General features: G+C 35.7%; 7 protein-coding genes and 1 pseudogene across 8 annotated transcripts; 3 read left to right on the top strand and 5 right to left on the bottom strand.

The window, feature by feature from the left end:
• Positions 1–2751: 2751 nt before the first annotated feature.
• On the bottom strand, positions 2752–7031 carry LOC132177976 (putative glycosyltransferase At5g03795). Its single transcript, XM_059590444.2, has 5 exons — positions 6729–7031; positions 6307–6578; positions 5963–6195; positions 3186–3343; positions 2752–3051 (listed from the first exon to the last, which is right to left on the bottom strand). The coding sequence occupies exons 1-5, from the start codon at positions 7029–7031 to the stop codon at positions 2752–2754; spliced, it is 1266 nt and encodes a 421-aa protein (XP_059446427.2).
• Positions 7032–8882: 1851 nt separating this feature from the next.
• Positions 8883–20481, bottom strand: LOC132177086 (dynamin-related protein 3A). Of its 2 annotated transcripts, none has more exons than XM_059589302.2 (20): positions 20008–20481; positions 18182–18464; positions 18039–18067; positions 17816–17917; positions 17581–17649; positions 17436–17495; positions 16980–17093; positions 16372–16420; positions 16125–16234; positions 14947–15039; positions 14699–14791; positions 14472–14609; positions 13227–13340; positions 13042–13137; positions 12813–12855; positions 12414–12562; positions 12161–12307; positions 9871–9923; positions 9658–9757; positions 8883–9288 (listed from the first exon to the last, which is right to left on the bottom strand). In XM_059589302.2, exons 1-20 carry the CDS (start codon positions 20383–20385, stop codon positions 9022–9024), a joined length of 2487 nt encoding a protein of 828 aa, XP_059445285.2. In that variant the 5' UTR covers positions 20386–20481; the 3' UTR covers positions 8883–9021. The 2 variants fall into 2 exon arrangements, with proteins under 2 accessions (XP_059445285.2, XP_059445286.2); XM_059589303.2 differs by having other exon boundaries at positions 13254–13340.
• Positions 20482–26461: 5980 nt separating this feature from the next.
• On the bottom strand, positions 26462–29859 carry LOC132178671 (putative pectinesterase/pectinesterase inhibitor 20). Its single transcript, XM_059591160.2, has 3 exons — positions 29345–29859; positions 27666–28136; positions 26462–27309 (listed from the first exon to the last, which is right to left on the bottom strand). The coding sequence occupies exons 1-3, from the start codon at positions 29853–29855 to the stop codon at positions 26615–26617; spliced, it is 1677 nt and encodes a 558-aa protein (XP_059447143.2). The 5' UTR covers positions 29856–29859; the 3' UTR covers positions 26462–26614.
• A 10684-nt stretch (positions 29860–40543) lies between these two features.
• LOC132178512 (anthocyanidin 3-O-glucosyltransferase 7) lies at positions 40544–43375 on the top strand. The gene is given in 3 exon segments (XM_059590943.2): positions 40544–41090; positions 41093–41422; positions 42473–43375. Coding segments are annotated over 3 exon segments (1356 nt in total). The 5' UTR covers positions 40544–40612; the 3' UTR covers positions 43021–43375.
• Positions 43376–44836: 1461 nt separating this feature from the next.
• On the bottom strand, positions 44837–45718 carry LOC148586228 (uncharacterized). Its single transcript, XM_088515510.1, has 2 exons — positions 44983–45718; positions 44837–44895 (listed from the first exon to the last, which is right to left on the bottom strand). The coding sequence occupies exons 1-2, from the start codon at positions 45716–45718 to the stop codon at positions 44837–44839; spliced, it is 795 nt and encodes a 264-aa protein (XP_088371636.1).
• Positions 45719–46753: 1035 nt separating this feature from the next.
• LOC148586227 (uncharacterized) lies at positions 46754–47231 on the bottom strand. The gene is made up of 2 exons (XM_088515509.1): positions 47221–47231; positions 46754–47114 (listed from the first exon to the last, which is right to left on the bottom strand). Exons 1-2 carry the CDS (start codon positions 47229–47231, stop codon positions 46754–46756), a joined length of 372 nt encoding a protein of 123 aa, XP_088371635.1.
• Positions 47232–54532: 7301 nt separating this feature from the next.
• LOC132177766 (anthocyanidin 3-O-glucosyltransferase 7) lies at positions 54533–57016 on the top strand. Its single transcript, XM_059590213.2, has 2 exons — positions 54533–55535; positions 56322–57016. The coding sequence occupies exons 1-2, from the start codon at positions 54725–54727 to the stop codon at positions 56873–56875; spliced, it is 1365 nt and encodes a 454-aa protein (XP_059446196.2). The 5' UTR covers positions 54533–54724; the 3' UTR covers positions 56876–57016.
• Positions 57017–68417: 11401 nt separating this feature from the next.
• On the top strand, positions 68418–70877 carry LOC132177975 (protein FAR1-RELATED SEQUENCE 5-like; annotated as a pseudogene).
• The last annotated feature ends 488 nt before the right edge of the window (positions 70878–71365 follow it).

Genomic DNA, 71365 nt, shown 5'->3' with positions numbered 1-71365 from the left:
TGGGATTCTTCATTATAATTAAATTTTAAAATTTAAATGCATCCCTTTTCATTACAAGTTAAAAAAGACATATAAAAGTATATCTCACCTCTTTAAATAGAAATAAAATAAAATAAATCTTTTTTCCTATAAGTATATATAATTTAAAATGAATAGTATAAAGAAAAAAAATATATATAGCAAGAAGAATACATGGATTATAATATAGAAAATTAGCATGATTATTTAATATCATTAGTGTGATATATATAATATTTCAATACAAATCAAACGTATATAATTTTGCACATTTGAAAAAAATACAGATAAAAATAAACAATTTTTTAAATGAAAACTTATTCCTATAGGTATACATGGTTTAGGGCCTGATTAGGATTGCGTTTGAAGACTTCAAAAGTGCATTTAACACCCTAAAAACTCGTTTGAAAGAAAAAAAAAAAAAAAAACAAAACAAAACAAAACTCGTTTGGTAAAAAAAAAAATTTAAAAGCGCTTTTGAATGTCAAAAAACCAAAAAAATGTCAAAGTGCACCTTTGGTTAAAGCTTAAAAATAAAGATTTTGCCAAAAGACCTTTTTTTACTTAAAATCTCTATTTTTAAAACACAATCTCAAAAAAACCCTTAAAATGAAAAGTATAAAGAACAAAAGTAACCTTTTAAATAAATGGGCTAGTTGGCTGATTTTTTCGTTCTTTTTTTTTTTTTAGCAATATAGCCGATTATGAGTAGTTAATTAATGTAGTATGTTTTTAAATTTTAAATGTTGTCTTTCTATAGTTTTGGGGAGTAGTAAATTCTGAAAATAATAATAATAATATCATGCATTAAATTTTTGAGCTTAATGGAATCACATATAAGGAAAATTATTTTTTTTTAATTTTTAGTTTTAGGTTTTTTCTAGAAGTTTTAATACTTTTTTTTTTTAATTTTACTAAGGGTAGTTTTGTCATTGGGGGGACATTGATAATGTTTTGGTAGTTGGGGAGATATTATCACAATTAAAAGTTTTGAAGGGACATTGTCAATTAGGTGGTAGTTTGAGGAGGGTATTTGGACTTTCCTCTATTATATTTTTATCCTGCAATTATCCAACAATATTGACATGACACCCCAAATCAACCATTAAATCTTTTTTTATTTAACGATTTTAATCAAAGAGTTAGTTGAGAGGATCACACCAACCTTATAAAAAGAATGTTGGATATAATGATAGTATCTAAGTGTTAAGAGTTGGTAGAGTCTGGTTGAGTGTGTGTCAGGTCAAGCTGCTATAGCATCTGGACTTGAGCCACTGAGCGTAACCACAAGACAAGCATGTCCGTATGGGCCTTGAAGATGTCCAGATAGGAGCCACCGACAGCCTCAAGACTTGCGCATGTTTGAACGGACCGGGAGAGGTGTCCATGCAGGAGCCACCGAGAGCATCAAGACCGAGTCGTGTCTGTACATTGTGTCCATCTATCTGAACAGGTTGAGCAATGGGTCAACAAACCCTAGGCGTGTCCGGACATGTCGGTCTTAAAGCGTAGCCGACCTGTCCGGACAGCACTGCTTTAAAACCTACCATTTCTGTTGCTACCTATTTAAAGTCTTATTCTAGGACTTTGGAATTATGTTTTTCTGAGAGCCAAGTGCTAAGAGAAAACATCAGAGAGAATAGTGAGGTTTATCTATAGAGGTTTTAGAGGTTGAACAGTTTATTCAACACTCTTGTTTTGTAATCCTCTTGTAATGTTCTCACATATGTTGCAATTTTATGGACGTAATCCTTAGCGGTGAACCACATAAATTCGTGTCTTATGTGATTGCTTATCTTGTTATTCCATGTTCTTTTTTTTTTTTTTTTTCGTGTCTTACAGGTCTTGGCGGGATAGAGTGATTTTATCCCCAACATCTATCATCTCTCTTTTCTGTTGGTTAGATATCAATCGAGGTTCTTATATTATCTAAAGTGTTCTTATAATTCAAGCTTCAAACATAATTTTGTATATATGTGTATTGAAGCTGCGCTGCTTCTCACAAGCACTTTAAAGATGACACAATTGGCTGAAACAGTTCAACAAATCTCAAACCAGAAAACTTGCACTCGAAAAAAAATTGTATATCTATGTCTTGAAGCAGCTGCTTCTGAGTTCTGACAAAAGAAGGGAATTATCATTACGACATTCATACTTTACCACCAACTATATTTTAATCTCATCCTATTTTATTATACTGATGTAATAGTGTCTAATAATTATTATTAAAAAATTCAAGATATGATAGACATTAAAATGAAAGTGTAGTATATAATATTATTCTTACAACTTTAGGTAATTAAGACAAGACTTTATAAAGGATTTTAGTAAACTCTAATTACAACTTGATTAGTTTTTTAAAGGATAGAAATTTTCTCTAAATTGGGTTGAAAAAAAATTCTTCAAATCAGCCTAATAATCTGCCATGCATGTGTCTTTTTTTAAACATGTGAGAGTAACATGTCAACTCCTCTGTTCATCTTCCAAACGAAATTATTTCTCTCTCAAACATAAGGAGTCAGGAGTCTCTCTTTTAGCTTCATCTCCTTCTCTCTTCCACCTCAACGAAATCTGACACCAATACCTTCGAGGCACTCAATTCTAGTCACAGTCGTTGCTGTTATTGACTAAAAATTTCCTTACCAAACGATATGACAATTTTTTTCCACACTTACCTAAATATGAGACTTTCCACACCATATATGACAAAAGAACTAAAGAAGTGTTTTTGATTTATTCCACAAGGTTCTGTGAAAGAATTTCAATGGTGAGAAACATGTAGTAGAGTGATGTTAAAACATGCCCTCGTAGACTCTTAGAAAATCCTGGCAGATTAAGAACAAACTTCCACATGCAAGCCATTATGCACATGCTTATGGCTGCAGACACCATTAGTAGTTTTCCTGGGTAGAGAAGGAAGATTTCTAAAAGTGACTCAGGCTGGTAAAACTGATGCAGCCAGAGATCGTACAGGACCATGTGAAATGCATCAAATCTGAGTGGAGGTGAGTTCCATTCGAAATGCTTCTGGACCTGATTCGATTACAAAGGGAGCAGATTTTCAAAAATAAGTCAATATGCATTATTCCAGTGTCTATAAATTAAATGATAAAACTCATTCATTTCTATAAGTTTAAGCTTTTGAAATAAATGGTGATCGATTTTACCTTGAGTAAGTTGTTTTGGAATCTGGTGAAATTTGCACCTTGTATGCCTTCAAGAGTATCCTTAAGCAAATGTACATCCTCCTCCGCGAGTATTATTGAAAATTTATGCCAGTCAAGAACATCATTGAATGGGAAATTCAGGTAGCTTGAGAAGATAACTGCAGAGAGACATATAAAACTACTTAGATGAGCAATTAGATGAGAAGCATCATGGGCACAATAAAAGTAAACAATTCAGCAAAAAGATCAAAAAAAAAAAAAAAAAAAAAAAAGAGAAAGAGAGATGATGACCTTCAAAACAAAAAATCTAAATCTAAACAATTCAGCATAGGCATGTTTTTAGCTGTGGCTAGAGGTTGATTGTAATGTGTTTTGTTAGTCATCTATTACTAAATGTTACTCAATTTCCCCAAAAAAAAAAAAAAAAAAAAAAAAAAAAAAAAACACAGAGAGAATGGAGCACAAGTTGTCTTGATTTGCCAAATGAGAATAGAAGCCATGGTATTTCATCAATGCGCATGGTAAAATAATATTTTTCTAAACACCCTCATTTTTAACGCACGACACGCGTCAATAAAGTTTAGTGATGTGTCAGACTACCTAACACGTCAAAAATACCCTATAAAAAAAAAAAAAAAAAAAAAAAAAAAAAAAAAAAAAAATCATTTTTTGTAGTGTTTCCTCTCTCGTTCACATACATAAATGTGCCAACTAATTAAGGTAAGCATCGTCAAAAAGTTAGTTCCCTCTATTTCTTAGTTTTCTCAAATAATTATACAAACAATAATACTTATGATGAACGTTAAATTTATTTATTTATTTATATTCGTGATTAATTGTTGATTAATTTTTAAGTAAATTAAAGTCGAATACACAATTGGTTGCCATTTCCGTATTATTTGCACATAAATTGGCTTTTGAATGATTCAATTCCTTTCTTATGTGCATGCTATGAATGCATATGGAATTAAAAAATAAGAGGTGCGCGCTAGCATTTTGGAAAACTTGTTTTTGAGTTTTGTAATTTTTCAATCATTTCATATGGGAAAACCAAGGAAAATTATAACACTCCAGCGAGAATTTTGAGTAGAAGATCATTTGTTTCTTCTACTATCATTCCTAATTTTTATTGTAAATCTATTTTTCTGTGTTTTTTTTAAAAAAAAAAAAAAACTTGTGGTTCTTCTTTTCGTTTGGTAGTTTTTATTTTATAAAAGAGTTGGCATGCTGATTAGTTTGTTGTAGAGACTCTTTTCTGCATTACTAGTTGTGCTTAAAGTTATTATATTGAATAGTCGTTGGTGTAAATTCTTCAAGTGTCGTCTTCTGGGAATGGTTAATTAGTTTGGATGTTCTGAACTAAATCGATTGTTAGTGGGACTGCATATCTAATGTTTTCAATTCTAAATGTCAGTTGATGAATTTAAATGCTGTTTTGCTTTCCTTTTAATTTTTTTAGTTGTGTTGTTTTCTTCCTTTGATGGATGGGAAATAATGAAATCCGCAGTTCTCACATCTGCCGATCTCCTATCTCACACTTTTTCTTTTTTGATTTGATGCATTGAGATTGCTAAGGCATTCAATGGAATTTTTTTGCCTTTAATGAAAGCATTTTTCATTAATTGGTTTTGTTTAGTTTTTTTTTTTTTTTTTTTTTTTGGATGAAATTGGTTTTGTTTAGTTGAGATTTGCTTAGTCTAACTATCATTCCTTATGTTAATTAGTTCATTTGCTTTGGAGAAATTTATTTGATAATATAAAAAAGTTGTATTGGATCAATATAAAAAAGCTTCAATAAGTTATTTTAGCCAAAAAAAATAAAAAAATTGAGCCCCAAAACAATTAATTTTTAATAAGATACTTTAGCTCAACAAAAAGTATTTGGGTCCACAAAACAATTAGTTTTAATAAGCTATTTTAGCCTAACAAAAAGTATTTTGGCCTTCAAAAATCAAAAATCAAAAATCAAACTCTCAAAAACCGGTCTAACCGAAAACTGGTATAACCGATATTTCCAATATAAATACATATCGGTTGGTTATCGAGTAGAAAACCGTTTATCCGATAATTTTCAATTGTTAATTGAAAATCAGTCTAACCGGACCGATATGACCGATATCCACCCCTAACTAAAATTACTACACAATCAAAAGTGTCTACTTCAATCAATTTCGGTTGCCACATGCCCACACAGTCACATTGCATACAACGAAAATAAATTTGTTAGATATTTTTAACTCTCTTGCAAGATGTCAATGAAGCTTTATCACTTAAGATTTAGTAATGAGCAATTTGACATGGACCTTTTAATGATTATTCAAAAATCAAATATGCAAAAACAAAATACAAAGAACATATAAGCAAATGAACAAAGAGATAAAGATTACACAAATGACCAAAATGCAACTAAATTACAACATTGTAACGCTAAATCAATTTCGGTTGACACTTGTAGTTGCCACAGGCCCACATTGCATTTAATGAAAAAAAAAAAAAAAAATTGTTAGATGTTTTTAACTCCCTTGCAAGATCTCAAGTGAGCTTTATCACTTAAGATTTGGTAATTAGCAATTTGGCATTAATCTTTTCATGATTTGTGTTTTTAGTTGTTTGTTAATGATTTTGTGTTGAAAACAAAAACAAAAGAAATCTCCTGTTGGAAAAATTAGAAAACCCCCTTGTGTGACATTTAACATGTTGCATGAAACCAGTTTGATTTCTAGAGAGAAAAAGTAATTTATATAAAACCATTGCATAAGGGAAGATGATGATACTACCAGGAACACATCCATAACGGATGGAGTCAGCTATAAGGGCAGTATCGGCTGGGAATCCATCAGGGCATATGCAAAATTTTGTCCCATAAACTTTGTGATGAAATAGCAGATATCCATCAGCAGTAAACATAAGGTCGTTCTGGATGTCAGGTTCAGAGTCATTCTCCCACAGAGTTTCCAGAGTGGCTTTTATTTCAGAATCGGGAATGCGTGCGCAGAAACCACTCTTCATCCTATTCAAAGATACAGCAAAGTTTCCTTTTGCATGATATGAAATACAGAAAGACACCGTATGTAGAAAATTAGAATGGTAAAAGTACACAAATTGACTAACTACATTTTACCTCTCATCAATGGCATGAGAAAATGATTGATTTAGTTGAGGAAGGGGAATATCCTTGAATGGAATATAATGAGCATCATGGGTAGCTGGGCACACAAGTCGAATTGGATTCTTCTTAAGAAATGGAACTCCATCAGCAACCTCCACACCAATTTCATGACATATCACAAAAAAGTGGTCAGCACCCTGAGTTCGGTTCCAGTAGGGGTACTTTGAGATTATGCTCTCTACATAATTCTCAACTATACGGATCATTTTCTCACAATGTGTTCCCTGAATTCCACAAAATATAAGACAAATGATTCTTCAAAACATCCCTTCATATTACTGATTTCATTCCACGCTATTCTCAAAATAAAAGATTTTGTAAAGCAAGAATGAAACAGAGAATTAATATTTGCAAAATGAAATTAATGTACGGACCTGGGTGCGCATTTGATGCCAAGAAATGGGAATAAAGAAGAGGTGAGCCTGAAGAGGATCAGTGGTGAGGAAGTGACTCTCCTTTATATTCTTGAAGAAGTAGGCCTCGCTGCCGTATATCCCCATCAGCTCCGTCGGCGACTGAAAGTACCCGCCGGGGTCTCTGTCCGGGTAGATGTAGACCTTCAAGTGCCTCTCTACGCGCTCGTAGTCCCGCACGAAACTATCCGGAAAGTGAAACACCTCGGAGACGATTCCGGCAGAGTCTTGACGCGAATACGCCTTCATGAAGAATGTAGTCATGGATTAGTGAAAACGAGTGTATATATGTAAATATATGCGTGTGTTTATAGATCGATGTACCTGTTTATAACTGGCGATGAGGAAGCAGATGACGGGGATCGCTAAGGAGATGATGAAAATACAGACTTCGGAGCTCCAGTCGGGTCTGTGTGGAGGGTTTCTTGGAGGCGCAGCAGCAGGGAGACGGTTTCTCCTGTTCATGGTTGGTTTTTTCTTGGATGGATTTTCTCGGGAAAGTGATCAGAGAGGGCCTGGAATATTTTTGAGCGGGAAAAGAAAGCGTTTGGTTCTTCTGTTTGTTAAGTTCGTTACAAGCATTTGGAAATGGGAGCGGGAAATTAAATTGGGTTTTATTTATGAGTATATAAATCAATCAATGAATGGTCTAGTGGAATCTGGACCGTCGGATGAAGGCCTTTTGAATTCCGCACCTACTATGAGCTGGCAAACGTCATAATCTTTTTAATAATTAATATGTCATCATAATTGCTCCATAGGTATAAATAAAGTTGGAACCGAATGGGATAAAAGAAGTTCATTCATAAAGTTTAATTGCCTATAAAGTACTCACTAAGGGAATATTATAGTAATACATAAAATGGATGACTCACTATGTAATGATTATACCGCCATGATTCACGTGTAATATTTTCTATGTGAGTAAGAGCATTGCATAAACAGATTGGAATAAATAAGTTTATGGCCAACATTTAAGTACCTAGCACTATAAAGAAATTTGTGTGTAATAAGTTGTCACAAATGTAATACCTTTTGGTGTTTGCTCACTTTACTCAGAAATCTTAGGCCCCGTTTGATTTGTGAAGTAGACTGCTGGAATGTAATGACTATTCTTATGAAATAGTCATTTTTTTGTTTGGTAAAGGTATATTCCTAGGAATTATTATTCAAATGGAACTAACAATTCCCTTACAAAGAGAAATAGTTAGTCCTCTAAAAAATGAGAGGAATAATTCCTTAAGGAATAGACTACATCTTCCAAAAACAAAATCATATTATTTTTTATTTTATTTTAAACTTAAAATAAAATAATATACAATTTTTAGTAATTTTGATTCAATTCTAGTTAGAACATGTGTGTTGTTACCAAAGTAAGGAATATGAATAACTATTTCATTTCACTCTCCTCTATTCCCGATAATAAGTAATAACTATTTTATTTCCTAATGGAATACGCATTCTATAAACCAAACAAACCCATATTGTTATTTTGTTTCCGATTAATGCTACACTTTACACTTATTTTATCACTCACTTCGATCTGTTAATGTGGCATGAGCTGAATAGAGGTACAAATGTTTTTTTTTTTTGGTCAAAGTGGCCATTCAACCCATTCCACATCTGATTTGTTCATCTTGAATGAGTGGAATATAAACTGAGATGTATACCATAAGAATCATTGCGAGTTAATGTTAGATACAAATAGACTTCTCACAATATTGTTTTGGTTGAGAGCATCACATAAACCTTACAGAAAGAATGATGGGTAGAATTATAATATCTAGCATCTTCATTTTCTGTTATATGTCAATCATGGTTCTTATATTATTTACAGTGGTGGCTATAAATAATTCAAGCTTCAAACATAATTTGTGTAATATATGTATTGAAGCTGCTGCTTCTGACAAGTACTTCAAAGATGATACAATTGGCTGAAAACCATCACAGATCAACAAATCTCAAACCAGAAAACTTGCACAAAAAATAAAAATGTGTATCTATGTATTGAAGCTGCTGCTTCTGACAAAAGATGGGAATTATCTACACCCTGTTATTCTTTTTGGACCTCGTAACAATGCAATTATCAAAATACCACAATATGGTTAGAAGAAAATGCCGACTCCCTGATGAGCCAGCCCTGGCAGGTCGAATTCCAACCATCTCCAAAGTTGGACAGGGCAATCAAATGAATATAACGCCTTAATAGTGTTAAAAAAATATATATTTGGACCAGTAGACACATTCAAATGTCTTACATATCAACCGTCGGATAGAGACCGGGTGTGTAAATGCGTCCATTAGAATCTGTGTTAGAATAAATAGGTGGTTGAAGCTCCCCTGAGTGCGACTTTCGAGACTTCGGATTTTTAGGAGAAGCTGAGTAGGAATCCATGGAACTACTCGTAGAATACATTGATGATGTTGGCAGTCCGTGGATCTTTGGCAACCCTGTCGGATCAGCACCCAAACTGTAACCCTTCTCAACTGTTTCAGCTTCCAAAGGCAACTCATCCAATGTCTACACAAAAAAGAACCAAGTCTCACTGAATTTAGCCATAATTTCCCAACAAATTTTTTTGATAAATGTAATTTCCCAACAAATTTAGCTAGCTTATTGAACATAAGACAAAAGATATGGAAAGCATATTTACATTTATGCGACATTAACAAGAAAATCTACCTTCATAAGGCTTGGGAAAGTTAATTATACGCACATAATACACCATGCACATAATACACAACTAAGGCTTTCTCGAGAAAATCCATTCCACTACCCACCAAACTTATAATAAAAAACCAAATGCAGTTAAGAAATTAAAATTAAATTTGAAGACGCCATAAATTCACTCAAACCTCTCCTGCTGGTTAGCATATCAAGAAAACTTACCCGGAAAGCCTGTTGAAGAACTCGGAGTGTTTCTCGAGTGCGCTTTCTCTTCAGTGCTATCTCATCTGGCTCCTGCAACATCTCTTCAAACAGGTTCTCTCTGATTCGTATCATAAGATAAATGGCACAACCAATGGTCAGCACAGATGAAAACAAGTATATATACAGCCCAAAGTTCAAAGGATCATATCTCAGAACCCTGCCATGCCTCACCTGTAAAGCTTTTTGATGAAAACATTGTGCATCTCACGCTTTGTATGGTTTACCTGGATATAAAGGAATAATACTTGAGGAACTATCAGAATTATAAGAATGCCTGGTAACAGAATATTTTACCACATGGATAATGACAGAGAACCATGTCATAGACAATTTTTAAGGATTGTCAACAATGAACTCACCTACATTATGCTTTCATCATATTAAAGTAAAGAAAAGAGAGAATGTGAAGGAGGCAGAGAAGATTATTTGAACATTTATTTTTCCTGAGCTGTAAGGATGAAAAAGATTAGTATATAAGCCACGAAAATTCACTGCTAACACAACACCACATCCCAACAAATGAACCTTTTTTTTTTATAAGTAAATCACTCATTATAAGGCGCATAGGGGCACAATAAAACAAAACTTTCTTTAGATCTCCACCAAATCTCAGAGTCTTCAAAGTTCATTGCATTCTGCTCCCTCCAAATGCTTGACATTAAGCATGAAGGTGCCATCCTCCAGACTTCTAAGATGTTACGGCTTCCCATCTAACCTCTCCAGCTTGCCAACAACACTATTACCTTTCTAGGTATAATTTATTCAACACCAAAAAGTCAGAACATTGAAACCCATAGATCTCTTACCACTTCACAATGAAGAAGATGATATATAGACTCCCTACTCCTCTTACACATACAACACCAATCTACCATTATGACATTCCTCTTCCTCAAACTATCCAAAGTTAATATATTCCCTAGTGTCGCTATCCACCCAAAGAAAGCTACTCTCAAAGGGACCTTAACTCTCCAAATACTCTTTCAAGGAAAGGTGGAACCTACCAAAGTGGACAACACATGATAAAAGGACCTCACTTCCAAACTTCCGCTTATTGGAAGGGATCCAACATAATTTATCCTCACCACCTTGTCTCAATCGGTAAAGAGTACAAAAGATCGAAGAAAGTGACAAAGGTTTTTTTTTTTGTGTTGATAAGTGACAAAGTTCACCCCTCCCAATCATGCACTAGTCTAGTAAAAGATATATTCCACCGAAAATTTTCATTAAAGAACTGCATATGATCTACCACCCAAGCTTCCTTACAATGTGGAAGACAAAACAGGTCCGAAGAATCTGTCTTTAGAGGCTGGTTCCCACACCATAGATAATGCCAGAACCTAATCTTAAACCCGTCTCCCATCTCATACCTAACAAAATTCGAAAAAACTCACCCACTCATATGTTTCCACACTTCCGCTCCGTAAAGCCATTTACCTCCTTGGAACATCAACCTCCCCATTCTATCATATTTGGTTTCCACCACCAATCTCCACATGCATCCCTCTCCATAGCTTAACGTCATAACCATTTTCTCATGAGAGCTTGATTAAACTGAATCAAATTTCTAACCCCCAAAACCGCTTGAAAACATGAAGAACAAAACTTCGACTAATTAACTAAATGAAAGTTAAACTCATCACCAATTCCACCCCACAAAAAGTCCCTCTAGAGTTTTTCGATCCAATTAGCCACATATACAGGAATTAGAAAAGGGACAAATAATTAGGCAAATTGCAAAGAGTGCTTTTAATTAAAGTCAACCTACCTCCTTTTGACAAATAAAGCCTCTTTCAACCCACCAATCGACATTCCATTTTTTTCAACAATACCATTCCATATAGTATAAGAATTCTTATACTAAGCACCCAAAGGAAGGCCCAAATACTTTATTGGTAGAGATGTCATCCTACTACCAAAAATACTAACCAAACTTTCTACATCTACCACATCTCCAACGGGAACTAATTCTAATTTAGATAAATTAATCTTCAACCCCGCTTCAAATCATAAGAATAGAAAACGCAGATGACACAGTTGTTCACTATTTGCCTCAAAAAATTGATGTATCGTCCACAAATAAAAGATGGGACACTAGAAGCTCCTCATTATTCCTCTACTCCACCAAAAAACCTGATAAGAGCCCCCTATCCACAATGACCATCATCATCCTACTCAGCCTCCATGACAACCACAAAAAACAAAGGAGATAGAGCATCCCATGTCTCAATCCACGAGATCTACTAAAAAATATAAAAGGGGAACCATTAATAAGAATGGACATTGGCAAAAGAAAATTTCTTACAATTACTATTGGCACACCTCACGACAGATATCAAACAGTGTGGACAGCTCACATAGGTCCATGATGTAATCCATAATTGTTTGATTACAATAAATGCATGTTCTACATATAACTACAAAATAACATTTTTCCATGGGGAAAAGAGAATGAGAATACCAGGAAGTGCATAATTGCTTTAGGTATAGAGTCCTCAATGTTCTTCCGAACAATGTCATAGTATGATCTCAACAGCAATTTTGTGGCTAAAATTTCAATACCCTCCTCCTCTGACTGATTTTCTGTGGGCCTCAAGACAGTTGGAGGCTTATAGAACATCAAGAAACATCCATTAGAAGAAAAAAAATTTAAACATATAAGAGGGAAGAATATTGGAAAAGTCCGTTACAGACACTGGATAGATGAAGTATACCTCTCTTAAATGGATCATAGAGATGGATTGCTCCATGCTATGAATAGGTTCACTATATGACTTGTTTGTCCAGCTTTCTTTAGCAGAAATACGGTTATCATTTCCACCAAAAATCGATGAAATTCCCCAACTTGAACCGCTTGGATTTCCTGAGCATTATCAATCCTTCCAAATATTAGAATATCTTGGAATCATAATGATTTTCGTTCTTAAAAGATTTATTTTCAGGAACAGCTTTTGCAACCAAGGAAAAATAAATAAATAAAAGCCTTAGGTATTTGATTGCTTGCATGCAATTTGCAGCATTGATTATTAGAGAATGAATAGCATACATATTCCAAAACATATTATTACAGAGGTATAACAACTAAAAGTAATTATATCAAAGTAACACATTACCAGAGGATGTAACCTTTTCAACATCACCCACAGGGCGAACACCCTGCCAGTCATCCAAAAGAAATGGCAAAAACAAAAGTAATTAGACCAAGTATATATTAGCCATCATAAAATCTTAACTTGCTTCTGCATAGTTTGCTTCTTCCAAGGAAGGCGGGAGAGCTGGGCTTATTGGCCAGAAAAAAAAAATAATAAAAATTAAAAAAAAAAAAAATACCAATTATCCAACCTGATCAGACACAAGTCCATTTGCTGGCCTAGCAAGAATAGCTCGAGTTTTCAGACTTCTTTCAGATGTTGGTACTTTATCAGGCTCTACACCATCCTTTTAAATCAAACAATGGGGAAAAATCAGAAGTGAATAATCTTACAGATTGCAAAACACAAATGACTATTAGCACAGGGGATGTATACTTTTTGCCTGGAAACAGGAAGAGTGACCTTAGAAGACTTAAGTTGTTGCTTTGCAACCTCTACAGCTTTGCTCCCACCAATAAAGTTCGGGTGTGAAGTGTTTATGTAGTCCATCTGCAAATCAAGTTATATTACAAAATCCTTAGCATTCTGAAGTATCACAATCAAGTTTGATGCAACAGGTATGTCTGCCTAACAAGTCCATAGGGTATTGAGATACAGTAAAAGATCAAAGGGAAGCAGGGTAAAAGATAGAAAACACAAGGCAATATGAATACTTTTGTTCTGGGAATCATAACAATAATCTCAGTGAGAGTTGTAGGCAAAAGGAACTTCAAATTTTCAACTGCCGACCTCATAATTTATAGACCCCTAGTTTATCCAAGACCAGATTAGTTACTATGTACAAAAGAAAATTAAGCAATAACTGTTACACTCAAGCTAGCCATATGTAGAGATAGTTGTTCTACCACTGCCAATACTGTTTAATGTTATACATTGCGTAGATGGGGTATGTTTGGAAATACAAAATAGTCTAACTAGGGAAATTGTTTCAACATAACAGATGCAACTCAATTAAATGGAAGAGTAAGGATACTAAAATATACCAACAAGCAACACAACCAAACCATATAACAAACAGATTCCAAATCACCACCATCATTAAGTAATGATATCTTTTGCAATAGTCTTTAGATCAAATGATATCTCCTTTCATAAGCAAGGGCTGGAGAGCAAGTCATTGGGTTCAGTCCCCTATGTGTGCCATGAGAAATAAAGGCGTAAAGCACAAATTAGAACTAAACCAAGAATCTAAACATTGGTAAGCATCATAAACAAATGGCATTTGACAGGAAGAAAATTTAAGCAGGTACTTGTGTGCGCTGGTAGACATTGCCAAGTAGAAAAAAAATTTTACTTATGTGCGCTTGTTCGCTTTTCCCTTTCTAGTTAAGTGATCACTGTTGTATACTCCATGTATACTTTAAGGCGCCTTATGCTTTTAATAAGACTGGTTATTACTTATCAAAAAAAAGTATTGATAATAAGTTCATGCACTGTTGACTGACACTAGCCAAATCCAAGTCTAGTGCTGAAAACTAGTTGCTCCAGGTTTATAGAGTGGAACAAAGTTTTGATTAGAAGACCCCATAATAAAGGGAAACTACTATCTGTACAATTTACATAATGCATGCATTATGAGTTCATATGCAGCACATGTAGACTATCTTGATGTCAAAATACCTCCATTTCAATAATGTGCCCAATCATTGTTTCTGAGGGTTCAAGACCATCTCGAAGAAAGTTCCCTGTAACTTCATCCATACGCTTTCTCAAAACAGGAAATCGCTGCAGTTCATTCACTAGACAACGGTGGCTAATCTGAAGAGAGAAATATGTTATTCCGAGATCGAGATTTACAAGTGACGGTTTGAGATACCACCAGATGTAGGACATAAGTAACCGTCTACCTTCATTAACTCATCATATATGAACCTGGCACACTGAAGGCTAGGATCCAATAAACGTGCTACTTGCCTTCGAACAAGAACCTCAAATGGCACCTAATACACAAAAATTAAATTAAAATGATATGATTTTAACATTGGAAGGAGGCGTGGGGAGGATACAGGCAATCAATACTATGGATTCCATGAGTAAAAGAGAATGCCAATCACAGAAATTAAAGAAAATATTTTCTTAACACAGAGAGACCTACTTCCGGAACAAATAATGCAGATCTAGTGCCAGTTGCATTCTGAATGGCAGTTCGAATGTCATCATCAGTTAGGTCCTCACATGGATCCACCTCCTACAAGACAGATCAAATTGCATGAGAGACGCTCAGCCAATATCAGACTGAAAACTGGCACTACATTCCAGCTACCAAAATAGAATTTGTCTCAGCACAAATGGGATTAAGCTCCCTCACTCGTGGATCATAATTTTATTCAACAAGATGGTCAGGCTCATAAAGGTTGCACCTCAAATCTAGTGGTCACCTCAAACTCCAATTATTTAAAGAAATGAGAATGCCTTGTCAGGTTAATAATAATAATAATAATAATAATAGCAAAACAATATTAACAGTAACAATATTAAAGCAATTCTATATGTGGTGGCAGAATTCTATAGTTTCTTGCAGCAAGCATACCTAAGGTCAATTTTTTGGCTATGGTATACCATTTATTATGAGAGCCAAATTTTTGAGGTTTCAAATATGACTAAAGAATCAAAATAGATTCAAATACAAGTAGAAAGAGTGGTCCGAAGGAGAATTGGAAGTTTTTGGATTAATCAGATGTCATCTGCACTAACAAATATTTGCAATTAGAGGGGTATCTGTCAGAACTTTGTAACACTGACAGTTGCCAGTTAGTTGGTTTTGAGTATATGTGTGGGCAGATATTGAGGTAATGGTTTGTTTTTTTTTTTTTTTTTGTAAGGTATTGAGGTAATGTTGGTTAAGTCTATGCTTGTAATGTATCTCCTTTTGGCAAACAGACTTACTTAAAAAGAACATACAAACATTAGAAATTTCACTCTTAAAAATAAAATTAGAGTAAAGATTCAACCTTCACAACCATTTATAATTATAATTTTTCATATAAAACAGTAGTATATTGGTGGCACAAATTAAGAGTAATTCTAAAAGTCCTTCTTGTATATCTTGTGTCCCTTCAAAAATGAGGTGACTTTTAAAATCACCATTTGATCAAAATTCAATAATAATCAATCACAAGCTCAATTGTGATTTTAAGAGCCACATCACCCTTGGAGGAACACAAGAGAGAGTTGTACCATTACTCACAAATTAACCTTTGATCTTCAAGGTTAATTTGTGCCGCCACAAAAAGGTCACAGGGAAAGTGCCTGCAGATATCAAAACGCACACACCTCTAAACTCTTCACAAAGATTTGTTGAAATATATAGTGTATTCTTGCTCCACCAGAGAGCTCAGCTGTTGACATCTCTTCATTTTTCCCCTCCACCATTGAAGAAAATGCTGTGTACAAGAAGGAATTAATGATGCCAACAATGAACTAAGCATGGAAATAATAGTAATATTTAGGTTGACAAATATGGTTCAGAATATTGGTTAGAGAACTAACAACAATAAAAATTAGGCAAAATCATTCTCACCTTCTGAGTACTTTGAAAGAATGTTCAGAAGAAGAGCTCCCTGACCAGCCTATTGGATTCAAGAAGTGAGTTAATATATGGGGAATAATCCAGTCACATAAAAAAACAGGATGCCAGAAGAGCAAAGACTTAAAGAATCTGTATCAGGATAACAATGTAACCAGAAATAAGCTGCCAGCCTAGTGAAAAATAGAGGTCAGATTATGAAATCAAGCAATGACATCTATAATGGGTAAATCAATTCACAATCAGAACTGCTCATATAGAGGAAACTAGATCACAGGAGGGCAAGATGCAAGAAGAGCTCCCTGACCAGCCTAATACACACAAAGTGGGATAATGTACAATCAGTACAAACATTTAAAACAAAAATCCAGATGTGTACAGTTTGAAATAAGTACAAGAAAATCATTAGCAAATTTTACAATACAAAATTCAGTTTGCACTCAACAACACTTGCTATAGCGGACACTAGATCACAATAGGGTAAAATCAAAATTTACAGTCCACCGTTATACCAAGGACGTAACCCATAACCTCAATATGCAATTGATTGAACAATGATCTCAACCAAGCTATACACACACTCTTGACTTAATAAAACATGCCTTTGATTCAGTGATTTCTCCATAGCTTGCATGCTCCTTGGCAACAGAAACCAGTGTAGAGCTTATGCGCGACTTCAGCGCAGGAAGCACCGCCTTGATATGTTGTACTAGAATCTGCAAATAAAACAAATATGACAAATCTTAATTTAATAGTGAATTTATGGATTAAAAAAATATTTTTGTCTTTATTAGAAAAAAAAAATAATAAAAAATTTAAAAAAAAAAATTACTATAAAATTACCAGAAGCAAAGCTTATTCACAAAGGAAAGGGGGGGAGGCACAGAATCATTGTCTAAGTATGTTGTATGAAAGAGAGCGAGAGGGAGAACAGGGGTGCACGTATGTGTATAAATGCACTAGAGCCACAATAGATGATGAACATAAAGCATCTGGTATAAAATAGTAAGATTATGTTCCATGGGACATTTAGTGAGATGACTGTTGCAAAACCCTACCTGGTTCAACTTCTTTGCCAACTGAGGAACGCCACAACGATCGGCTAGACCATTATATACCTATTTGAGAAGCACAAAATTCATTCTACAATTTGCTAATGGAATTCAAACAAAGCAATGATAATACAGTATGGCACGGACATACTGGACGACTACGGAAGAACTTTTCCTCAGCAACAAGTGCATCTTTAATACTCCGGTTGAGCATAATATCCTGTTTCAAAGCATTTCATTGAAACAGACAAATCAAAACCTTATCCTACTATAAAAATAGCCATGCATGCTACTTTGTCCATCTCAATCTTGGCTCACATCAAACAACTAAAGGATATAATGTAACTAATACACAATTACTCATCTCTAAAGATACACATGATTACCTCTTGACTACGATTCACAACTCCCACATAACCAAGTCGAAGGGGAATCACTTTTCCAAGCAACAAATTACGGGCATCGGTACCTCTATCCATAATATCCAACTAAAGTCATATAGAAAAAATGCCAAACCTCGTCAGAAAATGACTAACAGATTGCTAATGTTGAAGGAACGCATTAATATGGGAGAAAAGTCAAGTCAAGACAAGTCAAGATATAATGTACCTTTGTGATTATACCTATAGTTCTATGACCTGCCCATAGAAAATTAACACTTACAAGTCAAACAAATATAAATCCGTGTAAAATAACAAAAAAACACCAATCGTGTACCAAAGCATAATTTTTTTTCTCCATTCAGAACTTACCATCAGGATCAGCATTTCCTGCAATCTGAAGAGCGTCTGAATTTGCTAAATCTGAATTTGCTGGTGTAACAGCCAGAATTAGACAACTTGGCGTTCTAATGTACGACATGATCATTGTCCTAATCCGTGCTTCAATATCAGTTGGCTGGTCACCAACAGGAACCTTTGTTATACCAGGTAGATCCACAAGTGTTATATCAAGAACATTTGGTGAGAAAATCTTCAGACGAATCTGCTTGTCCGAGACACCTTTGTTACCTCCTGCTTCCCTCTCTGTCTCAGCCTAAAGTCCAATGGAAATTATTCAAAGAGAAAACAAATTAGAAGAAAAGAAAGAAAATCAGGACATTGGTGGTATTCAAAAACTACTAAAATGCTCATTTACATGCAAATGTTGCACACCTTGATTTCACACAATTTAGCTACTACTCAAGACTAAAGAAATTTAGCATGTAAAAAGTCTCCATTTTTTTTTGGGGGAGGGGGGGGGGGGGGGGGGGGGGGGGAAAGAGGGGAATAAAATCAAACGCAAGGTCTGAGACTAAGAATCTCCCGAAATCACAAACTGAATTGTAGAGCAACAAAGAGAGAGCAAGAGCTGAGGTTCAGAGCCTCAACCAAACTTGCAAAATTACTACACAAAGTCTCAGTTAACCACCAATTTTCACACAAGTTACACCCCACACACGGAGTACCCAACTTCTAAGGCAAATGCAGCAGCTCCGAATGCAAATTGATTCAAGATTCAACCACTTCATGCCAATCAAACATTCTTAGTTCAGTAAAAGTTTTGCATTCTGATTCACAAATCTGATTGATGCCAAGCTTACTCTCACTCTCACTCTCACTCAATCATGGTGGTTCACTCATTTATATTTTAAAACATCTTCTCTTTGAATTGATTGAAGCACCTCATCTATAGAGTAGTGGTTGAAATTAAGCTTTTCTATTTATATACAAAATGGCACAAACTATTAAAGATAATGCTTGTTTCTTATTTCCATTTTATTAACAGAGGAAGGAAAAGAGTGATAGTAAAGTGAGGCAAGTTGCTGACCTGTGAATAGCCAACATTAACTAGCACCACAAATTTCTTTCTTGTTTCATTAGGGTATTTTTCATTCTAATTTTATCTTTTCTTTTTTTTATTTTATTCCTTCCCTCCCTTCGTTTTTTTTTTTTTTTTTTTTTTTTTTTCTGTTTTCCTTTCTCTTTGTTTTGTTACATTAGTTTTACTTTGGTTTGTGGGGCTTCTATAATGAAATCAAAAGTAACCTTTCCTGATTTGGTTGATGTGTGGCAGGGACCAATTTCAAAACTTGTAGTACAAGACTGAATTACAGCACGAATGTGGTGTTATTTGGTCCATTCGCTATTCATGTAGCCATTGATTGTGCTTGGTTTGTTTCCAAGAAACCCCTAGACATAACGCTCAAAGGTACCATTTTCTTGGACCCCATCGATTGTGCTTAGTAGTTTATGCTCTTGTCTGTTTGTGATGCCGTGAGATTAAGATTTCGAATGGGTACTTTAATGTAGAAAAATTATACAAGTTTCAGTTTCTAGCTTTCATTTCGATTTTTTTGATTAATTTATTTGCCGTTAATCGCATGTTAGTGTTAATAAGAACAAGGGGCAGAACTAGTTCCTCACCGAAAAACAAAAAATCCCGTTCCGCCCCTGCAAACGCACAATATATACCAAACTGAAAAAACTCAACTTTTTTTTCCTACACCTTCTCAGCAACCAGAGAGAAACTAAAGAAACTACAAAACAACCGCCATTGAAACAGAGACATTGAAACAGCAATCGAATACAAAAGGCACCTGAATTTCCCTCCGAATATCCGAGAAGTCGTAGAACCGTTTCCCCGTCAAGTGGAGGAACTCCCCATACTCCTCCTCCGTCCCGTCCGGCTTCCGCTTGGTCTGCAACAACTGCAGCACGAGCGGCCTCCGAGTGCAGATTTCGGATCCCCTTGGCAGGAAATCTCGGCCGACGAGGGCCTCGAGCACGCTGGACTTGCCGCTGCTCTGGCTGCCAACCACAGCCACCTGTGGGAGCTCGATGGTCGACTGGCTCCCGAGCTGCGCGAAGATGTCCTGCAGCTTGTTCACTATGGGGATCACGGAGTGCCCCAGCGGCGCAGCCGCCGATGCGGTCGACGGCGATGCTGATGGCGCGGAGACTGGCTCGTCCGCCATGGATGAAATGGACTGGGCAGGATTGGATCGGTGGTGGTGGATGTGGAAGCCTAGGGTTTTAGAATTTAGAGAGAGAAAATGAGGTTAGAGAGAGAGAGAGAGTAAATTGATGTATAATTGAGTTTTTTGAGTTTCTCGGTGCGGTGCTTGAATGAGCGCCGAGTGCGTAGATGGTTAAACTACGCATCTACGTTGTGAGAGTAGGGGTATAAACGAGCTGAGCTTGGGCGAGCTTCCCTTGTTCAAGCTTGGCTCGTTTAAATTTTATTCGAACTCGAGTCGAGCTCAAGGGCGAGCCAAAAAAATTGAGCTCGAGCTAATAATAAGTCGAGTCGAGCCGAGCCAGCTCGCGAGCTGGCTCTTATATTTAATATTTTTGTTTTAAAATTTTTTTTTAACTTCAAGTACTCTTAAACGACTTAAGAAGTTAGTTTGCATATGAGTATTTGCTTAGCCTAGCTAGTCGAGTATGGAGCCTGAGTCAATACAGCAAGGCATTTGGTTTCAAAGAGAGAGGATATGCATCATTTTATAGATAAGCAAACTTAGAGATTGATGTTTTCTTAACAATGTGGGACAAGTTAACAGGTTGCATTCAGACTGCATTGGGACAACGCCCCCTACAAAAAAATATTTTTTTAACGTCTCTCTCTCAATCCCCATCACCAGTCACAACGGATCTTCCACTTGAACTCTCATTTCCCACTCTCTCACTCTCACTCACCAGACACGTAGTGATAGTGTTTGGGTCTGTTTGATTCATAAATAGTTTATGCCTTTCGCAATCTCCCTCAATAGTTTCTGCTTGATTTTTCTTCCTTTCATTTGGATCTGCTCTAATTGAATCGAGGTCTTTTTAATGATTGCTCTCTCTCTCTTTCATCACGAAGGGTCTAGAATTTTTCATTCTCTAACGCTTAAATATAAATGCAATTTTAAGGTTTTAATAATTATGAGATTTATAAATAATTATCTATTACTTAGTTTATATATATATATATATATATATATATATATATATATATATATACACACACTCGAGCTTATACGAGCTGTTCACGAACTTAGCCGAATCGAGCCGAGCTTGCTTCGTTTAATATTCGAGCCAGGATTTGTGTTCATGAAGTGCTTCATTTAATATTCGAGTCGAGCACGAGCCGAGCTTATGCGAGCCGAGCCCGAGCTTGCTCGCGAGACGCTTCGCTCACTTAACAGCCCTATGTGAGAGGGACGGTGATTCTTTTTTTCTTATTTTTCTTTTTTACTTGAAAATTTGGTTAAGGTAAATTCCGGTCGTGTAATAATCTTCTAATTTTATATTGAATTAGGTTAAAATTTTCATTATGTCGTTTGAATCATGTAAGATATAAATATAAAATTATATAAGTAAATTATAACACCGCACATTTAATTAAACCGATTATACCCCAACTCTAATTCTTTAATTTCATATTAAATTAATGTTAAATTTATGAATCATGTCAAAAATTAAAAATCGTATCCGTAGCAAATTAGTTTACTACTTCTCCTTGTACTAAAGTTTTATTAGCTGGTCATATTTGTTGTTACGGGAGTAAGGTAACTCTGAGATTTTTTTTATAAAGAAAACAAAAATAAATTTTAAAAAAAAAAAAAACAAGGTGAGAATTTGGAAATTTTATTTATGTTTTTAAAAATAGGAACGAGAAAAGAATAAAAGAGGGTTTTTGTGCCAATTATTTGGGAAATTGGTGTGAGGGTCTAATAATAGAAGTATTTTAAAATAAAAATACCGCATAATATGTTATCTTTATAGATAATATTAGAAGTATGGATTAGAATTTAAATATTAGAGATAAGTATTATTATTAGAGTAGCTTATTTTACTGAGTCTTTTATTTTTCATATGCATTGTAATTGTCTATTTAAAGACATCAAGCTCATTAATAAATTAATTAGAAAATTAATCTCAAACTTTAAGTTTGAAAATTGATTTTTAAGTTTCTTCAAAATTTAAAATGTCTAGGTTCTTTTAAAATCTAATGTCTAAGTTTCTTTATAACCTAAAATCTATCACCTTTACATGTTTGTGTTGCCAAAAATCATTCATGTAACATCTTAATAGGGTGATAATTCGTATTCGTGTACGGAGATTAAGTCTGTATTAAGGTATAAGTATAATATTATAGGAAAAAGTCCACATAATTCCTCAAACTACTATCATATTGACAATGTCCTACTCAAACTTTCAATTATGACAATTTTCCTTCCAAACTACCAAAATATTGTCAATGTCCCTCCAATAATGAAACTCCCTTAGTAAAATAAAAACAAAAATACTCAAACTTCTAAAAAAACATAAAAATAAAATAAAATCCAATGGTGGCAAAATTTAAAAAAAAAAAAAAAAAAAAAATTATAAGAAAAAAAAATTAAAAATTTCAATTTTTTTTATAAAAATTGAAAATTTTGGCTTTTTTAAATAAAATTTTCCGTTTAAAATAAATTTGTTTAAAAAATAAATTTTTCTTTTTTTAAAAAAAAAAAATCGTTCTTTTTTAAATTAAATTTTTCATTTTTATAAAAAAATTAAAATTATTATTATTATGATTTTAATTTATAGGGGTATTTTTGTCTTATTAAGAAATATATAAGGACATTTCTATCTTTTTGCAAGCCTTAAAGGAGGACATTGTTAATTTGGTGGTAGTTTAAAGAGGGTATGTAGACTTCACTCAATATTATATAAGTCAATCATAATCCGACTCATTTAATTAAATGTGTCAGACCACTTTAACTTTAACCTGCTAAATTTGTGTTGGGTTCATGTCGGGTTTGTTAGTTGAGCCAAAAATTGCAGGCCTTGTGTTACATATCGGGTTCAAGTTGTGTCAAAGCATAAATATAAAACTATATAGGTTAACTATAGCCCAACCCATTAAATTAAATTAGTCATACCGCTCAACCCTAACCACAAAAATTTTGTGTCGAGTTTACGAGTCGTGTTAAAAATTGTTACCCCTACATATAGATGTCAAAATTACCAATTATCTTAGACATAAATGCTATATACAATACCAATATCTTACTTTTATTCAATTATGCTAATGTGACATGGTATAATAGCTTTTGGATCGGTCATTGTAAAAAATAAAAAATAAAAAATCAAATGAATATTAGACTTTGTTACATCAATATAGTGAGATAAAAGTGTGGTTTATAACATTACTTTATCGCAAAAGTTGAGCTTAATAAAAAATTATAAAATTAATCATTTAATTAATATTATAACATTCACACACACTTGTTAACTCAAACTCCCCATTAACAAGAAAACGGTAAATTTAATCATTTATTTAATGAGTAATTTTAAATGCTCAACTCTCATCTCATTTTCTTCTCACTTAGCTAATGTGAAGTACTTATCAGCCTTTAATTAATTAATTTTTTCTTTTTTAATAACGACAAATAAGCACTATCATATCAACTCAATAAATAAAAGTGATATGAATGTGAATTCTTATTTAATATTCAAATGCTCCCAAGAAATATAGTTTCAAACTCTTCCACAACAAATTGTAGTTAATATCATGGTAAGGGTTGTGTGGTAAGGGATGGTATGATCGTAGGACGTACTAGTACTTATATAGTATAATTATTAGGAAAAATTCACTTTACTTTTTAAATTTGAGGTGTTTTTTAATTTAAACTTCAATGTTGTAAAAACTTGCAATGTAGCCACTTAATGTTTCAAAAATTTGTAATTGGGATCCTCTGTTACAAATTTTCGTCTAAGTGAACGGAAATCATCCCATGTGCGTCTCACATGGGAACAATATACTAAAACTTCCAATTTTACACTCAACTTAGATATTGAAATGACGTGATTACCCCCTCATTAAAACCTAAAGCTTTTTTTTTTTTTTTTGGCATCTCAACCCCACAAAACAGAGACTCCAGACTGCTTCTCCGCCTATGCACATCTCCTCCCGAACTCGACTCACCCTGAAAACGGAAAAAAGGAATTGAGAAATCCATACCCATTACAAGCTTAATTTCATTGGCAAGAGGAAAACGGAAGACACGATTCAAGTTTTTTTTTTTTTGTTCCTTTTCTGGGCGCCACTCTGTTAGTTAAAATACTGCAAAAGAATTCAATCTAGTTCTGATTAAAAAAAAAAAAAAAAAAGAATTATACTAATTTGCAACAGAGACGAAGAATGATGAAATGATTGACAACGTGAAAAGTATGGTTACAGTAGAAAGCTTTGGTGAGGACAAACATACCCTTTGGGAAGCAGAGGGAGAAACAGAGCCGTTGGGAAAGATGGCGTAAATCTTCTTCCCGTTGAAACGAAATCCTGATAGAATCTTATGATTTGGGTTTCTGAATTTCGGTGGAGATTTAGGCAAAACTGGGAACGACGTGATCTTTAGAGTAGCAGAATCCATTGCAATGCTCTGAGTTTCATTGTGTGGGTGTTGGAGTGAAAAGGAGAAGGACCAGTGTGGGTGGGGTTCAAAAGGGGAATGACGATGTCAATAAAAAAAAGGCTTTGAGTTTTAATGAGGGATAGTCACGTCATTTCAATATTTAAGTTGGGTGCAAAATTGAAAGTTTTAGCATATTGTTCCCACCTTAGATGCAGGTGAGGTGATTTTTATCTACTTAGACAGAAATTGATAATGGAGAGTTCCAATTACAAATTTTTGAAACATTAGGGTTACATTACAAATTTTTAAATATTGGCCAAGCAAGTAGAAAATTTCAAAAAAAACATACAATACCATGACAAGGAAATAAATACACTCGATCTAGTTACTTCAATAAATAATAAAGTGTTTTTTATAGGACTAATATTTGAAGTTATTTACAAATAATTTACAAAGTTTACAATCAATGTAATTAACAAAAAATTACATACAGTACAGTTTTTTCAAATTTGAATCATATCTCAATATAAGTAGTTGCTCAAAGTCACAGGTCATGTTATATTCTCATAATAATCAATTTTGCCATAAGTTCCTCTAACTGTAGACCTTATTTTCCTTTCTTTCCTTTATTTTTTAAACCACTTATACTCTTTTACTGATCTTTAGCTTATTATTATTATTATTATTTATCTCAAATTAATCTTTCTTTTAATTTTCTCCAAAAACATTATTTGAAACACTCCATAGAGGTGGCGGCCGGGCAGCAGCCATCATTGTATTATTGTATGTGCTAGATGGTCTTGGTAGCTTGACAGCAACGGTGCGTCATTGTGTTGCACCCTTTTTGTTTTTTAAGGAATAGGTGCATGAAATAGAATGGCTAAAATAACAATCCCTTTGTTTAGTAAGGACTTATTTCTATGAATAATTATTCTTATGAGAATAACGATGACCTTACAAAAAGAAATAGCTATTCCTATAAAAAAAAATTAGAAGAATAGAGATTCCTTAAGAAACTACATCTTTAAAAAACATACATATTTTTTTTTAAAAAAAAACTAAAAATAAAAAAAATAAAAAACTAAAAACTAAAAATAAAAAACCTGAAAGGTGGTTAGCATCCCACAAAAGAGGCCAAGGGTACTAGTGCGAGTCGTGCGAATACTCCCGGAGCTCATCTAGGGTGATCGCGGACACCCCAAAGGGTGTTGGGGGTGGTCACAGCCACCCCCACGAGTCGTTAGTGCTACTTATTAAGGGTGGCTTCTTGGTCACCCCAAATTTGCTTCATGAGTCCGTCACGAGGCTCTCCCCACCCCTGGCCGCTTTTGTGGGTAGCCGACTACCAATGGGTGGTTGGCCACCCACTTTATTTTCTAGGTTTTTTTAAGATAAGTTGAAATAAAAAAGAAATAAATAATATGGAGTTTTTAGTAATTTTGATTCAATTTCAATTAAATCATGTGTATTGTTATCAAACTAAGGAATAATAATAACTATTTTATTAAACTCTCCTCTATTTCCATTTGTTAACGATATATGCATTATTCCGAAAACCAAATGTTACATTCTAAAAGCTGGGCAAAAGGTATACTTGGCCGTTTTACTGGGAATACAGAGCAAAAAGATATCCTTGCACCAAATTGAATGTAGAAAGGCTGAAAGCTAGGCAAGCAAGTGCAAAAATTAACGAGCACTAAGAATTTCCCATACGTACAAAACATTTTACATGAAAACAAATTCGAATTTAAACTTCTTTATTCCAATATCGTTTTTGAATCTGAGATGACTCGGCGCCCAAATAGCCAGCTCATCATCATATTAGGCCACCGGTGTAAGGCACTCCCGTCTGAGGCAGCCAATCATCCCCGAGCAAGAAATTAGACACCGTGAAGACGGCGGCATCCGCGGTGGCGTTAATCACATGGTAACCCGGCCACGTCACTCTGTTCGTCGTGTTGGATCCGGGTCCCGTGTTATTATACTCAGCATAATACAATGTGCTCAGGGCAAAATCTCCATCCCATTCACGCCAACCAGCAGCATTTATCAAACTACCCATGAAACTTTGCATGTAAACAGTCCTGGAATACTCCTTCCATGGCCTCCCCAGATATGTCTTAACACTTGTATTGCTTGAAGCCAAATCGTCGGCCGCTCTAATAGTGCAATTATGAATGGAAATACCCGTGTTTTCATTCGGGTCGGTTCGGCCTTGCGCCGTGATCGGATTGAATTGTCCGGCCATCGGCAGACGGGGATAAATGTTGCAGTTCTGGAGAACCACGGCGGCATTGCCGAAAATGAAATCAACTGTGCCGTATATGTCACACTCTCTGTAGAATTGCCTGAGAGAATGTGTGTATAAGGTGTCTTGGTAAGCTTCAAAGCTGCAGCTGTAAAATGTTGACAAATCAGCCCCGTTTCGAACTGCGACTGCCTGGTGCTTGATTGCTCCGGCGGTGTTGCGGAAAGTTATGTCGGCGGCCACAAAACCTGGTGCAACTACAGCTGCAATATTGGCGCTGAACCCATCAGAATATGTCCATTTATGTTAAACATGCATGGTTAGTTTAAAAACTTAACCTGAGAGAGAATTCAGTATCATGAACTAATTAATATATTTATTTATTTATTTTTTAAAGGAAAATACACTTAATTCTCCCCCAAGTATCACCCTTTTTGAATATTAAATACTAAAATGCAAAATTAATCATAATTCGAGGGAGTTAACTAATGTATATATTACATTCTAGATGCATGCATGTTATATTCATATTGCTTACTACATAATACTGAAAAAAGAAACCATTTTGGCAAGTTAAAATGCTTGTTAGAAGATCATGAAAGAATCAAGTAGTTCTTACCAAACGTTGCAGAATTGAAGGTTGTCGACCCATCAACAACGCTCCGGTTGCCGGTGATAATCGTCTGGTTGATACCATCTCCAACCATGAACAAGTACTTCTTATTCTTCGCAATGGAAACATACTCTTCGTAAACACCCGCCGTGACGTAGATCAAGAAGTAGCCGTCGGTAGATACGCTGTTGTTCGGAGCTGCATTAATGGCGTCATTGATGGTGGTGAAGTTTCCGCTTCCATCTTTGTTCACGCTCACTATGTCGCTTACAATAATCTCGTCAACCGTCTGGAGAAGCTTTCTCCTGCCCAGAGACTCGAAAATGGCGCGTGTCCGGTTAGACATTCTAAACGGCAACCGTCCGTGTCGGAAAGTGACATGTTTCCTGGGCTTCCATGTTCTTTTTCTTGGCACCCAACCCTTTGTAAAGAGGGCTAGAGAGACACTATGCAGCTTTGTGTCATTAGAGAGAGGACCTGAAACAGTCATAAATACATGAATAATAAATATATTAACATAAAGATTAAACTAATAATTCATTCAGTATTAATAAAAATAAAAAAAAATGAAAGAAACAAAATAATTGTTTCTTAAAAAATTGGGAAAACTTTAAAGAATGACTCATAAACTATCATGCGTTTTGAGAAAACTCTAAATTTTAAAAATTCTCAATTTCATCCTTTGAACTTTTAATTTGATGTAATTTATTACCAACTCCGTCAATTCTTACTATTAAACCCTAATAGAAACTCCTAAAAAGATCAAATTACCCTTTGATTTTTGTTTTGTTTTTTTTTTTTTTTTTTTTTTTTTAAAAAGGAAAATTACAGTTTACCCCCCAAAATTGACCGCGTTTTTAATTTTTGCAATCCACCATCGCAAAGTTTCAAATTTTTGCAATTTGACCAATTATATTCAAAACTTCCCATATTGCCCATAATTTTTAATTTTAATTTTTTTTTTATAAAAAATTTTTTTAAAAAAATTCCTGGTGGCTACACCATCTGGCCATTTTTGCACCCCCAAATTTTTTTTTTTTTTTTTTCATAAAAAAAATAGAGGCAATATGAGAATTTTTTAATAATATTGGTCGAATTGAAAAAACTTGAAACTTTGTGAGGATAGATTGCAAAAATTGAAACTTTGATGTTCGAATTGAAAAATGCTGTCAACTTTGGGGGAAAAAACTGTAATTTTTTCAAAAATAAATGAAAAAAAAAGAAGAAAAAAAAGGGTCACTTGGTCACCTTGTGATTTTTTTTTATAATAACTTTTTTAAAAAAAATTTATTTTGAAATTTATGGGGATCTTTTCAAAATGCGTAGTAGTTCAGGAATTTAAAGTGACGTTTCTCTTAAAAAATTTTAATTTTTAATTCAAATGCCCATTAAAATGAAACCCGACCTTCTTTCAGCTCAAAAATTTTGCAGTAATTTTTCTTTCTACGTAAAAAATAAAAAAACTCAATTAGAAATGCATTTTTAATTTTGTTAAATATTCATAGGGGCATACCAAAAAAAGAAAGGTTTTGAAAAAAAGAAAAAGGTGGATTCCCTCAAACTTAGCAGCCGAAAATGCTCGTTTTACAATTGCGGTACAAACAGAAAAATTTATCTAAGTTGCATTAAAAGAAAGAAAGAAGAAGAAGAAGAAGAGAGCGGGAGGACCACCCTCCGACTCTAACCTGAAAGTTCATTTGTCACGCTTGAATCAGAACCCGCCGTTTCTCGCAGGCCATCTAAGCAAGTTTGCTGGTTTGTTAGAATGGCGCTAAGCATGGTTTTGACGTCGTCAGCTTCAGAGTCGGGAAGAGTTCCGTTAGTTTTATCGACATTTACAACGGAGTTTGACAAGAAATCGATGTTTAGTCCGGTCAGAAACCGGCAATCCTCAAGAGCACGAATCGTGGCCGCCGGAAAAGAGGACCGGCGTTGAAGATATCCGTCCACCAGGTTCAGGAATCTGCTGGATTGCGACAATGACTTCCGGAATGAAAATCGGCCGTAGTCATGGACGTTGGCGTTTCGGTTAGGGAGCACAGACTTGCAGTAGGAAGGATATGGGGTGGAAATGCAAATGGTTGCCGGTGAGACAGCGCCGGTTGAGTTGCTGTCGGCGGCGTAAGATAGAGAGGCGAAGAAGGGAAGGATAAGGAAAAAGGGAATTGTTAAGAGATGGAAAAGCTTGGAAGCCATTATTGCTTTGGTGAGAGGTTTGAAGATTATGTGAGCGGAAAAGGTAATATATATAGAGGAGGGTACCTATACGCCTTCAAAATATATTCCATACAATTTGCATTTTCTTTCTCAAACTATCAATTGACGTAACGTGTCTTTAAGTATCAAAATATTGTATTTCTTCCGTTCTAAAAAATTAAAAAGAAAAAAATACCCTTAATAAAAATAAAAATTAAAAAAAATTCAAGAAGTTAAAAGAAAATTAATTAAAAAAAAATGGTGACTTATAGTAGCTGCCATGAGTCTTTACCCAAAGAGAAATACTGTGGGTACCAAATATTTTATCAAAAGATACTTACTAAATTGATGTGTAACTCATTTATTGTAAGAAAAATAAAACAATTAATTAAGAGAAAAGTAATGGGTACCAATTAATGAATTATACATCAGTTTAATAGGCTTCTCTTGGTAAAAAATTTACATAAAACCCACAACGCTGGCCGCGGGTCTATGGGTTACTTCCACTTATTTATTTATTTATTTTTGACTTTATAGGGATATTTTTGTCTTTTTAAAAATTTTAAGGTGGCATTTCTCATATAATTTGCTTGAGTAATACTACAAGCCCCTCTAAGAATGATGTGACAATTAAATTCACCATTAGGCCTGTGATCGATTAGTATTGAATTTTGATCAAATGGTGAATTTAAAAGCCACATTATTCTTGAAGACACTCAAAAGAGATACAAGAGGGACTTGTAAAATTACTCAATTTGCTTAAAGTGCGTTTGGTATTACAATTTTTGCAGGATAAAAATGTAATTGTAAACAAAATAGAGGAAAATGTACCATGTACAAATTACGCTCAATTACATTTTTAAAAAATTACATTTTTAAATCGGTCTTTCATCGTAAGCCAGTTGGTGGGGTGGATTGCGGTGGCACTACTTTGTGAAGTCAACCCAACCGACTTTCTAAAAACGCGTAGATCTTAACCTAGCTTGATGTTAATGGTTGCCAAATATGAAGACAAAGAAAGAAGGATCTGTCATGTAAAATGTTCCTTCTAGTCGTGTTGTCGACGCCGGGGTAGGTCCTAATATACCCGTACATTAATATATATATAATTCATTTCCTCAATCATATTATATATATATATATATATACTTATTCACCAAATGGTGTGAGATAAATTGAGTAAAAACAAAAGGAAAAATAAAGAAAACAAAGAAAGTTAGGTTCAATTAATTTCATCAGCCTCGTCAGGAGAGTTGGACAGCTTGCTTGGAATTTTGCATGGGAGTCAACACATTCATTTGTTGTATATTGTTGAACGTGGTTGGATATATCACAAAGTTTTATGAAAATGAAAAATTAAGCTAATAAGAGGAGATGAGATAAATTTAATTATTTAATTAAAAATTAAAAATATTATTTAACATGTTGAATAAATATTTTAATTAAATGGAGAGTCTTATCTTGAATTATTATTTATCTCATAAATTTTTTTTAAAAAAATTAATCATTTAATTAATATTTCAACAATATTATACTTTTATTTCGCCTCACATTTTCCAAATTAGGTAACTTCGATAGACTTTATTCGATTGGGTAGGCAGAAATACATAGCTTAGGTTCATGAAAGTTGGCCTTGAAAAAGTCACCCTAATTAGGACGCCCACTTGCTTTGAACTAATTGAAAAATATTGCAAATGGGTGCATCCAAATGCTCAGAAAAATGAAAAAGAAAAAGATGGTACATGTATCCATAATGTTTCGAGATCTAAATAATTAAGATATTGCTCTATATTCAAGTCAACTATTCAAAGTAAATGAGAAATTATTCAAAGTACTGATAAATTGGATCAGATTGCAAACAAAGTCAACGTCGATCGTGAAGGGATTGAAAGAGAATTTCGACAGGGTGGATATTAGCTTTGCACGTACATGCAAGTGGGTAAAGGAAGAGCAAATTAAGCGAAACTAAACACTCCTTTGAATAATATAAAAGCATGGTTAAGTTGGATTATACAAGTGCCACTAGCTAACTAGATCATCATAAGATTTGGTACAATTTTGATCCTAAGTGTTTTACATGGCTTAATTGCAATATTAATGACATGTATATAAGTTTATAAACGCACAAACTTTGAGTAAAATTTATCCTTTAAAATCAACTTACAATTGGCAATAGTATTGGTCAATTTTGGTTGGATCATAGAGAGGATGAGAGAGGCTTTGGATTTGATGGTTCAAAAGGCTTTCAATGACGGCTAGAGTTGAAGTCCGGCATTAATGTTGATGCCAAATCAAGAGATCTGTTAATATATTAGGTTGTGTTAGAATAAATTTCTTCTTGTCGAAATGCATGTCAATCGAAAGTACATGTATGAAAGAGAAGAAAAGTAAGCAAAAGAGCTTGTCGGTGTGGACCGATGAAGCATGACTCTGATGCTTAAATTAATAGTGTTTTAAGGAACAATTTAGATATAAATAGGACGGAGTTTTGCAAAGAAACCAAAAGTCTCATTTATCTTATTGTAGGTTGTCTTTTATAGTGACCTACCATAAACTGCTCACTATTACTTCCTGCACAATCAATTTTTTTTAGGGTTATTCATCTCACGTTTGTTCGCACTACATCATACCTTATACTTGAGCTTTGGGGCACTTTGATTGATTATAAATATAGCACAAGTGGCACATAAATGGCCAAATGGTGAGGTCAATGGGTCAACATTTAGGCGGTTAAATAGGCTTGGCATTTTGGTTATGTGGGCTTGCTAGCCCATCAACTCAACCGTTACTCCCTAATTTTCTTGTTCAACATGTCAAATTAGACAAAGTGAATTTCTTAATAAGTCATTGGATTGGTGCTGACCGCTTTGCTCCGTTCTGCCTACTCGGCCAATTACTAGTATTTCAATATTACTCTCTATACCTAAAAGAATATAAACGATTAATTCCAACAAATTTTTAGATAGCCGAATTAATTAACCACCAGATTCTTCAAAACAGAGAAAATTATTTGATAGCCTGTCTCTAGAGGAATCCGTGACACTTTAATGCTTAATTTGCACACCTTTTGTTGGGATAATTGAGTGTTTTTTAGCAAAAAGTGTACAACAATCACTATCACAGTCCTTTATATGCAAATATTGTCCCTCGTACCCCTATTATATATTTTTTTATATGGACAATTTTTTTTACGTACTTGAATATTGTAAATTCCATAACGGATAAATTAAGTTAACTTTTTAGAGGAAATTTAGGCCTCCTTCGAACATGCATTTGGAAAATAAACTTCTCTTTCTTCATCTTTATGAAAATCGAGGTTCATGTGAAATGGTTTTATTAATAAGTACCGATATCAATTACCTTTTCTCACTCAAGTGAATTAGGACAAAATTTATAGTTTTTATCAGTCATTTTCAAATAAACAAAAATACGCCTATAGTGAATAGCACTCTCAAGCATAAGATATGTCGAATTTCATCTGCTTAGCACATCTTGTCTTAATCCCTTGTTACTGTCCAATGACATTTGATTGATAGTCTGAAGAAAACTTTATTTTTTCACTTGTGATCCTCTAAAATACTTAACATTATATCGAATATTTTGGATAGCATCAGTGATCTTTTTCAATCTGTCTTGCACTATCAAATTAAGAATATGGACACAACAACGCATATGAAATAACTCACATTCACAAAAGGGCTTTCATCGTGTTTAATGTTTATTTTAATTGCTCAACACAAGAATCATTAGTAGAAGCATGATGTAATGTTATAGAGAAAACTTTTTTATCAATCTTCCACTCTTGTAGCAAAATATATATCTTGTCAACCGAAGATGCACCATTATGTGGTAAGGGCATAAATGAAAAATTTAACACCTTTTTAGATAATACCCAATTTTTGTCAAGAAAATGTACAATAATGCAAATATACCCATCAATTTTCATAGAAGTCCACAAATTTTTCAAATGATAATATTTTTGTCAAATTGAATTTGTTTCCCAATTATTAAGTGGCAAGGGGGCAGCTTTTGTCCTATACCCTGTCGACTGTCAGGCTTACCGACAGGCCAATTTTTGCTGTTTTTGAATTTTTCCTAATATTTTCTGTAGAATTTATTTTTTAAAATACAGAAAAAACAAAAAAAAAAAAAAAAACATTTTACGCTCCCCAAAGTTTGACCGCTTTTCTGATTTTGCTTCTAATTTTTAAAAATCAATTTTAATGTAGCTTCCAAAGTTCATAAAATTGTCAATGTTACCTATTCGTTTACAAATTCCGACATCTCTGACTAAAAAGGGTACACGTGTGTTGTGCAAGCGGGTTTTTAAGAGCAAATTTCCCAAAATTATCCCAATTTTACGCGTGCTTTTCCCTAAATGTCTCCATATTATATTTATATATAGACTGAACAAGATATTGGAAATTCATGTGTGGATTGTCTTAGTTTCTGTTTGGTTTCTCAGAGTGTTTTTTTTTTTAAAAAAAAAGTTGTTTCTCATAGTGTAGGATAAGATAAAAGGAATTTAATTTGTGAATAGTTTATTTATTGTTTTGGACCCATAAAATAAAACAATTAAGGTGCTTCACTATTTAGTTGTGAAGCATGTCCCAAAAAAAAAAAAAAAAGGTTGTGCGCTCCATTCAATGGTCATGGAATGGAAGATTAGATCAAAAGGACTTAAACACCCCCTTACCTTTTTTTTGTTTCCCCAACTTCCAGGTGTTATACAGAAATTGAGACTTGAAAATGTGGGGATATGTTGTTTACAATTAAAATGGGGGTATTTCGGGATTTGTAGGTTCAAAACTGCAGTTGGGGTTTTATTCTAGGAGCTGCCCAAGAGCCTAGCTAGAAAGATTATTTAAGACTTTGTTCACAATTTATTATGAAATTAAATTTAAAATTTTTACATTTTTATTTCAAATAAACACACGAACACATATAGAGAAAAATTATATATATTTAGTTTGTTTCCCATGTCAAAAACTCTATATATTTTGCTTGGAATCCAATCATAAATTCATATTTTGTTGACAAAAGCAACCTATGTTTCATGTTAGAGAAAGAAGAAAGAAAAAGAAAAAAAGAAAAAAGAAAAGAAAAAAAGAGACAGAAATTTCCTCTAAACTAGTTTAGAGGAAATTTCTTTCAACCTAGTCTAATAAGTGCTGAGTGTCATCTCTCACATGTTTTCTTTAATATTTTAATAGTTATTTATTGTCATTTCACTAATCTAGGAACCCTAACATTCCACGAAAATAGATGACAGTAATAGAGGACACCTAGTGGCCGACATCAAGATTTCCTTATTGGGATTGCAAGGGTGGGAGCTGGTTTATATCCCACGTAAGATCAATTGGGATGCTCATGCTTTAGCTAGTTTGGTTATGACCGAAAATTTAGATAGTAAATGGGGATTTGTTTCCCCTGATTGTATTCGCTGAATTCTTGAGGCGGACCGAATTGGATCTGTCTCCTCTGATTTGCTTTAATGAGAATTCAAGATTATTTTTTTTATAAAAAAAAAAAAGGAACCCTAACATTAATTTTTTAAAAACAAAAAAATATTGAATGACACTTGTCACCTTTTTTTTTTGTGAAAAAAGAGAACTTGTTTCATTATAATAAATCAATCAACTGGTGGTGCAATTTGCTCCTCCAGAGTAATCTCACAGATACAATTAGGGGTGCTCCCCGTCCATAATCTCTCTAATCTTGTTGTAGCCGCCAACCGAGCAAGTGTGTGAGCCGCATTATTGGCCGCTCGACTCACGTAAGGTACTTACCACTGAGGAAACTTTTTCAGCCCCTGCTTCATGTCTTCCACGAGATGTCCTATTTTGCTCCAATCTTGCTCCATAGAGTTAGCTGCTTCCATGATTATTTGCGCATCTCCTTCCATCTGGATATGAGAGAGGTTGAGGTATTGCCCCAAACGTATGGCCTGTATCCCCGCCCAAGCTTCAACAACACTTGGGCCAATAAAACCCCTTGCTGCCCCGCACCTTGCTGCTACCACCTTCCCAGCCGCGTCATGCACCACCATGCCCATCCCCACCAGTCCTAGATTCTTGCAAACTACTACATCCTAGTTTAGTTTGTACCAACCCCAGGGTGGAGCTCGCCAATAGGGAGTTGGAACATTCCTACTCACCTTGCAATCCTTGGCCTAAAAAATATTTGCAAATTTAAAATCTTCCACAGTTGTCATCGCTCGTTGCGCAAGAGTGGTTGGGTGGTTGAAAACTCCCCCATGGATCACATTATTTCGCCTTATCCAGAGTTTACATGCAAGCCCCACAAATAATTTTATCTCATCTTCCTCACATATTTTTAAATTTTCTTCCACCACATGGATAATCGTAGGGCCCCTTAAGGTAATCTTCTAGATTTTCCTGCAACACCCACCCTAGGGATCTCTCGTAGAGGGACAATCCAACAAAATATGGTAGGCATCTAGCCCACAAATAGGATAAAGAGGTTCCTTTATTACCTTTTTTCTTGCATACGTTATTGTATGTAGGCAAAATCTCTTGGCAAGCTCTCCATAATAAGTTTTTTTTTTTTGGTATTAGAGATATGTAGCTGCCATAAGGTGTGCCAGACCTCACTAAACCTTCCCCCTTAAGAACAATCGGCTTGTGCTCTTTCTTCAATTTCCTTAGCCAAATAATATGCACTTTTGACAGAGAAGACCCCCTTTGTAGTACCCCTCCAAATCAATACATCATTTTGGTCGGTGCTATTAATGGGGATTGACAGAATTGCTTCGATCTCCATTGGATTGAATAGTGTCTCTAGAAGCCCTAAATTCCACTGGTGAGTATCTCTCTCAAGGAGTGCACTAATAGTGGCGTCTGAGTTGATGACACTTGGTCTTGATTGGATCATAAATGTATCCTAGACTGGAATCCATTTATCCATCCAATTTTTTGTCCTTTTCCCGTTTCCTATCCTCCACATTAAGCCCTCTTCAAGAAGGTCACCCGATCCCCATATGCTCCTCCATACAAAAGACGGTTTGTTCCCCAATCGAGCCTCCAAAAAAGACCCATTTGGGTAATACTTCGCCTTCATTATTTAGAGACTAGGCTGTCAGCTCAAGCCATAACTGCCATTCTTGTTTTGCTAAAAGGGTCTTGTTAAAACATTGGAAGTCTCTAAACCCCATTCCTTCATTCTTCTTTGTGGTCCCCATCTTACTTCAACTCATCCAATGAATTCGTGATCCATTCGCTTGATGTCCCTACTAGAAATTTCTCATGAGAGAATTTATTTCGTAGCAAAGAGCTTTGGGGAGTATAAAGATACCTATGTACTAAATCGAGATGGCTTGGATCACCGCCTTCAACATGATTTATGGCCTGTGACAAACTTTAACTTCCAATCTTAAAGGCTCCTCCATATGCGGTCAATGATGCTCTGAAACTCTTTTGTTCGTGATTTCCCCACCAAAGCCAACAGTCCCAAATATGTGTCATACCTTTGGGAACTTGGGATCCCTGATTCTTCAAGGATTTTGCAGTACTTCTCCTCTTCCTTAGTATTTCTACTAAAAAATATGGCCTTTTTGGTGGTATTCAACCGCTGCCCTGAGGCTCGTTTATAGAGAGTAAAGATTAAAGTAGGTTGAAGGAAATTTTCTTAAAAAAAAAAAAAAAAAAAAAAAAAAAAAAAAAAAACAAACATATTTCATGCAATGACTATCCAATTGCTAGTTGGGATTTGAGATCATAATTTATTGTTGATTAGCCGTCATTGTAAATTATGAAATAGGATCTTCTCCAGTCCAAAATGAACAGGAGAATATCCAATTTATGGCTACCACAAATGAGACACATGTCCCACTAACAAAAAATAATAAGAAAATATTATATTACATTAAAAAAAAATAATAAAAAAATAAAATAAAATAAGGGGTGGTTGGCCACCCCATCTTAGCCATAGGGGGTGGCTAGACCACCCCATTTTAGCTGGGGGTGGCTCTCAATGGCCGGCGAGGGGTGGCCGGACCACCCCATGACCCTTGGGGGTGGTGCGGCCACCCCTTATGGCCAATGTAAAAAAAAAAATGGTTTGGCCCTTGGGGGTGGCCTGGCCACTCTCTTTGGACTTGAAGCCACCCCATACCGGCCATATGGGGCCAAATGGTTTTTTTTTTTCTTTTAGATTTTGCCTTGGGGGTGGCCAGACCACCCCCAAGGGCCATGGGGTGGCTTCGGCCACCCTAGATCGCCCCCTAGCCCCCAACTGGGGTGGCCAATCACCCCATAATTTTTTTATAATTTTGTTTTTTAATTATTTTTGAAGAATATATAATATTTTATTATTATTTTTATTAATGGGACAGACGTCCTATTTATAGCTTCAGGATCTCTCTAGAAAGATTCTAACCATTAACTGGATATTCTCCCGTTCAAAATGGACTGGAGAGGATCCTATTTCATAAATTATGATGTAAATCTTTGGCCGATCATTACATGGCCCAAAATATTTCTAGGTTCAATATGAGAAATTTATTTAAGAATGACTTTGATATTAATATTTTATTTGATTTATTTATTTAATGCTATCAATTATTGTAGTACTTGTTTCAAGAATGGAATGCTGAAGATTTAAAGAGAATCAAACATATTAATATTTTTCTTAGGGATCGGAAAAATACAGTTTACCCCCTTAAAGTTTCAGAAGTTTTTGAATTTTAACTCCAAAATTCAAAAATTGGCAATCTACCTCCCTGAAGTTTCAAAAATTGGCAATCTACCTCCCTGAAGTTTCAAAAATTGGCAATTTAAACCCCCCGTTTAATTTGTCCGTATAAATGGACGGAAATCTATGAAATTACATCATTACTCTTATGCTTTTTTTTTTTAAAAAAAAAAATTCGTCAAATTTAACAAAAATTAGTAACGGAAGGTTTAAATTGCCAATTTTTGAATTTTTGGGTTAAAATTAAAAAACTCTTGAAATTTCAGAGGGGTAAACTGCATTTTCCCCTTTTTCTTAATTACTTATTTACCATAATTTGGGGGCTTAATTAAAAAATATTGACTGTAATAAATTGGAAATACTAGATGCTATTCTGGTGTTTTCATAGTATTCTCCTAATGCTACGTGAATATTATTTTCTAAAAACAAAGTAAGAAATAAGGAAGAAATTTCTTTTTTAATTTTTTAGAAAATAATATTCACATACGACTAGAATAACTAGGGGTGGATATCGGGGGGAATTGGTGACGGTAGGGGGTTTTCTGCCTACTGTCCCGACTTTGTTGGTGAAGTCGGTAATTTCACCGACTTCATCTCGGCTAAATTTATTTCGACCGTTAATAATCGGTGACAGTAATGGTCAATAACCCGTTAGAAAGAGAGCTTCGGTTAGAGAGAGAGCTTCGTGGGATGAAGAGGTCTGGTTGATCTATTCTTCGTCGCTGCTTCGCTTGCTGGCAAATCAAAAACTAAAAAGCTGGTTCTTCAAGATGAGATGATGGGCTACTGGATGACAGCCTCATGCGGTAATGGACGATAGTTCAAGTTGGTGATAAGAATTCTACGGTTTTGAATTTAAAGAAAATGATCCAAAGGCTAAAAATAAAAGGAGCTTTGTACCCATCTTCTAGAAAAAAGAGCTTTGCTGCTCAAGTTGGTGATAATATTTCTACGGTTAGGATTTAAAGTAAAGCAAATGATCCAAATGCTAGAAATAAATGAAGCTTTGTACCTATCTTCTAGAAAAAAGAGCTTTGCTACGACTTTTACAGGTTAACTATTTGAAGCCTTCTTCTTCTTGTTTCTCTTCTTCTTCATCTAGTGGACCACTGCTATCAATTCCACCATAGCCTCCCAATCATAATTTTTTATTTCTGATTTCTGATGTCGGTAATTTCGGTTTGGTTTTGGTCATCTTCTTTGAAGGCTATTTTGCCTACCGAACCGAAAATGTCAGAAATCTTAAAGTTTACCGCTTACCGGCTGGCCAGTAGTCAGTGTCGGAGCAGTTACGGTCGAAACTCGGCCGATTGACGGCCATCAATAATTTGCCCAGGCCTAAGAATAACACTAAAAAGACACTTACTATTTCTCATTTATTAATTGGAAGCTTTATTAAATTGGGGCCTTAGGACTACCGACTACAGCCGGCCCTGCCTCCCTTATTTTTTTGTAGGGTCTCTGATACATGCACCTAACCTCACAGGAGAATTGATAGATGTCGTTGACACATCATTTAATTTCAACCTACGTACGTACCGTAACGTACGTACGTTTGGATGCGTTGCTACAAAACTTCCTCGGTAACCTTCCCTTGGCCACAAGCATCACTCAGGAGGTGTTCGGCAAATAAGTTGGCCTAAACACTGTAGTTGATGTAGATTGATGTGAAAAAAAGTAAGAATATTTGGTATAAAAAAATGAAAAAGTGAAAAAGTTTTATTTTATAGTGATTTTTTTATTTGAATAATAATAAAAAGTGAATGATTTGATATTAAAAATGAAAAAGTTAGAATGTTTTGATGTTGATTTTTTTTGAAAAATAGTAATAAACAGTATTTGGGCTAACCCCATCCCCATTACCAAACAAAGCCTCAGTATCTTTTGCTCTATGCACCGTTAATATTTGAACTTTCTCTTCTAGCTCACTTGGCTAATAAAATATTTTTATATATATACACGAGGTTGGTTCTTCCCCAAAAGGCCAAGAGATCATCTCTACTGGATATTTTCTTATATATATATATATACAAACACTAGCTACCATGTCTGCAGTGACCAAAAGCTCTGATCATGAGGAGAAGCACGTGGCCTTCTTGGCGTTCCCGTTCGGCAGCAACCCCCTTACTCGTCTAAGTTTGCTGCGTAAATTAGCGAGAGCTGCCCCAAACGTTCACTTTTCATTCATAAACACACCAAACTCCACCCACTCACTCCTCTCAAAATCAACAGCCGACGACGACGTTCCACATAACATAAAGTTCTACCAAGTAGCGGACGGAGTGCCGGAGAATCATGTTCTCACCGGAAAAAACCCTGTAGAGGCTGTAAACCTTTTCCTCAAGGCCACGCCCGACAACCTCAAAAAGGGTTTAGACACGGCAGCGGCGGAGACCGGTAAGAGAATCACCTGCCTGCTCGCCGATGCTTTCTTGAGTGCTTCTGCTGCGGAGATTGCGGAGGATATGAATGTTCCATGGACCCCCATTTGGTCAAGTTTGCCATGCTGTCTCTCTGCTCACGTTGTGATGGCAATGGTAGCGGAACACTGGATTTTGTTCAAGGGCTGTCCGCCATGCGTGTTGCTGACTTGCCGGAGGAGGTGCTGATGCCGCAGGTGGGCGAAGAAGAGTCAATTTTCTCACGCACGTTAAGTCAAATGGGTTTCGCGCTACCGCGAGCTAAAGCCGTCGTGATGGGTTTTTTCGAGGAACTAAACTCTCCCCCTCTCAATCATGACCTTAGATCAAAGTTTCAGAATGTGCTTTATGTTGGCTTTCTCACCCTATCACTACCAGCACCGCCTTTACAACCGTCGATTTCGGATCTAACCGGCTGCCTATCGTGGTTGGACGGTAATTTTTAATCACACTTAATTTTATATTCCAACACTCTCTATTAGAATTTTTTCATTAATTTTAGTTGTTAAAAATACAAAAAAAAAAAAAAAACTAAAATGTCCTTAATTTTTATTTTTTAAAAAATAAAAAACGTTTTGGAAGTTAAAATTTTATACAAAAATCAGGAGTATAAACGTCATGTAACGTTTAAAATTTGAATTTGACGGAGGGTCCACATTGAGAGTAATTGAAAGTTTAGGGGTCCAAAATAAGATATTTGAAAGTTCATGAGAGGTTTGTAAAATCGAATGAAAGTTTATGGGTCAAAGTGAAGTTTTTCCAAATTTTTTTAGTAAAAAATGGTTTTTGGCAAAATCTTAAAAATGAAGCTTTTGCCAAAGGTATTTTGGTCATTTTTGGATTTTTTAGACCCTTAAAAACGCTTTCAATTTATTTTTACCAAACATATATATATATATATATATATATATATATATAAACAAATTTTTTGAGTATTAAACGCACTTTTAAACTTCTCAAATATACACTTAAACAATCCCTAGGTTAGTTTTACCCATTCTGGTCATATTTGTTTTACTTAAAAAAATTATATATTTTTATTGACATCAAATTAAGACAAATTTGGAGGCGTTAGAAAAACTTTTTTAAAGGGCTAGAATTATGTATTTCATGAAAACAATACAAAACGACAACTTTTCCGCAGTCGGTCTGAATTATTTTTACTCCAAAATGTACTTATTTTGGTTTTTTATTATTATTTTTTAGGGTTCAAATTTAGGCTCTATATAAGCATGATAAGATGACCTTAGTGGTCAAGTTATGTATTTTGATCATTTTATCAATATGAAACACTCAATGAGTGGTTTTTTTAGCTATTTTGTATTAATTTCTTGATATAATTTTAGTTTAAGAAGAGTTGTGATTATATTGATGTTTGCTATTGTGAACCCACTAAGCCACCCTGCCCTGCATCGATCAGCTTCCTCATGTCACATGCATGGGTCAAGTTTTCTATGATCATGATTTTAATTTCTATTCTAACAGGTAAAAAGAATGGATCAGTGGCATATGTTGGATTTGGAACTTTGGCATCGTTGCCGCATGAGGAGCTAATAGCAACAGCAGAAGCACTACGAACGAGTGGAGTTCCATTTCTTTGGTCTCTTAACGAAAAGTCAAAGGAACTATTGCCGAAAGGGTTTCTTGAGAAGACGAGGATGCATGGAAAAGTAGTGGCGTGGACACCCCAAGCGCAAGTACTAGCGCATGCTTCTGTAGGTGTGTTTGTGACGCACAGTGGAGCAAACTCTGTTTACGAGAGTATTGCAAACGGGGTGCCGTTGATCTGCAGGCCGTTCTTCGGCGATCAACACATGATCGGGCGAATAATAGAGGAGTGGGGGATTGGTGTCGGAGTTGAGGGAGGTGTAATCACGAAGAATCGGTTGGTCAAGAACTTAGAACTCGTTTTGGGACATGAACAAGGAAAGGTGATGAAGGAGAAGGCCGAAGCCCTCAAAGAGGTTGTTTTAAAAGCTGTTGACAATGCTACGCAAGAATTCAATAGTTTGGTACATCTAATCTCGCAATAAAGTGGTTATTAAATTCTCTGACAGTAAAATTATTCATGCTGTCATGCTGCCACTACGTGTCTCTTGTCAGTTGCTACTTTAGTAAAGGTCATGCTGCTACTCAAACTTTTCAAAACTGTTCTCTTGTTTTTTGGTTTTCCTTCGGTATTTGCCTTATTTTTAGTGCACTTAATTTATTGTGTACACCATGTATTTTGATGGATCACTTCTAATCTTAATTTAGAAGTATTTTCAACCAGTTTCTCATTCTTTATTCTATTCGAATCAAGAATGTGAACGTGAACGACCTACCTTAAGTACCATTTTTCTTATTTGATTAGTAAAAAATAAAAAATCTCTACGTCTTAAAGTTTAAGCAGTCCTTGGCGTCCATGGCATCCATGGACACGTGAACTTTCACTTTTCACTAAATGCTGAATAAAATAGTATCTATGATGCAGCACCGACACTTGTACGTGTTGGTGTTTTATTTATGCATATATTATTTTTAGATTTTCTTTCTAATAAAGATTGGGTTTGTTTTTTTTGTTTTTTTTTTCATTAAGGGTTGGGTTTTTCTTTTCTAATTAGGATTTGTTTAGTTTTACATTTTCCTTTCAAATTAAGAGTGTATTTTAGTCTATATAAAGGATACACACTGACACAGCAGGCACTAAGAATAAAATAAAATAAAAAAATTGACGTCTCACCAATTGAATAAATTTGATGTCTCACCAGGAACGTAGAGTTTCACTACATAAAAGAGTAATCACAGCTCTCAAAGCACAAAATAAGTATTTATTTCTTAATCATCGACGGTCAAATACAATTGAAACTTATGCTTAAATAAACTAAAACACTAAACCCTAACACTAATGTGACTAACTTTTGGGCCAAGCCCATTACTAAATACGAAATGTTAAACCATAAATTAAATATTAAATACGATCACAAAATAATACCGACTCTAAAATAATATTTTTTCTTCATTCTGCATCATTCTCCCCTTCTAAAAAACTCGTCCTCAAGTTTAGAAGGTGAAACACACGAACACAATAGATAAATTGAATCTCACAATTTTCCTAGTGTGACTGCAACAAAATCTCTCCATTATAGTCTGTCATGCTTTGGATCTACTTCTCTTTATACACTAGGTTGATGATGAGTAGGGCGACATACTTTCAAGCCAAAGAAAACTCACGAATACAATAGACAAATTGAATTTCCCAATTTTCCATTGTGACCACAACAGATTCTCACCATTGCGGGTGGGTTGTTCGGTGGCGCTTTGAGTCTACTGCTCCTTATGCTCAGCCACTACACTTGGAGACACAAAAAACCCAAAGAAAGTTAGCAAAACATGCTAGACCCTTTCTTTTTTTTCCCTATATATATATATATATATATATATATATATATATATATATATATATATATATTTTATGGATAAGAAATTTCATTCAAAGCTAACAAAACCAAACTACAAAGAGATCCCAAATACAAGCCTTTTCAAAAGGCCAACAGCTTAGCCACGTAGGGCCTCAAACATACTCCAAGCAAACCAATTGCATAAACAACATACAATTTGGCAAGCCAGCACTACCAAAAGAAGTCCAAAAATGGACTGTTCTACAGAGAACAACAAAACCAAACCAAGCCTACAGAAAACAACCACGCAGGGCCTAAAAAACCAAACAACAAACCAAACCATCTGCAGAAACAGAAAATAGAATGCAAACTACACAACCCCAAGCAGTACTAAAAAACCTCTCCAAAAGAGAGGCCAGCCTACAATAAGAAGAGCAAGGCAGAAAAAACCAGAAGCCTGCAAAGAGAACTACAACAGCAAGTCAGCAGGCATATTCCTCAAGGATGCTAAAACCAACAAATCACATCCTGCAGAAACAGTTCATATCAACAAATCTGCAGGTAGATTCCATAAAGACACTAGGAGAAGATTCTCTCTAGTCTTAGGAAAGTTACCCTTCCCAATTATCCTAGCTCTTACTTCCCAAAGAATTCTTATCAGCAGCTGATCTTCAGTAAGTGGATGCCCAGAATGCTTAATTTCATTTCTAGCGCGCCAAAGATGATAGACAACAGATCCTAACACCAGTCGGCATAGAAGACCTTTCAGATTTTTACTCCCCCAATGACTGATTCCCACTTGAATAATCTCATCCCATTTCACAGAAATAATATTCACACTGCATCTACCCATAAAGAACTTCCAGATGCGATAACAAAAACTGCATTCAAAGAAGAGATGCTCTCTACTTTCAGTCTGATTGTGGCAGAACAGACACTTACAATCTCCTTTATATCCCATCTTCAGCAAACGATCCCCTGTTAAAAGTCTATCCTGCATAACAAGCCATAAAATGAATGCTTGTTTAGGTATGGCTAAAGGGAACCACACCAGTTTCCACCAAGCAATCTCCACTTTCTTCCTTCTAAGAATCTGCCAAGTTTCTGAGCTAACATAGCAGCCTTTCTTAGAAGCAGTCCAAAAAACTTTATCATGCAGTCCTAAACTTACTTCAGGAAGCCTAGACTGAATCTCAACTAAGGCCTCATACCTAGCTGGTTTCCAAAACCAGTCTCCATTAAGAATGACAGTGGAAAGCTTGGCCTCCACACTGCAATGTGCATCATAGACTACCCTCTGACCAAAAGTCTCCAGAAGAATACCAGAAGGGTGCCAATGGTCCAGCCACATATGAATATTCTCCCCATTTCCTACTTCAAACTTTAAAATTTTTTTAGCAACATCCCTCAGCTGTAATATTTTTCTCCAACTCCAAGAGCAGGATTGTGGGATACCAACACTCCAAAAGCTCTTTCTTTTTAGAAGGTTTTCCCTCACCCAAGCTACCCAAATAGAAAACAAACCGAGGCTCCTCACTTTTATTAGTCCAAGTATAATAGCAGCCACTAAAATTGATATCCATGACCTCCAAATCATTTAAGCACTGCCTAAACTCAACTTCATAGGAGTTCAACTTATCTGACCCCCATTTTTCTTCTACTGATCTAACCACATTAAAATCGCCACATATCATCCAAGGATTACTAGCTACTCTAACTTTCATAGAAGCTAGATTAGCCCACAACGACTTCCTTACCATGCCATTATTATCCCCATATATAAAAGAATGATACCAACAAAGATTCTTCTTAAGAGAATTAATGACACAATTGATACTTTGTGCACTTTTGTCAATAACAGTCACAACAAAATCTGACTTCTTCCAGCAAATCCAAATCCAAATCCAAATCCTCCCCAACATATGCTGATCATAGTTAAATTCAAAGCCCCAATCAAGAACAATACAGGATCTGATTTTATCAGCTTTATGCAATTTAACTCTAGTTTCAATTAAACACATTAACCCAATCTTATGGATCTTAATCATTCTCCTCACCTCTTGCTGTTTAGAGGGGTGATTCAAACCCCTCACATTCCAAATCAGACAGTTCATATAGTAGGAGAAAAACATCTCATCAAAACCTCCTCCTCTTCCCCCATTTTTCCTTTCCCTTTAGCTAGCAAGATATTTTCACTCTCTTCATTCAAAGCATGTTCAATCACTTTTTGAATAGAATGAGAAAAAGTACCTGAATCCTTCACCAACCCTGATTCAAAACTACCATCAGCCCTAGCCAACAAATGAAAGGAGTTGGTCCAATGCCTCTGGCTATCACGAAGAATAGGTTTAGACATAAGTGTTCTTCTAACGCTTCTCACCTCATTTCACTGATCTTTAGCAACAGATCCAGGAGTCACAATCCTTATCTCATTTGCCTTATTAGTAATAGAGACCTTTTGTGTAGGCAATTCCTTCTGTATTGGTTCAGATCTCCTAGGAACCCAAACTTGCTTCTCAATCTTAGTGCAAGCATAGGTTAAGTGACCAAAAGAATTGCACTTCTTACACTTAAGAGGAAGCCAAGGGTATTCAACACCAACTACCACTCTTTCCCCATTAGCGCCCACTACTTCAATCTCCTTAGGAAACTTAGAATCGACATTCACCTCAACCAATACCCTAGCAAATCCTATTCGAAGTTGTTCCTCAGTAACAGAATCAGCACAAAGTGGTTTGCCAACACCACTAGCCACATAACTCAAACAAGTTGAATTTCAAAATTCAATTGGGAGATTATGAAGCTTTATCCAAACAGGCACAATGGATAATGAAATCTTAAGGAGCTGCATACCTGGAGTCCATTTTCTCAATATCAGAGGTTTATTTGCTATATGCCATAATTTGGCCTCCATGACCTCATCTCTAATCCGTTCATCGGCAAATCGAAACAAGTATAAGCCATTTTCCAGTAAAAACACATCAACTTTCCTATACTAAGCCCACAAAGTATCAACAGTGCGTTTAACAATGTAAAAGGGAAGAGGTTTATCAAGAAATTGGCCTACCAGAGATGAAGAACACTTCGAAATCCCTTCTTCAATTTCTTCCCTAGGAGGTTTTACTACAACTCTACCATCCTCACAAGAAGGAGCAAAGTACTGTAACGCACCTAGAGATTTCTTTGAGCGAAACAGTTGTCTCCAGTCCTGTGCTAAATTCTTCTTCTCATCAGGAACAACAATTGCTGGCTCCTTCTTAGTCTTAGGGACATCCGAATTTTCCAGAATCTCCATCTCAGGAAGAACAGAATTTACCTCCACACCATTTGCAATTACTTCAACTACAGATACACTACCAGCAGGTCTCTGAGTATCCAAATCTGAAATTACAACTGTACAATCCAATGTTTCACAAGTCTCATCCGCCTCACTCAATTCAGCTTCATAATCCAAAGGAAGCAAAGCATCCTCCAGAACAACTGAAGCCTCTCGTGCAAGTAATTTCGAACTCTTCTTCCCGCCACGACCCCTATTTGCTCGTTTAGCCATGAATTGCTAATTGAGCACTCCACCAGGTAGGGATTTGTAGGAACTAAAACCTCCAGCAAACCTTCACCGGAGACACAGTCGTCGGAGCAATCACGCGCCCGCACGCGCGATAATAGAAGAGCGCGTAGATCAGAATTGCAGGAAAGTAACTACCTCAAATCAGACAAGAAAACCTTTGCCACGTCAGCAGAGGTTCATTAATTCTCAAATATTTCATTCTATATATATATAACCACATGGCATATATATATATATATATATATAGCCACACGGCAAAAGGGCTCTTATCTAAAACTACCCTTGAAAACTTAATCACATGCCCAAAAAAAAAAAAAAAAAATGTGTCCAACGTTTTGGTGTTGACGTGTCATAGCCGCTGACGTGTCATGCCGTCAAGGTGCTGACGTGTCATAGCCGCTGACGTGGCTGATGTGTTGACATTGCAGTGGCTGATGACGTGGCAGGTAAGCTAACGTGGCGCTCAAGGCTGACGTGTCTCTGCTGACGTTGCACTTAGGGCTGATGTGGCCGTTGGAGCGTCTGGCACCTGTGGACACACACGTGGATCTCACGCGCAAATATATAAGTGGCGCATGAGAGCGCATGGAATACTGGATCTGGATTTTGGTTGCAGTTCTGGAGTCACGGGGAGCAGATCTATCGATCGGTGGCCTGAGAGAAGCAATCGGAACACCGTGGCGGAACGGCAATGGCAGAATTGCCGAACCTTTGGGCTACGCGTGAGGGCGTGTGAGGGCTCCGATGGGACTGAGTGAGGCGGCTCTGTGACTGTTGGCTTCCGGGCTTTCAAGCGGTATAGTGATCTGCTGAAAACTTCGAGGAGAAGATAGAGAATCGTGAGGGACAGAGGGATAGATGCGCCGGATAACACTGGCGGAGCTGGAAAACGTCAAAGACGTTTATTGGAGGCCACAGAAAGATGGCTCTGATACCATGTTAAATATATTGAATAATATATTAGAAGCGGAAGAAAGAGAGAGAAGAGAAAGAGAGCGAAAGCACACAATGGACTACATTGTATTGACTCTATTAATAATAATGAATACAGAGACCTCTATTTATAGAGAGGCAAGTAACCTAATAGATTAAGGAAAGGTAAACCTAGTAGAATAAGAAAAGGTAAACCTAATAGACTAATAATACCTAACGAAGTAAATAACAAGTAATATTCTTAACAGTCTTGTCTTGAATGCGTGGGTTGGTCTTGTTACTAGTCGATTGAAGCCATTATTAGAACTTAGAATAGTATCTATGATACAGCACCGAAACTTGTGTTGGTGTTTTATTTATGCATGTTTTTTTTTTTTTTTTTTTTTTTTTTTTTAAGATTTTCTTTCTATTAAGGATTGGGTTTTTTTTTTTTTTTTTTTTTTAATTTTTTTATTAAGGATTGGGTTTTTCTTTTCTAACTAGGATTTGTTTCGTTTTACATTTTCCTTTTCAAATTTAGAGTGTATTTTAGTCTATATAAATGATACATACTGACACAGTATTGATTAAGAATAAATTAAAGATAAAAGATTGGAGTCTCACCAATTGGATAAATCTAGCATCTCACCAGGAATGTAGAGTCTCACTATATAAAAGAGTAATCACAACTCTCAAAACACAAAATAACTGTATTATCGTCTGTCAAATACAATTGAAACTTATGCTTAAATAAACTAAAACATTAAACCCTAATCCTAATGTGACCAACTTTGGGCCAAACCCATTACTTAATACGGACTGTACGCTAAACCATAAATTAAATATTAAATATGATTATAAATAATACCGACTTGAAACTAATATTCTTTCTTCCTTGTGCACGAGACACTCAATGAAATAATCAAAATTTGAAGTTATAAAATTATTTCCCTCTTAATTACGTGGTGTGACTCCACTCTTCTATCTCTTCTTCTTTGGTGGGACCTTGTGAACCACACTTCTGGAACAATTCCTAGCAGAATTGTAAATCAATTTGGTGGTTATTGAGAGATTCCTTGGTGGTGGGCTAAAGTTTTGTTGGCTACACCAATGACCAATCTATCACTTTCACTTATCGGATTTTTCAGGAATCCTGGAGGCTGGAGCTCTTTTATGGTGCTTTAATTTCCACTCTTACAAACACACCTTTGAATAAATTCTTCACTGATTTTTTTTTTTTTTTTTTTTAATTTCATAGCTTCCCACATGAACACGACTTACTACCTAGGACTCACACTTACATGACAAATAAGACTCCTGCTTTACCATTACAGCAATACTCTTACTCAAATAAGGGTGCGTTTTGCTATTAATAATCTGTGATTTTTTTAAAAAACGCAAAACGTGGAGTGTTTAGTGTTAGAATATATGAAAAATATATTATATTTTCCATATATTCCATAATTATGCTGATATAAATTAAATATTAAATATGATTATAAATAATACCGACTTGAAACTAATATTCTTTCTTCCTTGTGCACGAGACACTCAATGAAATAATCAAAATTTGAAGTTATAAAATTATTTCCCTCTTAATTACGTGGTGTGACTCCACTCTTCTATCTCTTCTTCTTTGGTGGGACCTTGTGAACCACACTTCTGGAACAATTCCTAGCAGAATTGTAAATCAATTTGGTGGTTATTGAGAGATTCCTTGGTGGTGGGCTAAAGTTTTGTTGGCTACACCAATGACCAATCTATCACTTTCACTTATCGGATTTTTCAGGAATCCTGGAGGCTGGAGCTCTTTTATGGTGCTTTAATTTCCACTCTTACAAACACACCTTTGAATAAATTCTTCACTGATTTTTTTTTTTTTTTTTTTTAATTTCATAGCTTCCCACATGAACACGACTTACTACCTAGGACTCACACTTACATGACAAATAAGACTCCTGCTTTACCATTACAGCAATACTCTTACTCAAATAAGGGTGCGTTTTGCTATTAATAATCTGTGATTTTTTTAAAAAACGCAAAACGTGGAGTGTTTAGTGTTAGAATATATGAAAAATATATTATATTTTCCATATATTCCATAATTATGCTGATATTGAAATATTCTTTATTTATGGGTTAATTGTAATCATATATTGGGATTGTAATCAAATCAAGGGGATTTGATTACCAAACTTATATTTAGACATTACCCTATAAATAGGGATCTTTGTATTGTAGACAAATTAAGTTAATAAGCACAATGTAGCCCTTAGGGGTATTCCGAGTGGTGGACGTAGGTGTCTAATACCGAACCACCCGTAAGTTCTTTATGTTTATTTTCTATATTGTTTCCGCTTATATTCCCCCATAATCATTATTTCAACATGGTATCAGAGCTATTAGCTTACGTTAGTCGATCTAATGGTCCTGTGAATTATATATTTTTCTTCAATCTATTGTTTTGTTTCTTGAAAAAAAAAAAAAAAAAAACCACTCTCACGCATGTAGAGAAGGGAAACAGTTGCACGATAAGTCATCACCGGAGACGACCAGATCATCTTCCTCCGGCAGCTTGCCCAGCCATCCTCGTCCAACTCCTCTCACCAAGACCTCGGTAGTCTCTCTCATGCTCAGCTGCCAGATCTGGCGCATCTCCAGCTGTTCCAGTCAACGGAACCGGCTCTGCATCCGGCGTCATCCCACCGTCCAAGCAGAGCCGCACCACCCTTTTGGGCTTCTCCGGCATCAGCCCACCGTCTACCAGGCCGCGACCCACAAACACCACTCAGACCACGCCGGAGAAAGCCACTGCTGGCCTTAGTCTTCGGCTTCCGCGCCGTCCAGATCTACTCCTCTGGTTATGCCAACGCCTTTCCTCCAGTCATGCATGGCCATTTCTGTTGCAGCAAAATATGCTGAGAAAGAGGAAGAAAGAAGGGGACAGGCGTGGAGAAACTGGTGAAAAAAAAAAAAAAAAAAAAAAAGAAAGGTGCTGCAAGCCTGCATGTGGCGTGGAGTGAGGAGAGAAAAGAAAGAAAAGAAAAGGGAGAAAAGAGATGGTGTCAGCCAAGTGAAAAAAAAAAAAAAAAAAAAAAGGAAGGAAGAAGAAGCTGTCCAAGTGGACACATCACGCGCGCCACGCGCCGGTCAGATTTGGTGCACCGATATGATAACCGTCCAAGTGGACTCATTTTCTTTTTATTTTTGGCCCAAGTCGGCCCTGGCTCGTAGTTGGCCCTTTTTATTTTTGGCTCATAGTCAGCCCTGGCCAGTAGTCGGCCCCTTTTTTAATTTTGGCTCATTGTCAGCCCTGGCCCGTTGTCGGCCCTTTTATATTTTTGGCTCGTTGTCAGCCTTGGCCCGTTGTCGGCCCCTTTTATTTTTTGGCTCGTTGTCAGCCCTAGCCCGTTGTCGGGCCCTTTTGAAGTTTGGCTCATTGTCAGCCCTGACCCGTTGTCGGCCCATTTTGGAGTTTGGCCCGTTGTCAGGCCTTTTGAATCTACATTCACTAGCCATCTGCCACAGTCGCTAGCCGCCCGCCAGCCTCTATCTCTTCCGGTAGTCGTCATCATCTACGGCCCGTTCCCTGCCTCCACCACCGCTGTCATCATTGTTTCGGATTTCAAACTCAAGGTTCCAGAATATTTCACCTTGAGTTTGAGGGGGGATGTTAGAATATATGAAAAATATATTATATTTTCCATATATTCCATAATTATGCTGATATTGAAATATTCTTTATTTATGGGTTAATTGTAATCATATATTGGGATTGTAATCAAATCAAGGGGATTTGATTACCAAACTTATATTTAGACATTACCCTATAAATAGGGACCTTTGTATTGTAGACAAATTAAGTTAATAAGCACAATGTAGCCCTTAGGGGTATTCCGAGTGGTGGACGTAGGTGTCTAATACCGAACCACCCGTAAGTTCTTTGTGTTTATTTTCTATATTGTTTCCGCTTATATTCCCCCATAATCATTATTTCAACATTTAGTATTGCAGACGTATTGAAAACATGCAAAAGTACTCATTTTTTCGCTCAGCAGTACGAACCTTTGGTGCTCTTTTAAAATCACTCATTTTAAGGGTTCGTTTGGATTTGTGATTTTAAAATGTGTAATTTGAAAATGTAATTTTTGAAAGCGCAATTAAACGTTCGGTAAAATCACAGTTTGGTCTTTAAAATCACAATTAAACTTTTAAAATTCTACGTTTTCAAAAAAATCAGCTCATTACTTGCGATCTGAAAAACATAGATTTGTAATTTAAAAAATATTTAATTTCAAATAATTTATTTTCTGTAATTTAGTTTTATGAAATCGTAAGCGCACCCTAAGACAATAACCCCCAATAGATGACAAACAGTACCCATCATGACACATCCGAAGCTTCTATTGTCTTCGATCTACCTCTATTAATAATGTCTTCTACCAACTTCTAGTCACGTAAACAAATCTCTTTTAACTTTTTTTCTGAGCTACCACATGTCCTCGAACTTAGGAAAATGCTAGGTGTACAGTATTCATTTGATGAGGCTTTTAATAATTATCTTATTAGTGAGTACTATAAACTCATCAAATTAGCGAGTCTATTGGAAAGTTATTTTGAGAAATTTTTATTAATACGTCCGAATAAAAGGGAAAGAAGATTTAAACTAGTGACCTCCGCTTCATGATATGTGGTCTTTAACAGACTGAGTTACCATTGCAAACCATTTTGAGAATTTTTACCAAATTACCTAACCAAAATAATTAAAAGATACTAAAAATACTCTTTCTTATTCCAAAATAAACAAAGAAGCAAGAAAAGCGCCGATAAAAGCCATTTTATGTTGAATTAGGATTATATATGGAGAATATTCAGTTAGTTATATTAAAATAATATTTTTGTCCTATCAAAAAGTAAAATGACAAAAATATTTTACAGTTTAAATAAATTGAAAAAGATGGTGTTGTTTTTATGTGAGAGGTTGATTATGACTGTTGAGAAATTATGAGCCAGGAAAATTAAGCATTATATTCTTACATACACGTTGCCTCATAGGAGAATAGTAGTTGTACATAATTTCAGCGCATGGATGCCCACATAACCTCCACCATTATCTTCCCATCTCTCTAACTATATGTTTCTACCCACCAGTGGCTGCTGGCATGTGCCAACCCCCATAGTTTAGCCACCATGCACACTCAATTAAATATTAATAGAAAAAAAAAATGTGGAGCTTAATTATTTCATCGGTACTTATAATATTTCTTTTTATTAATTGTTTATAAATAAGTAAGCTCCCCATCGTCTTGGTAAAAGATTTTGTACTCTTAGTATTTATCTTTTCACTAATTATTTTAACTAGTGAAAATTGTACGATTTTTTAGCGTTACTCATTCCGATGAAGAAAGAAAAGAAAAGTAATTCTAGAAAATATCTTCTGGCCTCTTCCATTTCTTCAATCCATGGCTCTACTTACCAGAACGGATCTCTTCAGCTTATAATAAGTTAAATTTAACTATTATGGGTCATTTACCTGTTCTACGGGGAGATGGTATTATTATTATTATTATTATTATTCGGGATGATTGGATTCACGTGACAACCCCCCATGCTGTTGAACAGTTAGTTACACGGCACAAGGACTTGAATGTCCCTGCTGTCCAAGATAATAACCCCACAGAAGACCATGCTCCGTCCTCCAGGATGATAACCTTCCCGGGAATTCAAACTTTTTCTCTGTACACCCAAAACTCACGTGGCAACCCCCGGTTGTGGGAGATGACAATCTCGCAAGACATCTCTATATAAAGAGTTGCTTCTTTGCCAAAAGGCCAAGAGATCTCTACGGAATAATATTTATATATATATATATATACGATGCCGGCGACCAGAAGCTCCGAGGAGAAGCATGTGGCGTTCTTGGCATTCCCATTCGCCAGCCACGCCCTTGTCGGTCTAAGTCTGCTGCGTAAACTAGCAATCGCCGCCCCAAACGTACACTTTTCATTCTTAAACACAGCGAAGTCCACCCACTCACTCCTGTCAAAATCAACCGCCGACGACGTTCCACACAACATAAAGTTCTACCTAGTGGCGGACGGAGTGCCGGAGAATCACGTGTTTACGGGAAAGCCATTAGAGCCTGAAAACCTCTTCCTCAAGGCCACGCCGGAGAATCTTAAAAAGGGTGTAGAAATGGCAGTGGCGGAGACCGGCAAGAGAATCACCTGCTTGCTCTCCGACGCTTTCCTGAGTAATTCTGCCGCGAAGATTGCCGACGATTTGAGTGTTCCGTGGATCCCTGCTTGGTACACTTTTCCATGCTGTCTCTCCGCTCATATTTATACCGACCTCGTTCGCCAGCGTTGTGGTCGCAGTGGAACGGTGGATTTTATTCCTGGGTTGCCCGCCATGAGCGTTGCTGACTTGCCCAGGGAGGTGCCGGTGCCGGAGAGCGAAGAAGAATCGCCTTTCTCACGCACGCTAAGTCAAATTGGACCGGTGCTGCCGCGAGCTACGGCGGTCGTTATGGGTTTCTTTGAAGAACTAAACTCTCCCCTTCTCAATCAAGACCTTAAATCAAAGCTTAAGAATGTTCTTCATGTCGGGTTTCTCTCCCTATCGCTGCCGGCCCCGCCTTTACAACCGTCCAGTTCGGATCTAACCGGTTGCCTATCGTGGTTGGACAGTAAGTTAAATCATTGTGAACCACGCATTTAATTATTTAATTTATATTTTAATATTATTTAAAATTAAATTAAAATTTTATACGTTAGAGTTGGAACATACTTAAATAAATAAATATATAGATAAAAAAATTTCTTTATGTGTATATAGGTTTATATAAAATAAAAGCATCTAAAAAAAATTCATAATAAATTGTAATTCATAATAGTATATAAATATTAAGTGTATAAAAATATCTATAAGCATGTAAGAGCATTTCCAATGGATGAGCCATATTTTTATGTAAAATGACTTCTTAAAACTCACTTTTATATAATTTAGCTAAGTTATTTTTAAATGTATCTACATCCGATTAGTTATATTTCTAGTTATTCTATTAAAATATATATTATTAAAAGTAAGAAAAGTTTTGAGAAAAAATGAACATGTGAGAGGAAAAATGGAAAATTAAAAAAAAAAAATAGAATATGCAGAAAAAAAAGTATAAATTTTTTTTTTTAAAAAAAATAAAACGAGTGAGAAAAACAATGAGAAATAAAATATTATATTGGCGAATGGGGTCATTATATAGACGGGACCATGCTATAGAAAATAGTACAGACTCAATCTCTCTCTTAATAGTTGAAGTTTAATATAGAAAATATTTAATTAAAATAGGAGGTGAATAATAAATTAGACTAAAGACTAGTGCATTGATATTATACATGTTAAACCGCTTCTAACCTTAAAATCTTAAATTGATAAAAAGGAATGAATAGATTTACTCTTATAATTTATATTGTAACAGGTAAAAAATCTGGGTCGGTCGCATATGTTGGTTTTGGAACTTTGGCTTCACTGCCGCCTAAGGAGCTAATAGCGGTGGCGGAGGCGCTGCAAACGAGTGGAGTTCCGTTTCTTTGGTCTCTCAACGAAAAGTCAAAGGAACTATTGCCAAAAGGGTTTCTTGAGAAGACGAAGATGCATGGAAAAGTAGTGCCCTGGACGCCGCAGACACAAGTATTGGCGCATGCTTCTGTAGGGGTGTTTGTGACACACTGTGGATCAAACTCCATTTGCGAGAGCATTGCAAACGGGATTCCGCTCATCTGCAGGCCGTTCTTCGGTGATCAATACATGATCGGACGGATGATAGAGGAGTGGGGGATTGGCGTGAGAGTTGAGGGAGGTGTAATCACGAAGAATGGGTTGCTGAAGAGCTTGGAACTCGTTTTGAGAGATGAACAAGGGAAAGTGATGAGGGAGAGGGCCGAAGCCCTGAAAGAGGTTGTGTTAAAAGCCGTTGAAAGTGCCAAGCAAGAATTCAATTGTTTGGTAGATCTTATCTCTTCTGTGTCTTAAAGTTTCTGCACTTCTTGCATGCTGTCAATGGCATCCATGGTGGTTCTTGGCTTTCTACTTGAATGCTGAATAAAATATTATATCTTTTAACTTTTGTATAAATATCTGTGCCCAAGAAATGAATGAGCTTTTATTTATTTATTTATTATTATTTTCACTTGATTCATTTCTAACTTAAGAGGGTGCTTAGGAGACTAAGAGAAGGAGGAGACACCATTTGAGCCAATGAGACAGAAAACTATCAAGATCGAATGTTTTTGAGGTCTAAGTTTGTTAGAAATTTTTGATAGACCAAAAGGGTTTTACAAATTAAAGGAGAGTCAAAAGTGTCGCACCCCGATTCAATAACAGGCATTCATGCACATTTTGATTTTGAAAAAATTTTACTTAATCTCCGAAAACTTTTAGTGCTTTTGCAATTATCTCATCAACTTAAAAAACTCACAATTTAGGGTATCTCACTTTAAAATGATTGCAATGAAGGATGCCAAAAGACCCCAAATACATTGTTTAAAAATAAAAAATAAAATAAATGCAAAGAAAAAAAATTGTTATCGGGTTGACCCACGGCCAAGTCGTTGGTTTCAATCTTAACGGTATGTGTGACATTGCAAACTTTTTAAAATTTGATATGCTAGATTGTGAGTTTTTAAAGTTTAAGAATAATTGCAAAAGCCCTAAAAGTTTAGAAAGGTTAAGTGAAGTTTTCAATTTCTTTTTAAATACTCTCAAATGTATATGTTATCAATGATTTTCACACGTAAACCAGAGCATCTATATTCTTTAATATGTTCTATAATCATCAATCAACTATTTATATCCACCTGATTTCATTAGAAAGAAGACATTTAAACCTAATACTACAAAAACATTTAACAAGTCACTACAATTCCACCATAATTATAACAGTCTCTTCGTAATATTTACACTATTAAACATATTTTTAAAAAGTTAACAAAACATACATCAAAACTAAACCACATAGGATTTTTCAAGCTAACTAGTCACCAAAAGTCTCTCCAACATATGCAAAAGTCTCTCATATCTCTCAAAAAGTGTAAATATAATATAATGATTAACTTCAGTAAGCAGAAATAATTAATCAAGAGAGTGGTGTCGAGCTTTTACAAATATGAATTATGACATAACGTAATAGAACAATTATCAATACTTTTTAAACAAGATATGAAATATTACATTTTTGTAGCATTCAATAAACATGAAAATGAATTGTACACATGAGTAATTATTCTTACTGTAAATAATAAAAATAATTAATATATTAAAACCATCTCTCAATGTCATACATTCGTTATCAAACGTTTTCACCCTGTCTAACTGAGTTGCACAGTCCTTATATTAGAATTAAAACCTCTTCTCGAAGAAGAAGCGGCTTTCTTTGGAGCCTCTATCCATGCGTCTACTCGTATGATTTTCATAAGCAACTTACCCATAATCGATTGACATGTTGCTTCTCTTATAAAAGCACGTATTGTTATGCAATCTCAAAATTTGGGATCAAATTTTTCACTTTTGTCTTTATTCTGTCTTTTAATTTCACACATTTCCCAAGTTTTGTCTTTTTCCTACATCTCTCTTATTTTCATCTTACACACTCGTACAAGACCATTTCCTTTAATTTGTTTTTCAGTTTACTTTTAAACTCATTCTCTTCTGTGTCTTTTTGTCCTCATCGGTTTTTTTTTTTTTTTTTTTTTGTCAGTCACAGCCCCTCTACTCCCTCTTCTGGTTCTCTCCACAATTCTAACCAACAATTTCCTTCGTCCGAAAATCAAAGCCCAACAACTATGCAACTCAAAAACCCCAAAATCTACTAAAAAAAAAAAAAAACCCCCAAAAGAAAAAATTAAACACTATGATGACAGATGAGAGTGCAATGTCCTCCCTATATCTCCATTTTGTCCGAACGGGAATGAGGTGACGCATCTTAGAATTAATTACTAGTTAATTTTTTTTTTTGAAGCGTTACTCAAATTTCTCATTTATACTATCGACCGACTCTAGGCTATTCCTTTTACATAAACTCCTCCACCCAAATTGGAGGAAACACCACATTCACCTCATAGAATAAATTTATAAACGGATCCTTTATTTTATTATTAGCATCTAACCAACATTTGTAATCTCTCTTATTAATGATAGGCATAAAGCACTATCTTTAGACTATTAAAATTTTAGAGTAACAGGTGAGAAAATATGTATCTGGCATGACAAGTGGTTGCCCAACCCAACCACCTATAAGATCCAATCACACCAAGTTGTTCTAATATCATCGGCTACGGTGAGTGAGCTAATTGATAGAGATACAAGGTAGTGGAACCATAGCCTACAAGAACCGTTTTTTTCACTGGATGAAGTGAAAATAATTCTATCCATACCTCTTAGCAGCACAAATCATGAGGATATTATGTTGTGGAGGGGTACGGTAAAGGGTGAATTTTCGGTTTGAAGTCAAGTGCTTATCACATGCAAAAGGAGATGGAGGAGGAGGGCCAAGCTGAATGTTCAACCCAGAATTCTAGCAGTGATGTGTGGAGGAAGATATAGAAACTGCCGGTGCCTAATGCCGAGAAGAATTTTATATGAGAAAATCTACACAGGAGGAAGATCATAGATGATCTGGCGTGCCCCATTTGTGGACTAGAGGTTGAAACCGCTTTCCATATTTTCTGGCAATGCCCATTAGCCATGGATGTGTGGTGCGAAGGGGAGCTGAAATTCCAGAAAAGCTCTTTTAGCGGCCCTAAAAGCCCATTTGGGAGTGCATTTTTAAATCAAATTGCAATTTTAGAGTGTTTGAGATTGCGATTTTAAAAACGCAAATTTTAAAATCATGAAAAAATGCTGTGCGATTTTAACATGTTTTACCAAATGCCTGTGCGATTTTAAAAAATAACGATTTCAAAAACGCAATTTTTAAAATCGCACTTATTGAAATCACACTTCCAAACGGGCTCTAAATTTGTACAGGTAGTGGAATGAATGTTCAATCTGTGTGATAGGGAAGATATGAGAATGTTTGTTGGTATAGCCAGGAGGATATGGCTACGTAGGAATGAGGTTGTTCATGGTGGGCTTTTCTCATCTCCAAAATAGCTGATGCTACATTCGAACGGGGCACTTCTATATTACCAGCAACCCATAAGAAGAGGGTTCCGACTAGGGTCTCAAATATGCTACTCCCAGGGTTGACACCACCGGCTGGCTGGGTCCTAGTGAATTGGGATGCTACTCTTGACAAGGAAAGAGGACGGGTTGGTGATAGGTTCCAAACAGATAATAGAAACACAACTAATATTTAATATAATATAAAGATAATACACATTACAAATCTTTACTTATGGCTGGAGTTCTACCACAATACAAATACATAAACAAGATAATACGTTCTGATACCCCTAGTGGGTCCCAGTCAGAACAAGATAAATAAGATAATACTCCACTTAGGGTGGGAGCTGAACCACAACAGAATTAAAACTCTACACCAAATCCCATACTCATAACATAATACAAAGACCCTTAAATTACTAGCAGTTACCTAAACCACTACCACTTCTCTCACACTATCTCACACCACTATTGCCCATGATCTTCATGTTGGTTCTCCTTATCCATCTCCATGACCAAATAATGTGGGTTCAGCTGATGTGCGTGACGAGTCCTACGTGAAATCCTATCATTCGCCCCCCTTAAGAGAACCTTGTCCTCAAGGTGGAATGTGTGAAATTGATGTTGACAATTTGTGACTGCCCTCCAGTGAGATGTTGATAACATGAGAAATCCATCTTATGGTGCTTCAATGAGGGTGTTGCGTGCTGCGACTTGTCTCCGGTGGGGGAGCCATGAGATATTGTTGATCTTTTTTCCTTTGTGTTGTTGGTGCTCTTCTTGGAGAATTGGTTAACTCCAATCAATAAGTTCTTCATCTCACTCAAGGAATCTTCCATGTTCTGCATCTTCTCATATAACTGCCCATACTAAATAACCTCATAGTAAATAAACTTCCCACTAACTCCTATTATAAGATAACACTAACACTAACCCCATTACCCAAGCCACGTTGCACATCATGGCCCATGGCAAATACCACTACTGCCCATGATCTTCATGATGGTTCTCTTTATCTATCTCCATGACCAAATAATGTGGGTTCGGCTGATGTGTATGACTAGTCCTACGTGGAATCCTATCATTCGCCCCCCTTAAGAGAACCTTGTCCTCAAGGTGGAATGTGTGAAATTGATGTTGACGATTTGTAACTGCCCTCCAGTGAGATGTTGATAACATGGGAAATCCATCTTAAGGTGCTTCAATGAGGGTGTTGCCTGCTACGACTTGTCTCCGATGGGGGAGCCATGAGATATTGCTGATCTTTTTTCCTTTGTGTTGTTGGTGCTCTTCTCGGAGAATTGGTCAACTCCAGCCAATAAGTTCTTCATCTCGTTCAAGGAATCTTCCATGCTCTGCATCTTCTCACATTCTGTGACATCCTATAAATTTTGTAGATTAAAATAAAATTATAAAGCATTTTTGTTTTATATATATATAGTTGCTGAATTTAATTCATGTGATTATACATAAATGTGAATATTTATATACTCATATATAGAAAAGCCATTAGAATAGAACTTTAGGTGAGTTTTTATCCAATTAAATATCATGTAGATCTCCTAGAATATAGGAAGAGATTTTATCTCTTCTTAACTCAACGTGGTACGTGATATATATATATAAAAGATGACTCTTTTAGTTAGGAGAGTATTAGTTGGATTATTAGCCTATTAAATGCTTTGGAGTCTTCTAGATTTTAGGAGGATTTATTGCTTAATAATAATAATAATAAAAAAAAAAAATGTAGCCTCCAAGCCAATTTTATCAACGTGTCTTTACCCTTTTAATTCATTGCCACTTGTATTTCATGCATAAGATGAAGGCTTCCACGTACTGGACATTTGTCCTTTTGCATGGATTTCCCCATATCCATTTTGACACTTGTCTCTTAGCTTGATTTTTTGCTTGATTTCCCCATATCCATTTTTTGTTTGATTTTGACACTTGTCCCATATTCAAGTTTTTTCTTGCAACCTCACTTTTAGCACAGCAGCGGTGAGGAACTGTTCCCCTCTTTCTCTATTATCATTTTGTTTTTTTGGGAAAAAGATTTAGGATATGTTATTATTTGCTTTTTATGGGTATTTTAGGATTCTTGTATGGGTGGTTATTTAAGGAGTTTGTAAAAATGACTCTTATTATTGAAATGTTAGTTCAGTAGGTTTTATAAAGATTATATATATATGCAATATTTTGTTTAGACAGATTTTTTTTATATATGTTCACATAAGTCAGTATAATGTTTTTGCGATTAGATTTTATGCATCCAGTAATAATAATAATAACAATAATAAATTTTTATAAGTGTAAGCTTGTTGGATAAATGATTAGCACCTCACACACATGTGTGTGTATATATATATATATATATATATATATACACACACAAAAACAATGCTACATATATATATTTATATATATGTACACACAAAACAACTTGACTATATATATATATATATATATATATATATATATATATATAGTTTTTGTGTGTATATATATACACGTACACAACATTATTGGGGAGGGAAATTGGATATCATAAGGATTATATATATATATATATATATATATATATATATATATATATATATGCCTATGCAATATATTTGGGATATGATCTTATATGCTTACACATGGGGTTCCGTACACACACACACACACATATATATATATATATATATGGATATTTTATTTAAAATTTTGACTAAAACTTTAATATACCCCTCTAAGTTCATCTTTGTAATTTATTTAGGTGAAAGGACGACTCGACTCAACCCAACATCAAATCCAAGTAAGGGGATACAACACTAAAAACCCCAACATATTTTATTATAAATCTTTTAGAAAAATGTTGGGAATTTTATAAAGAACTTACTTACATAATTTTCAATTGCACTTCCTTTCATATTTTTAATGCAAAGTTTTATTCAATCATATGCCATGGTTTAAGAATGTTACGTATTGTAATTATCTCATATTTTATGAGTTATGCATGACAGCGATTATGAATGAAAAGAGCTCTCAAAGTTCATGGCATAGCATACAGTTACAAATGAGCTTACAGATTATATAAAATGTTACATGTGCATTTATGCTTATAATTGTTTAACCCGAGACATGATTATAGTAACGATCGGTACCGCATAGGGTAGCATGGTAAGCACACCAAAGACAGTTACGAGAAGGTGTGCGCTACCAGCCAGGTGGCCTTCACCTAGGGAAGTTCTCAACCTGATAGCTCTCCTCTGTGATGACAGGATGAGCATATAGGTCTAGGGGTGTAAACGAGCCGAGCTTAAGCGAGCTTTCCTTGTTTGGGCTCGGCTTGTTTAAATTTTACTCGAGCTCGAGCCGAGCTTAAGGATGAGCCAAAAAATCAAGTTCGAGCTCAAGCTCATAATAAATCGAGCCGTTCACAAGCTGACTCTTATATTTAATTTATTTTTTTAATTTATTTTTTTATTATAAATTATACTTCAAGAACTCTTAAACGGCTCAAGAAGCCAGCTTGCATATGAGCATTTGCTTAGTTTGGCTAGCAAAGTATGGAGCTCGAGTCAATACAATAAGGCACTTGGTTTCGAAGAGAAAGGATATGCATCATTTTATAATAAAATGATGCTATTAGAAAAAAAAAATCATCAATTTTTAATATTAATATGAGGAATTATGTGAATAACTACCAATTCGAACCTTATACGAGCTTAGCCGAGTCGAGCCGAGCTAGCTTCATTTAATATTCGAGCCAGGGTTCGTGTTCACGAAACGCTTCATTTAATATTCGAGTCGAGCACGAGCCAAGCTTATGCGAGCCAAGCCCGAACTTGCTCGCGTGACGCTTCGCTCACTTAATAGCCCTATATAGGTCCTTCGGGACAAGCCAACGTGCGCCGCTCATGGTAAATTTGTGGTGTTGGGTTAAAATGGTAAAACAGTAGTTTTGAAAAAAAAAAGTAAAAGGAAGTGCTTGTACATCTCATAAGTTATTTGCTATTCTTGTATTAACTGTCAATTATTTTATTATTTGTGCATAACTGAGATTATAGCATAAAATCAGCATAGCATGTTTTATAGCATCTTGGTGTTGTGACTACTTACTGAATTGTCGAACTCACCCCTTTTACTTTTAAATTTTTCAGATACCGCTATACATAATAGTTTTAAGAATGGGGCCTCCTGTAGGTGTCCTTATTCTTGAGGACCCGATCATATGGCCTGGCCTTATGCATGGGACATATGGACCTACTGCTTTGCGGAGCCGTAGGGGTTTTAGAGCTTGGAATTCCAATAGGTCGCAAGGATCAAGCCATTGTTGTGCAGACTTTTGTTTTTTTTTTGTAGACTGCACAATTTTTGTTATGTGTATATAGGAGAACATTTGACGTATGAGGAGGCTATAACCTCCCTATAGTAGTCACTTTTGATTATGCCTCCTAACAGGGCTCATAATGTTTGTTTTTTTTGGATTCCCAACTCATATGTATACAAGATCTTATAAATGTTCATATTAAAACACTAGTTCTATATAACTTTTGACTTCCTATCTTTCCTTGGTTTAGTAATAATGTAATGATATCTGATAATTATATTCCTTAATTGTTGCGATTTCCTTTTAAGTTCGCGTTTCCCTTATTCACCTTAATCGGGGGCGTGATACATTCCATGCTTTGATACCAATTGATAGGTCCCAAGCAGATAATAGAAATACAACTAATATTTAATATAATATAAAGATAATACATGTTACAAATCTCCACTTATGGTTGGAGTTTTACCACAATACAAACACATAAACAAGATAATACGTTATGATACTCTAGTGGGTCCCAACTAGAACAAGATAAACAAGATAATACTCCACTTAGGGTGGGAGTTGAACCACAACAGAATTAGAACTCTACACCAAAATCCCCCTCACTCAAGATTTAGTCCCTAGTTTAAATACAATAACTAATAACATGATAACTGATAATAACTTCTCCACTAACACATTACATGGCAATTTTTCCCCACTAACTTTGAGACCCACGTGGGCCATGATGCCTATCATTTGTCCTCCCATCGAAAGGAACCTTGTCCTCAAGGTTCTGTGCAGTTTGTTGCTTTAGTATGACCATATCCTCTTCGATTGCTTCATCCTGCCCACGGCTAGTTGCGTCAATGTTGTGGGTTTCTCTTTCAGTAAGAAAAACGTGTTAAGCTGGACATTTGTGGCCTAAAGTATAGCGATCATTACAATGAAAACATAGTCCCTTCTCCTTCCGTCGTTGCATCTCTTCCTATGTGATTTTCTAAACTGTCGGTACATTGGGTGGATATTTATTTGTGGTTTGCAATTCCGACTCATTGGGCCTCCTTTGCCGACACAATTGGTCATCTTTCATGCGAGCCAAACTGATAGTATCTTTGAGCGTCTTGGATTTGAACATTTGAACCCCTTCTGCAATCTCTGGTTTAAGACCTCCAAGGAAGTTGCCTATTAGGTGCTTTTGAGTCTACCCTTGAACTTTATTCCCCAATCTCTCAAAACTCCTTTTCATAATCATGTAAGGATCCTACTTGCGTTAATTTCGTCAAAGACTCGTCAAAATCTTCATAGTTAGTTGGCCCAAACCTATCCCATAATTCTAGTTCAAATATTTCCCAAGGAACCGGCATAACTTCCTCTAGATGAGCCTTCTGCAGCCACTGCCACCATTGGTTAGCCTCACCTTCAAGATGGAAAGATGCCAACACCACCTTTTGATCCGAGGGCGTGCCATGATAGTCAAAGAATTGTACCACCCGATTCAACCATTCAGTGGGGTCATCTCCTTGGTAATGTGGAAAGTCCATTTTGGCATAACGTGGCACCACCACTTGTCGCCCAGTTGCCCCTCCTTGATGAAAACCTCTTGATGGACCACCCTGCTCATACGTACAGTATGGTTGACGGTTAATTGGTCCATGTTGCACTGAAAGAAGAGTTGAGATTTCATTTAAGGCTTCTTCAATTCTTTGCATGCGATCGGCGGAGCTAATTGCTCCTTCCACCAAGCGTTGAATGCCTTCCTTAACGTCATATACATCTGCCTCCAAAGAGTCAATCCTCTCACGATTTGTCGCCATACCCTTGCGCTCTAACACCAATTGATAGGTCCCAACCAGATAATAGAAACACAACTAATATTTAATATAATATAAAGATAATAGACGTTACAAATCTCCACTTATGGCTGAAGTTCTACCACAATACAAATACATAAACAAGATAATACGTTTTGATACCCTTAGTAGGTCCCAGTCAGAACAAGATAAACAAGATAATACTCCACTTAGGGTGGGAGTTGAACCACAACAAAATAACAATTCTACCCCAAATCCCATACTCATAACATAATACAAAGACCTTTAAATACTCTATTACTAATACAAAGACCTTTAAATACTCTATTACTAACAGTACTACTACTTCTCTCACACTATCTCACACCACAACATATGACTGCCCATACTAAATAATCTCCTAGTAAATAAACTTCTCACTAACTCCTATTATAAGATAACACTAACATTAACCTCATTACCCAAACCACGTTGCACATCATGGCCCATGGCAAACACCACTACTGCCCATGATCTTCATGTTGGTTCTCCTTATCCATCTCCATGACCAAATAATGTAGGTTCGGCTAATGTGTATGACTAGTCCTACGTGGAATCCTATCAATTGGTATGGGAGTGCTGCTGTAGGATCATACAGGAAAGATGCTCATTGCGAAATGTCTTACACATAGGGGATATCTGAGTCCTATAGATGCGGAAGCCATGGCAGCCATTACAGCCATTCAAATGTGTCGAACTTGGCGTTTTGACAGGGTGCTATTTGTGGGCGACGCAAAGGTGGTAGTAGAGGCGATAAATAATGGGGAGAAGAATTGGAGTTTGTGGAGCCCTCTTATTCAAGACCTTAGCTCTCATTTGCATGAGTTCTCTCAATGGAAAATTGCATATCGCAACAAGGAGGAAAACCAACTAGCCCACGAGTTAGCGAAAATGATAGATGAGATGTGGGTTGTCGAGAGTAATGCTATTTAGAAGCATTTCTTGCGGAACTTTTCCGCAAAAAGGCTGGTTAACCCAACCTGAGTTAACCAGCCTTTTTATTAAAAAAAAAAAAATTAAAAAATTAAAAACTATACGCACACGTTCACTTTTCACTTTCACTTTCACTGTTAACCCTAAAATCCCACTTTCACTGTTACCCCCAAAATCCCAAATCTCCCGCCCCTCTCTCTCTCTCTCTCAATTTCTCCCGCCTCCTCCCACCCACCACCACAACCGGTTGCCACCACCACACCACCGCCGGCCACATTATTCAGTGGCTACGAAGCGCCACCAACCACTACGTTATGCTTATGGAGCCCCGAGAACCTAGTTTCTCCCTCTCTCCCAAACCACTAGCCGCTGCAATCCAGTGCACTGGCCACCACAAAGCAGCAGCGCCGCTGCCCTCCATGGCCTTTTCCCTGGTAAGAAACTCTTCTAAAATTTAAAAGACTTTTAGTCCGCTTTTAGTCCGCTAGGTATTGCTTTTTGTTCAAGTTTTGGTATCATGTTTAGAACTAGTTTTCTTAGCAACCAAACATAGAATAAGGATAATGGGACCTTTTTAAAAAACAAAAATTGTACCTAAGCTGAACAATAGCATAAGATTACTGCCTTTTAAAAAATGAATTTGAAATTACTTTCCCTTTTGTAGCCAAACAATAGCATAAGATTATAATCCAGTTTCTCTTCTAGAATGTGAACCAAGAATTAAGAAAAAAGGATTTGCGCTACCCAACAAATTGTTTGTCTTTCAGCCATGGATTTTCTTAGCTACCAATCAGAGCATTAACGAACAAACCCAAAACCAACCACAAAAAGAAAAATGTGAAAGAAAAAAAAAAACAAAAAACAAAAACAATAAACATAAGCAAAACATACCAGAGAGGGCACTTGAGCTCGAGACCCATCTTCTGGAAATGAAGAACCCACGGGTTCAGAAATCTACTACCACCACTCATTGAGTCTCCCATTCCCACTCGTTACAACCAATGCTAAAGCAAACCAGTAAAATGTACTCAACAAAAACTGATTTTGCGTTGTGAGAGAGGGAGCTTTAATTGAGGACAGTGAAGTACACGTGTACTTCACTATCCAATAGCATAAGTTTAGGTATCTTTTAAAAAGGGAAAGTAATTTAGGTACCTAAGCTAAACAATAGCATAAGTTTGGGTACCTTTTAAAAAATGAGCTCCATTTTTTGTGGAGTTGGGTCGAAGATTCAATGCTAATTTTGGAGGGTTTTGGACCATTGAGTTCATGTTTTTCATGCTTTGAGTTCATGTTTCTAATTTGAATTTTTTCTTGTAATAACTCCTAGATGGACTCGGAATATGAATGCGAAGATGACAACTTACGTACACATATTTGTGTTGGTGATGATCTGCCCTCTGAAATTGTCCTTGAAAATGGTTTGTTAGGTTCTTCTTCTCTCATTCGTACATTTTATGCTTCATTTGTTGAATGATGTTTTGTTGAATTTTATTATATACGCATCTTGGTTTGTTTGTTTGTTTGTTTGTTTGTTTATTATTATTTTTTTTGTGTTGTATATGGAAATGAAACTAGAAGGAATGAGGACAACAATAATGGCAAGGGCAAGGGCAAGTCTGAGTGGAAGCTCATAAGTGAAGACGAAAATGTTGAGCAACCTCAGCGAGGTATGACGTTTAGCTCCATAAACGAACTTTTCTCATATTATAGGCAGTTTGGCAGGAAAAGAGGTTTTGGGGTGATAATCAAAAAAATTACTAAAGACAAAATCACTGGAGAAGAGATACGTGTCACCCTTGCATGTGGACGTCAAGGCAAGCCACAACCCACGATAAGTAAGCCATATCCCACAATAAAAACGGATTGTAAGACGAAGTTGAATGCAAAGTTGGTTGAAACAAAGTGGTATGTGACTAGTGTAATTATTGACCACAATCATGATTTAAGTCCAAACAAGGGAAGATATTATAAATGCAATAGGAATTTGAATTCTAACGTGAGAAGAAAGATTATAGTAAATGATATATCTGGGATTGGACTAAGTCAGAGTTTTAACTCTCTTACTGTTGAAGCTGAGAGGTATGAGAATCTTCCTTTTATAGAAAAAGATTGCAGAAACTTTATTAACAAGGAAAGACACATTCGGCTTGGCCAAGGAGGTGCTAAAGCACTTCTAGACTATTTGAATAAGATGCAAGCAACCGATAGTGGTTTCTACTTTGCAGTTGATTCTGATGATGATTCTAGGTTGAAAAATGTGTTTTGGATTGATGCAAGAAGTAGGGCATCATATGAAAGTTTTGGGGATGTCGTGACATTTGATACAACATACTTGCCTAACAAGTACGGTTTGCCATTTGCTCCGTTCGTGGGAGTGAACCACCATAGTCAGTCAATATTTTTTGGGGCAACATTAATATCTAGTAAGGATACAGAAAATTTTGTATGGTTGTTTCAAAATTCGTTGAATTGCATGAACGGCTGAGAGCCGATTGCAATTATAACAGATCAAGATCGGGCTATGAAAAATGCAATCGCAAGAGTTTTCCCAGGAACCCGACACAGATATTGTCTATGGTACATTTTGAAAAAAATTTCAAACAAGTTTAAATCATATAAAAATTATTTTGTCATTAAGAGTGTCATACATAAATGTGTTTATGAGTCTCAAACATGTGGTGACTTTAAGGTAGGATGTCAAAGTCTACTAGATAGTTATGACCTTAAAGACCATGATTGGTTGCGCCGGTTATATAATGAGCGGACGTTTTGGGTACCGGCATATCTGAAAGGTGTGTTTTGGGCTGGTATGAGAACTACACAGCGGAGTGAAAGTATGAATGCCTTTTTCGATGGCTATGTGCGTCCATCTACCACTTTGAAGCAATTTGTTGACCAATATGATGTTGCTTTGCGGAAGAAGGTTGAGAATGAGAGTCTTGCAGATTTCAAGTCTTTTAATACTAAGCTTCCATGTGTAACCTTCTATCCTTTTGAAGAAAAAATTGAAAAAGTTTACACCATTACCAAATTCAAAGAAGTTCAGTGTGAGATAATAGACAGAATTTATTGTACTGTCTCCCTTTTGACTAAAGAGGGTGCAATTTGCACCTACCAAGTGACTGAACAGGTAAAAGTTCAAAATGAAATAGTTGAAGATACATACTTGAAAGTAGTAACATATGTTGTCTACTTCAATGAAGATGAAGATGAATTTGAAGTAAAATGCACATGTGACTCCTTTGACTCAAGAGGCATCTTATACAAACACATCTTTGCTCTCTTGTGTGCACATAACATTACATCTTTGCCCCCCAAATATTATCTTGGCCGTTGGAGGAAGGATGTGAAGCGAAGATATACTTTAATTAAATGTAGTTTTGATGCTTTGAGTGCCAATCCCGAAGTACAAAGATATGACAGCTTGTGCAAAGGTATGCATACATTAGCAGAGATCACTGCAAGAAACGTGGATCACTACACAAAAGTTCGGACGCATATTGATATGTTGACCAAGGAATTACGTGCTTCAAGTTGTGAACCCAGTCCACCTTCTCTTGCACTTCCAGGCGCATCTTTAACATGTAATGAGTCCATTGATGATGTTGAGTTGGCGGTAGATGGTGATGAGGTTCATAGTCCTATTGTAGCTAAAAAAATAGAAAAGTTACCGCATAAAAGGAAGATGTCTGCGGTGGAAAAAGCGACAATGAAGAAATCACAAAGAAAAAGCAATGAGCCGTGTAACACTAATCCCATTCAGAGTCAGAGGAAACGAAAAAAATAAGGTTACTTACTTTCCTTCCCCAAGTGCTTAATTATTATTATTAAAACATTTTGTGCATTTCTTAACATTTTTACTTTTTTTTTTTGCACCACGTAAAACATTTACTTAAAGACTTCCCATGGAGATGATGTTTCGTATTTATTCGAAGCTCCTTGTGATGTTTTTGAAACTCAAGAGAATACAAGTACTCAGGTATTAAAAATGAAAATAAATAATTATTTTATGAGATTTGGTTTATATTGTTATCTGAAATCTTGATCATAATTTTGTAGGATATGTGGCCACCTGAGCTATTGGAACGGTAATTGGAATGGAAGGAATGCAAGCTACAATGCTTTTTTTTTTTTTTTTTTTGGCTATTGTGCTGTTTTTTTTTTTTTTTTGCACTTTTTTGGTGTTGTATAGACTAGTTAGCCATTTTTGTGGTGTAATGATTCTGGGTGTTGATAGTGAAAAGGTTACTAGTGGTTCTAATGACTTCAATTACT

The sequence above is a fragment of the Corylus avellana genome, chromosome 4, assembly GCF_965113065.1.
Source record: "Corylus avellana chromosome 4, dhCorAvel1.hap1.2, whole genome shotgun sequence".
NCBI classification, from domain to species: domain Eukaryota; kingdom Viridiplantae; phylum Streptophyta; class Magnoliopsida; order Fagales; family Betulaceae; genus Corylus; species Corylus avellana.
This window is presented reverse-complemented; position numbering and strand designations above follow the sequence as displayed.

Coding starts and splice junctions, on each gene's coding strand:
- LOC148586228 (XM_088515510.1), bottom strand. CDS start 45,718: ATGTGGCTGGACCATTGGCACCCTTCTGGTATTCTTCTGGAGACTTTT. Junction 44,896..44,982: donor AGCTAGGATAATTGGGAAGG/GTAACTTTCCTA, acceptor CTGTTTCTGCAG/GATGTGATTTGTTGGTTTTA.
- LOC132177766 (XM_059590213.2), top strand. CDS start 54,725: ATGCCGGCGACCAGAAGCTCCGAGGAGAAGCATGTGGCGTTCTTGGCA. Junction 55,536..56,321: donor TTGCCTATCGTGGTTGGACA/GTAAGTTAAATC, acceptor ATATTGTAACAG/GTAAAAAATCTGGGTCGGTC.
- LOC132178671 (XM_059591160.2), bottom strand. CDS start 29,855: ATGGCTTCCAAGCTTTTCCATCTCTTAACAATTCCCTTTTTCCTTATC. Junction 28,137..29,344: donor CGTGACAAATGAACTTTCAG/GTTAGAGTCGGA, acceptor TGACTGTTTCAG/GTCCTCTCTCTAATGACACA. Junction 27,310..27,665: donor CTTCAATTCTGCAACGTTTG/GTAAGAACTACT, acceptor CCAATATTGCAG/CTGTAGTTGCACCAGGTTTT.
- LOC132177086 (XM_059589302.2), bottom strand. CDS start 20,385: ATGGCGGACGAGCCAGTCTCCGCGCCATCAGCATCGCCGTCGACCGCA. Junction 17,094..17,435: donor TGGCAAAGAAGTTGAACCAG/GTAGGGTTTTGC, acceptor TTTTATTTGCAG/ATTCTAGTACAACATATCAA. Junction 12,856..13,041: donor ATGGACTTGTGTCTGATCAG/GTTGGATAATTG, acceptor GATGACTGGCAG/GGTGTTCGCCCTGTGGGTGA.
- LOC132177976 (XM_059590444.2), bottom strand. CDS start 7,031: ATGACTACATTCTTCATGAAGGCGTATTCGCGTCAAGACTCTGCCGGA. Junction 6,579..6,728: donor GGCATCAAATGCGCACCCAG/GTCCGTACATTA, acceptor TGTGGAATTCAG/GGAACACATTGTGAGAAAAT. Junction 3,344..5,962: donor CCGTTATGGATGTGTTCCTG/GTAGTATCATCA, acceptor GTCTCTCTGCAG/TTATCTTCTCAAGCTACCTG.